This window comes from Arachis stenosperma, chromosome 3 (assembly GCF_014773155.1).
Source record: "Arachis stenosperma cultivar V10309 chromosome 3, arast.V10309.gnm1.PFL2, whole genome shotgun sequence".
Lineage (NCBI taxonomy): Eukaryota > Viridiplantae > Streptophyta > Magnoliopsida > Fabales > Fabaceae > Arachis > Arachis stenosperma.
Window position 1 is genome coordinate 38,219,088 of NC_080379.1, and position 52,670 is coordinate 38,271,757.

Consider the following 52,670-nt stretch of genomic DNA (forward strand, 5'->3'; position numbering starts at 1 on the left):
GGTAAGAGCTGGTAGCGACAGGGGCGGTTCAGCAGGGACGAGTCCTCCAGCTCGTGCAGCGACGCCGTTGGAGGACATAGACGCAGCGGCAGCCTTCCCTAGACGACAGTGGCGGCGCGACAGACCGGAGCAACACGGCGGCAGTGAGCTTCGATCGCGGCAAAGGGGCGGCGCCATTCCTCCTCGCTCGTTCCTGGCAGTAGCTCGTGGATGGACCAAACGACGGCGGCACAGGGACAGTGGCGCGGCGGTGAGGCGTGGGTCGATCTCTCCCGGTTTCGCGATCTCTCTCTCCTCGCTCAGATCTCCCATTCCCTCCGCTAGCAACGGCGGCGACGGTGGTAGTGGCACCCACTGTGCCGCCTCCCTCTTCTTCCCCCTCTCCTTCCTCCCTTGGTCCCCCTTCCTTCTTCCCCTTTTTGTTTCATTGCTTTCATTCAAGAAGAGGAGGAAATTGCACACGCTACTGCTACTGGTGAGGGAAACATTGTGGGTGCTATGGCTGGGTCTTGGGGGGGAAAACGGGTCAGGTTTGGGTTTTCAGGGTTAGGGTTTCATTTTCAAAAATTAAGGTTAAGGGTACTTTGGTAATTTCACTCAAAAATAGGGATAATATAGTAATTGAAACCCAAATTAAATCCAACACTAATCATATATAGGAAAATGTTACTTACTCATCAACTTTACAAATTATTTTCAATAAAATGCCCAAATCTAAAAATTAGAAATAATATAATTAATTTCTCTATTTTCCAAAATAACAACATTAATATTTAAAACATTACTTGTCTAATCCAAATCATGTAAAATCCCTATTATTTCATAACTGTCAACTTTATAATTTAAATATAGAAAATAATCCAATAATTGTAAAATTAGATAATAATTACAATTCATCTCAAATTCAATAAATCAAAACTTGCCTTAATTATCTTTAATAAAATAATTTCTGAAATTAAAGGTACAGAAATATTGAATTTGAAATTAGCTATTAATAGCCCTCTTTCAAAGGTCTTAAGTCTTACATTCTACCCACCTTATAAAAATTTTTGCCCTCGAAAATTGATACAAAACGAAAGAAGTTTCATAACAGTTCATTCTTGAACACATTTAAGGAAGAAGCAAAATATCTCAACATATAAACATATAGAAAAGTATGAGGAAACAATACACTTATTGTACAATGCATACAATGGGGTTTAATTGAAATTAAAAATAATTAATGGGTTATTAATTAATTTCATATTATTTTTAATTTGAAATCTGAAACCATTTAAAATTACTCTTAATTATAGATTTAAATCAATCATTTAGGTTAAAACGAGAATCTTCCTGGCGGCATATCCTCCTCGGTTACACGGCTGCCCCATGCGCTAATTTCCACCTCCCAGAGCAGTCAACGGCCCAGCACTGCGTCCTGGGATCGGCTTCCTCCTTCAGCTATGATTGAACAGTCCACCGCCAATAACAACTAACCAACCAGCGCCGCACTCTCCTCCGCACAGAACGAAGCCGGTTGACTCCTTCAGAATGGCAGAATCGCAAGAAGAACGTGTTTCAAGCGAGGATCCTCCTTTATGCACTTCACCTAGCCGAAATTCATTAATGGAGGTCGATATAGTGGAACCGCTAGATTGTGTAGCCTCTGACGTTTCAGAGAATTTATCATACGAACAAGAAAACTTAGCCGGCGATGTCGCAGGCCATGGTTTTAAGTCGAACAAGGTGAGCAATTAGGATCCTCAATTTCTGCCATGGATGTTTATTCTGCGTTCAGTTTTTATGTTTAGTCACAATGTAAATGAGTACTTTAATTGTATGGTTATTGAAACATGCAATTGTAAGCAATCAGTTGAGATGCAAATAAATTTATGTTTGTTTTATATTTAATGGTATCATTACATGCATTGAGGATTAGCTAAAATTAATTAACAATTTCATGCTTATATGATTACATCCAGGAGCACATTTTTTCGTACGTTTTTTTTATATGCTCTCTTCATTTTAAATGGAATCTTTATTTGCTAATCATCTTATTATGGACTTACGTGATTTTATGGATGACGGGATAGCATAATTTAATTTTTAGGTATGCTTATATGAATGCATTTTTATTTATGGTGTCCGTATACTATCCATACGTGATGATCAAGTGGTGCGCAAAAATTGTGATCATCAATGGCGCCATCAACATGGTACGCTCAATTGCAATCTCAACTCTTTATCACAACTTCGCACAACTAACCAGCAAGTGCACTGGGTCGTCCAAGTAATAAACCTTACGCGAGTAAGGGTCGATCCCACGAAGATTGTTGGTATGAAGCAAGCTATGGTCATCTTGTAAATCTCAGTCAGGCAGACTCAAATGGTTATGGAGGATAATATAAAATATAAGATAAGGATAGAGATACTTATGCAATTCATTGGTGAGAATTTCAGATAAGGGTATGGAGATGCTTTGTCCCTTCCGTCTCTCTGCTTTCCTACTGTCTTCATCCAATCATTCTTACTCCTTTCCATGGCAAGCTGTATGTTGGGCATCACCGTTGTCAGTGGCTACAGTCCCGTTGATGAGCGGATAATTTATACGCTTTTTGGTATTGTTTTTAGTATGTTTTTAGTATGATTTGGTTAGTTTTTAGTATATTTTTATTAGTTTTTAGTTAAAATTCACTTTTCTGGACTTTACTATGAGTTTGTGTGTTTTTCTGTGATTTCAGGTATTTTCTGGCTGAAATTGAGGGACCTGAGCAAAAATCTGATTCAGAGACTGAAAAGGACTGCAGATGCTGTTGGATTCTGACCTCCCTGCACTCGAAGTAGATTTTCTGGAGCTACAGAAGCCCAATTGGCGCGCTCTCAACGGCTTTGGAAAGTAGACATCCTGGGATTTCCAGCAATATATGATAGTCCATACTTTGCCCAAGATTTGATGGCCCAAACCGGCGTTCAAAGTCACCCTCAGAAATCCCAGCGTTAAACGCCGGAACTGGCACCAAAATGGGAGTTAAACGCCCAAACTGGCATAAAAGCTGGCGTTTAACTCCAGAAAGAGTCTCTACACGAAAATGCTTCATTGCTCAGCCCAAGCACACACCAAGTGGGCCCGGAAGTGGATTTTTATGTCATTTACTCATCTCTGTACACCCTAGGCTACTAGTTTCCTATAAATAGGACCTTTTACTATTGTATTTTCATCTTGGTTCTTCTGGTTCCCTCTCTGGGGCCGAAACCAATGATCACTTTTGTTCTTATGTATTTTCAACGGTGGAGTTTCTACACACCATAGATTAAGGTGTGGAGCTCTGCTGTACCTCGAGTATTAATGCAATTACTATTGTTCTTCTATTCAATTCCGCTTGTTCTTTGTCCAAGATATTCATTTGCACCCAAGAACATGATGAATGTGATGATTATGTGACGATCATCATCATTCTCACTTATGAACAAAGTGACTAACAACCACTCTTGTTCTACAAGCAAACGAGGCTCTAATGTTTATCTCTTGGATTCTTTAACTGGAATCTTCGTGGTATAAGCTAGAACTGATGGCGGCATTCAAGAGAATCCGGAAGGTCTAAACCTTGTCTGTGGTATTCTGAGTAGGATTCAATGATTGAATGACTGTGACGTGCTTCAAACTCCTAGCAGGCGGGGCGTTAGTGACAGACGCAAAAGAATCAATGGATTCTATTCCGGCCTGACCGAGAACCGACAGATGATTAGCCATGCTGTGACAGAGCATAGGAACGTTTTCACTGAGAGGATGGGAGGTAGCCACTGACAACGGTGAAACCCTACATACAGCTTGCCATGGAAAGGAGTAAGAAGGAGTGGATGAAGACAGTAGGAAAGCAGAGAGACGGAAGGGAAGGCATCTTCATACGCTTATCTGAAGTTCCTACCAATGAATTACATAAGTACCTCTATCTTTATCTTTTATTCGTATATCACTATACCCATTAGAGTCTGCCTGACTAAGATTTACAAGGTGACCATGGCTTGCTTCATACCAACAATCTCCGTGGGATCGACCCTTACTCACGTAAGGTATTACTTGGACGACCCAGTGCACTTGCTGGTTAGTTGTGCGAAGTTGTAGTGATCACAATTTCGTGCACCAAGTTTTTGGCGCCGTTGCCGGGGATTGTTCGAGTATGGACAACTGACGATTCATCTTGTTGCTTAGATTAGGTATTTTTCTTCAGAGTTCTTAAGAATGAATTCTAGTGTTTCAAGGTGATGTCCTTATCATCACCAAAGCTGATTGATTTTCATCAATTTAGCTCTTGAATGCAATGTCTTGCTGAAGCTTGGCTGGCCATGTCTAATTCCTTTAGACTGAAGCTTTAGACTAACATTGCATGATTCCTGGAATTCTCATTAAGAATTTTGATACCTTTATTTTCTTTTCCATATAATTTTCGAAAAAGCACAAAAAAATTACAAAATCATAAAAACCAAAAATATTTTATGTTTCTTGTTTGAGTCTAGTGTCTCATCTTAAGTTTGGTGTCAATTGCATGCATTCATTCATGTGTCTTAAGGATCTTCAAGTAATTCTTGATTATTTCTTACTCTGATCTTTGAATTCTCTTGACTTGAGTGTTTTGTGTGTCTCATATGCATTCTCATTAGTGTCAGTAGTATACAAACTGCCAAGTTTGGTGTCTTGCATGCATTGTTATTTGATTTTAGTTGCATTTTGATTATTAAAAATCCAAAAATATTTTTAATTTGTGTCTTCTCAAGTCAATAATACAGGGAAATAAAGATTCAGAACATGCAGCAGAGGAATTACACAGAAAAAGCTGGGCGTTCAAAACGCCCAGTGAAGAAGGACAGACTGGCGTTTAAACGCCAGCCAGGGTACCTGGTTGGGCGTTTAACGCCCAAAAAGGTAGTGCATTGGGCGTTAAACGCCAGAATGTGCACCATTCTGGGCGTTTAACGCCAGGATGGCACAAGGGGGAGGATTTTGTTTTCAAATCAATTTTTTTTCAAGTTTTCAAAGTTTTTCAAAATCAAATCTTTTTCAAATCATATCTTTTCAATCAAATGTTTTCAAAATCAATTTCTTTCCTTTTTCAAAGATACTTGCTATCAATTAATGACTTGATTCAAAATTTCAAGTATGTTGCCTTTTCTGTTGAGAAAGGTTTAATGTTTGAATCATATCTTTTCTTGATAGCCAAGTTATTAATTGTTAAAATCAAATCTTTTTAAAATTGTTTTCAAATCATATCTTCTCAATCACATATTTTTTTTAACCAATCATATTTTCTTAACTTCATCTTTTTCAAAATAGTTTTCAATCAAATCTTTTTGACTTCTGATTTCAAAATCTTTTTCAAAAATCACTTGATTTCTTTCCCACTCTTATTTTCGAAAATTAATTAGTGTTTTTCAAAATGTTTTCAAAATCTTTTACTTAATTTTCGAAAATTACTTCCCTTCTTCTCACATCCTTCTATTTATGGACTAATACTATTCCTTAATGCAAAATTCGAACTCCATCTTCTTTGATAAGTTCGAATTTTCTACTTCTGTCTTCTACTTTCCTTTTCCTCTGACACCTAAAGGAATCTCTATACTGTGACATAGAGGATTTCATATTTTCTTGTTCTCTTCTCTTTCATATGAGCAGGAACAAAGACAAAGGCATTCTTGTTGAAGCTGACCCTGAACCTGAAAGGACCTTGAAGCGAAAGCTAAGAGAAGCTAAGGCACAACTCTCTGCAGAGGACCTAACAGAAATCTTCAAAGAAGAAGAACACATGGCAGCCGAAAACAACAACAATGCCAATAATGCAAGGAAGGTGCTGGGTGACTTTACTGCACCTACTCCCGACTTTTATGGGAGAAGCATCTCTATCCCTGCCATTGGAGCAAACAACTTTGAGCTTAAGCCTCAATTAGTTTCTCTAATGCAACAGAATTGCAAGTTCCATGGACTTCCATTGGAAGATCCTCATCAGTTCTTAGCTGAATTCTTGCAAATCTGTGACACTGTCAAGACTAATGGGGTTGACCCTGAGGTCTACAGACTTATGCTATTCCCTTTTGCTGTAAGAGACAGAGCTAGGACATGGTTGGACTCACAACCTAAAGAAAGCCTGGACTCATGGGAAAAGCTAGTCAATGCCTTCTTGGCAAAGTTCTTTCCACCTCAAAAATTGAGTAAGCTTAGAGTGGAAGTCCAAACCTTCAAACAGAAGGATGGAGAATCCCTCTATGAAGCTTGGGAAAGATACAAACAATTAATCAGAAAATGTCCTTCTGACATGCTTTCTGAATGGAGCATCATAGGTATTTTCTATAATGGTCTCTCTGAACTGTCCAAGATGTCTTTGGATAGCTCTGCTGGAGGATCTCTTCATTTGAAGAAGATGCCTACAGAAGCTCAAGAGCTGATTGAAATGGTTGCAAATAACCAATTCATGTACACTTCTGAAAGAAATCCTGTGAACAATGGGACTAATCAGAAGAAAGGAGTTCTTGAGATTGATGCTCTGAATGCCATTCTGGCTAAGAACAAAATATTGACTCAACAAGTCAATTTGATCTCTCAAAGTCTGTCTGGAATGCAAAATGCACCAAGCAGTACTAAGGATGCTTCATCTGAAGAAGAAGCCTATGATCCTGAGAACCCTTCAATGGAAGAGGTGAATTACCTAGGAGAACCCTATGGAAACACCTATAATTCTTCATGGAGAAATCACCCAAATTTCTCATGGAAGGATCAACAGAGACCTCAACAAGGTTTCAACAGCAATAATGGTGGAAGAAACAGGTTTAGCAATGGCAAGCCTTTTCCATCATCTTCTCAGTAACAAACAGAGAATTCTAAGCAGAACCCCTCTGACTTAGCAACCATGGTCTCTGGTCTAATCAAAACCACTCAAAGTTTCATGACTGAAACAAGGTCCTCCATTAGGAATTTGGAGGCACAAGTGGGACAGCTGAGCAAGAAAGTTACTGAACTCCCTCCTAGTACTCTCCCAAGCAACACAGAAGAAAATCCAAAAGGAGAGTGCAAGGCCATCAACATGGCTGAATTTGGAGAGGAAGGAGAGGAAGTGAACGCCACTGAGGAAGACCTCAGTGGGCGTGCACTAGCCTCCACTGAGTTCCCCAATGAGGAACCATGGGAATCTGAGGCTCAAAATGAGACCATAGAGATTCCATTGGACTTACTTCTGCCTTTCATGAGCTCTGATGAGTATTCTTCTTCTGAAGAGGATGAGTATGTCACTGAAGAGCAAGTTGCTAAATACCTTGGAGCAATCATGAAGCTAAATGACAAGTTATTTAGAAATGAGACTTGGGAGAATGAACCTCCTCTGCTCACCAAAGAACTGGATGACTTGTCTAGGCAGAAATTACCTCAAAAGAGACAAGATCCTGGGAAGTTTTCAATACCTTGTACCATAGGCACCATGACCTTCAAGAAGGCTCTGTGTGACTTAGGGTCAAGTGTAAACCTCATGCCTCTCTCTGTAATGGAGAAGCTAGGGATCTTTGAGGTGCAAGCTGCAAGAATCTCATTAGAGATGGCAGACAACTCAAGAAAACAAGCTCATGGACTTGTAGAGGATGTTTTGGTGAAGATTGAAAACCATTACATCCCTGCTGATTTCATAGTCCTAGAGACTGGGAAGTGCATGGATGAAACCATCATCCTTGGCAGACCCTTCCTAGCCACAGCAAAGGCTGTGATTGATGTTGATAGAGGAGAGTTGATCATTCAAGTGAATGAAGAATCCTTGGTGTTTAAAGCTCAAGGATATCCCTCTGCCATCATGGAGAGGAAGCATGAAGAGCTTCTCTCAAAACAGAGCCAAACAGAGCCCCCACAGTCAAACTCTAAGTTTGGTGTTGGGAGGGCACAACCAAACTCTAAGTTTGGTGTTGAACCCCCACATTCAAACTCTAAGTTTGGTGTTGGGAGGTTCCCACATTGCTCTGATCATTTGTGAGGCTCCATGAGAGCCATCTGTCAAGCTACTGACATTAAAGAAGTGCTTGTTGGGAGGCAACCCAATGTTATATTTTATCCATTTTCTTTTGTTATTTTATGTTTTTTGTAGGTTGATGATCATGAGAAGTAACAAAATCAATTGAAAAAGCAAAAACAGAATGAAAAACAGGAAGAAAAACAGCACACCCTGGAGGAAGAACTTACTGGCGTTTAAACGCCAGTAAGGCTAGCAGGTGGGCGTTTAACGCCCAGTCTGGCACCATTCTGGGCGTTTAACGCCAGAAAGGGGCACCAGACTGGCGTTAAACGCCAGAAAAGGGCAAGAACCTGGCGTTAAACGCCAGGAATGGGCACCAGCCCGGCTTTTAACGCCAGAAATGGCTCAAAACGTGATTTTGAATGCCATTTGGTGCAGGGATGACTTTTCCTTGACACCACAGGATCTGTGGACCCCACAGGATCCCCACCAACCCCACCACTCTCTCTCTCTTCTTCACCCATTCACCAATCACCTCAACTCCTCTTCCCCCAAAAAAAAAACCCTTCACCTATCAAATCCCATCTTTCTCTTCACCACTCACATCCATCCTCCATAAAACCCCACCTACCTCACCATTCAAATTCAAACCACTTTCCCCCCAAACCCACCCATCAATGGCCGAACCATGACCCCCCCTCTCCTATATAAACCCTTCTTCACCCCTTTATTTTCACACAACCTAAACACCACTTCTCCCCCTCTTTGGCCGAACACAAAAGCCATTCCCTTCTTCCTCATTTCTTCTTCTTCTACTCTCTTCTTTCTTCTTTTGCTCGAGGACGAGCAAACCTTTTAAGTTTGGTGTGGTAAAAGCATTGCTTTTTATTTTTCCATAACCATTTATGTCATCCAAGGCCGGAGAAACCTCTAGAAAGAGGAAAGGGAAGACAAAAGCCTCCTCCTCCGAGTCATGGGAGATGGAGAGATTCATCTCAAGGGTGCATCAAGACCACTTCTATGAAGTTGTGGCAATGAAGAAGGGTCAACTTTGATCAAAGGTTGGACCAAGTCCTCATAGATATTTATGAAGAGGGCGCTCAATGAAAGAGAGATTCAAGAGGGAAGCCAGTTCAACTGAGAAGGCATGACCTCAAGCCCATCACTAAGAAAAGGATGGAGCAAACAAGAGACCCCTCTCATCATGAGATCCCTGAGATGTCTCAAGGGATGCACTTTCCTCCACAAAACTATTGGGAGCAACTAAACACCTCCCTAGGAGAACTGAGTTCCAACATGGGACAACTAAGGATAGAGCATCAAGAACACTCCATCATCCTCCATGAAATCAGAGAAGATCAAAGAATCATGAGAGATGAGCAACAAAGACAAGGAAGAGACATTGAGGAGCTCAAGCACTCCATAGGATCTTCAAGAGGAAGAAAGAGCCGCCATCACTAAGGTGGACCCGTTCTTTAATCTCCTTGTTCTTTATTTTTCTATTTTTCAAAAATTAATGCTTATGTTTATCCATGTTTGTGTCTTATGATCATTAGTGTCTTAGTGTCTATGCCTTAAAGCTATGAATGTCCTATGAAACCATCACCTTTCGTAAATGAAAACTGTTTTTATTACAAAAGAACAAGAAGTACAGGATTTCGAATTCATCTTTAAAACTAGCTTAATTAGTTTGATGTGGTGACAATACTTTTTGTTTTCTGAATGTATGCTTAAACAGTGCATATGTCTTTTGAATTTGTTGTTCATGAATGTTAAAAATGTTGGCTCTTGAAAGAATGATGAAAAAGGAGACATGTTACTAAGGATCTGAAAAATCATAAAAATGATTCTTGAAGCAAGAAAAAGCAGTGAATACAAAAAAAAAAAGAGAAAAAGAAAGAAAAAGAAAGAAAAAAAGAGAAATAAAGTTGTGATCCAAGGCAAAAAGAGTGTGCTTAAGAACCCTGGACACCTCTAATTGGGGACTCTAGCAAAGCTGAGTCACAATCTGAAAAGGTTCACCCAATTATGTGTCTGTGGCATGTATGTATCCGGTGGTAATACTGGAAGACAGAGTGCTTTGGGCCACGGCCAAGACTCAATAAGTAGCTGTGTTCAAGAATCATCATACTTAACTAGGAGAATCAATAACACTATCTGGATTTTGAGTTCCTAAAGAAGCCAATCATTCTGAATTTCAAAGGATAAAGTGAGATGCCAAAACTGTTCGGAGGCAAAAAGCTACTAGTCCTGCTCATCTAATTTGGAGCTAAGTTTCATTTATAATTTGGAGTCTATAGTATATTCTCTTCTTTTTATCTTATTTGATTTTCAGTTGCTTGAGGACAAGCAACAATTTAAGTTTGGTGTTGTGATGAGCGGATAATTTATACGCTTTTTGGTATTGTTTTTAGTATGTTTTTAGTATGATTTGGTTAGTTTTTAGTATATTTTTATTAGTTTTTAGTTAAAATTCACTTTTCTGGACTTTACTATAAGTTTGTGTGTTTTTCTGTGATTTCAGGTATTTTCTGGCTGAAATTGAGGGACCTGAGCAAAAATCTGATTCAGAGACTGAAAAGGACTGCAGATGCTGTTAGATTCTGACCTCCCTGCACTCGAAGTAGATTTTCTGGAGCTACAGAAGCCTAATTGGCGCGCTCTCAACGGCGTTGGAAAGTAGACATCCTGGGCTTTCCAGCAATATATGATAGTCCATACTTTACCCAAGATTTGATGGTCCAAACCGGCGTTCAAAGTCACCCTCAGAAATCCCAGCGTTAAACGCCGGAACTGGCACCAAAATGGGAGTTAAACGCCCAAACTGGCATAAAAGCTGGCATTTAACTCCAGAAAGAGTCTCTACACGAAAATGCTTCATTTCTCAGCCCAAGCACACACCAAGTGGGCCCGGAAGTGGATTTTTATGTCATTTACTCATCTCTGTACACCCTAGGCTACTAGTTTCCTATAAATAGGACCTTTTACTATTGTATTTTCATCTTGGTTCTTCTGGTTCCCTCTCTGGGGCCGAAACCAATGATCACTTTTGTTCTTATGTATTTTCAACGGTGGAGTTTCTACACACCATAGATTAAGGTGTGGAGCTATGCTGTACCTCGAGTATTAATGCAATTACTATTGTTCTTCTATTCAATTCCGCTTGTTCTTTGTCCAAGATATTCATTTGCACCCAAGAACATGATGAATGTGATGATTATGTGACGCTCATCATCATTCTCACTTATGAACAAAGTGACTGACAACCACTCTTGTTCTACAAGCAAACGAGGCTCTAATGTTTATCTCTTGGATTCTTTAACCGGAATCTTCGTGGTATAAGCTAGAACTGATGGCGGCATTCAAGAGAATCCGGAAGGTCTAAACCTTGTCTGTGGTATTCTGAGTAGGATTCAATGATTGAATGACTGTGCTTCAAACTCCTAGCAGGCGGGGCGTTAGTGACAGACGCAAAAGAATCAATGGATTCTATTCCGGCCTGACCGAGAACCGACAGATGATTAGCCATGCTGTGACAGAGCATAGGAACGTTTTCACTGAGAGGATGGGAGGTAGCCACTGACAACGGTGAAACCCTACATACAGCTTGCCATGGAAAGGAGTAAGAAGGAGTGGATGAAGACAGTAGGAAAGCAGAGAGACGGAAGGGAAGGCATCTTCATACGCTTATCTGAAGTTCCTACCAATGAATTACATAAGTACCTCTATCTTTATCTTTTATTCGTATATCACTATACCCATTAGAGTCTGCCTGACTAAGATTTACAAGGTGACCATGGCTTGCTTCATACCAACAATCTCCGTGGGATCGACCCTTACTCACGTAAGGTATTACTTGGACGACCCCATGCACTTGCTGGTTAGTTGTGCGAAGTTGTAGTGATCACAATTTCGTGCACCACCCGTCCTCTCAGTGAAAATGTTCAACGCACCCTGTCACGGCACGGCTATTCAGCTGTCGGTTCTCGATCATGTCGGAATAGAATCCAGTGATTCTTTTGCGTCTGTCACTAACGCCCCACAATCGCGAGTTTGAAGCTCGTCACAGTCATTCAATCATTGAATCCTACTCAGAATACCACAGACAAGGTTTAGACCTTCCGGATTCTCTTGAATGCCGCCATCAATTCTAGCTTATACCACGAAGATTCCGGTTAAAGAATCCAAGAGATATCCACCCAATCTAAGGTAGAACGGAGGTGGTTGTCAGGCACACGTTCATAGGTGAGAATGATGATGAGTGTCACGGATCATCACATTCATCAAGTTTAGGAGCAAGTGATATCTTAGAACAAGAACAAGCTGAATTGAATAGAAGAACAATAGTAATTGCATTAATACTCGAGGTACAGCAGAGCTCCACACCTTAATCTATGGTGTGTAGAAACTCCACCGTTGAAAATACATAAGAACAAGGTCTAGGCATGGCCGTTAGGCCAGCCTCATGATCTAAAGACTCCAGACCTCGATATCTGAATACAATAGCAAAAGGTCCTATATGTAGAAAACTAGTAGCTTAGGGTTTACAAAGATGAGTAAAATGACATAAAGATCCACTTCCGGGCCCACTTGGTGTGTGCTTGGGCTGAGCATTGAAGCTTTCATGTGTAGAGACTCTTCTTGGAGTTAAACGTCAGCTTTTGTGCCAGTTTGGGCGTTTAACTCCCATTCTTGTGCCAGTTCCGGCGTTAAACGCTGGGCAATCTTGAGCTGATTTGGAACGCCGGTTTGGGCCATCAAATCTCGGGAAAAGTATGGACTATTATACATTGCTGGAAAGCCCAGGATATTTACTTTCCAACGCAGTTGAGAGCGCGCCAATTGGGCTTCTGTAGCTCTAGAAAATCCACTTCGAGTGCAGGAAGGTCAGAATCCAACAGCATCTGCAGTCCTTTTAGTCTCTGAATCAGATTTTTGCTCAGATCCCTCAATTTCAGCCAGAAAATACCTGAAATCACAGAAAAACACACAAACTCATAGTAAAGTCCAGAAAAGTAAATTTTAACTAAAAACTAATAAAAATATACTAAAAACTAACTAAAACATACTAAAACAATGCCAAAAAGCGTATAAATTATCCGCTCATCACAACACCAAACTTAAATTGTTGCTTATCCCCAAGCAACTGAAAATCAAATAAGATAAAAAGAAGAGAATATGCAATGAACTCCAAAAACATCTATGAAGATCAGTATTAATTAGATGAACGGGGCTTTAGCTTTTTGCCTCTGAACAGTTTTGGCATCTCACTTTATCCTTTGAAATTCAGAATGATTGGCTTCTATAGGAACTCAGATTCCAGATAGTGTTATTGATTCTCCTAGTTAAGTATGATGATTCTTGAACACAGCTACTTTATGAGTCTTGGCTGTGGCCCAAAGCACTCTGTCTTCCAGTATTACCACCGGATACATACATGCCACAGACACATAACTGGGTGAACCTTTTCAGATTGTGACTCAGCTTTGCTAGAGTCCCCAATTAGAGGTGTCCAGGGTTCTTAAGCACACTCTTCTTGCCTTGGATCATGACTTTAACCGCTCAGTCTCAAGTTTTCACTTGACACCTTCACGCCACAAGCACATGGTTAGGGACAGCTTGGTTTAGCCGCTTAGGCCAGGATTTTATTCCTGTGGGCCCTCCTATCCACTGATGCTCAAAGCCTTGGATCCTTTTTATTTTTACCCTTGCCTTTTGGTTTAAAGGGCTATTGGCTTTTTCTGCTTGCTTTCTCTCTTTTTTTTTCTTCTTTTTTTTTTTTCGAATATGCTCTCTTTTTTTTTTGAATTCACTGCTTTTTCTTGCTTCAAGAATCATTTTTATGATTTTTCAGATCCTCAGTAACATGTCTCCTTTTTCATCATTCTTTCAAGAGCCAACAATTTTAACATTCATGAACAACAAATTCAAAAGACATATGCACTGTTCAAGCATACATTCAGAAAACAAAAGTATTGCCACCACATCAAAATAATTAATCTGTTATAAAATTCAAAGTTCATGCAATTCTTCTCTTTTTCAATTAAGAACATTTTTTTATTTTAAGAAAGGTGATGGATTCATAGGACATTCATAACTTTAAGGCATAGACACTAAGACACTAATGATCATAAGACACAAACATGGACAAACATAAGCATGAAAATTCGAAAAACAGGAAAATAAAGAACAAGGAGATTAAAGAACGGGTCCACCTTAGTGATGGCGGCTTGTTCTTCCTCTTGAAGATCTTATGGAGTGCTTGAGCTCCTCAATGTCTCTTTCTTGCCTTTGTTGCTCCTCTCTCATGATTCTTTGATCTTCTCTAATTTCATGGAGGAGAATGGAATGTTCTTGATGCTCCACCCTTAGTTGTCCCATGTTGGAACTCAATTCTCCTAGGGAGGTGTTGATTTTCTCCCAATAGTTTTGTGGAGAAAAGTGCATCCCTTGAGGTATCTCAAGGATTTCATGATGAGTGGGATCTCTTGTTTGCTCCATCCTTTTCTTAGTGATGGGCTTGTCTTCATTAATGAGGATGTCTCCCTCTATGTCAACTCCAACTGAATAACAGAGGTGACAAATAAGATGAGGAAAAGCTAACCTTGCCAAGATAGAGGACTTGTCCGCCACCTTATAAAGTTCTTGGGCTATAACCTCATGAACTTCTACTTCCTCTCCAATCATGATGATATGAATCATGATGGCTCGGTCTATAGTAACTTCAGACCGGTTGCTTGTGGGAATGATTGAGTGTTGGATAAACTCCAACCATCCCCTAGCCACGGGCTTGAGGTCATGCCTTCTCAGTTGAACCGGCTTCCCTCTTGAATCTCTCTTCCATTGAGCGCCCTCTTCACAAATGTCTATGAGGACTTGGTCCAACCTTTGATCAAAGTTGACCCTTCTAGTGTAAGGATGTTCATCACCTTGCATCATGGGCAAGTTGAATGCCAACCTTACATTTTTCGGACAAAAATCTAAGTATTTCCCCCGAACCATTGTAAGACAATTCTTTGGGTCCGGGTTCACACTTTGATCATGGTTCTTGGTGATCCATGCATTAGCATAGAACTCTTGAACCATTAAGATTCTGACTTGTTGAATGGGGTTGGTGAGAACTTCCCAACCTCTTCTTTTGATCTCATGTCGGATCTCCGGATATTCACTCTTTTTGAGTTTGAAGGGGACCTCGGGGATCACCTTCTTCATGGCCATAACTTCATAGAAGTGGTCTTGATGCACCCTTGAGATGAATCTTTCCATCTCCCATGGCTCGGAGGTGGAAGCTTTTGCCTTCTCTTTCCTCTTTCTAGAGGTTTCTCCGGCCTTAGATGCCATAAATGGTTATGGAAAAACAAAAAGCAATGCTTTTACCACACCAAACTTAGAAGGTTTGCTCGTCCTCGAGCAAAAGAAGAAAGAAGAGAGTAGAAGAAGAAGAAATAGAGGAGATAGAGTTGGCTTTTTGGTTCGGCCAAGGGGGGAGTAGTGTGTAGGTTGTGTGAAAATGAAGGAGTGAGGATGGGTTTATATAGGAGTGGAGAGGGGGTGTATGGTTCGGCCATTATGGGTAAGTTTGGGAGGGAAAGTGGTTTGAATTTGAATGGTGAGGTAGGTGGGTGGTGCACGAAATTGTGATCAATACTTTTCAAAACATAAACAATCCCTAGTAATGGCTCCAAAGACTTGGTGCTCAATACCATGGCATAAACACAACTTCGCACAACTAACCAGCAAGTGCACTGGGTCGTCCAAGTAATAAACCTTACGCGAGTAAGGGTCGATCCCACGGAGATTGGTGGTATGAAGCAAGCTATGGTCATCTTGTAGATCTCAGTCAGGCAGACTCAAATGGGTATAGTGATGAACGAATAAAGCATAAAGATAAAGATAGAGATACTTATGTATATCATTGGTGTAAGAGCTTCAGACAAGCGTATGAAGATGCCTTCCCTTCCGTCTCTCTGCTTTCCTACTGCCTTCATCCAATCCTTCTTACTCCTTTCCATGGCAAGCTCGTGTAGGGTTTCACTGTTGTCAGCAGCTACCTCCCATCCTCTCAGTGAAAATACGTCCCTGATGCTCTGTCACAGCATAGGCTAATCATCTGTCGGTTCTCGTCAGGCCGGAATAGAATCCATTGATTCTTTTGCGTCTGTCACTAACGCCCTAGCCTGCTAGGAGTTTGAAGCACGTCACAGTCATTCAATCATTGAATCCTACTCAGAATACCACAGACAAGGTTAGACCTTCCGGATTCTCTTGAATGCCGCCATCAGTTCTCGCCTATACCACGAAGATTCCGGTTAAAGAATCCAAGAGATATTCACTAGAGCCTCGTATGCTTGTAGAACAAGAATGGTTGTCAGTCACCTTGTTCATGAGTGAGAATGATGATGAGCGTCAATCATCATCTTCATCAAGTTGAAGAACAAGTGATATCTTGGACAAAGAACAAGCGGAATTGAATAGAAGAACAATAGTAATTGCATTAATACTCGAGGTACAGCAGAGCTCCACACCTTAATCTATGGTGTGTAGAAACTCCACCGTTGAAAATACATAAGAACAAGGTCTAGGCATGGCCGAATGGCCAGCCCCCAAATGATCTAAGAACTAGATGTCCAGAGATGAAAATACAATAGTAAAAGGTCCTATATATAGAGAACTAGTAGCCTAGGGTGTACAGAGATGAGTAAATGACATAAAAATCCACTTCCGGGCCCACTTGGTGTGTGCTTGGGCTGAGCAATGAAGCATTTTCATGTAGAGACTCTTCTTGGAGTTAAACGCCAGCTTTTATGCCAGTTTGGGCGTTTAACTCCCATTTAGGTGCCAGTTCCGGCGTTTAACGCTGGGATTTCTGAGGGTGATTTTGAACGCCGGTTTGGGCCATCAAATCTTGGGCAAAGTATGGACTATCATATATTGCTGGAAAGCCCAGGATGTCTACTTTCCAACGCCGTTGAGAGCGCGCCAATTGGGCTTCTGTAGCTCCAGAAAATCCACTTTGAATGCAGGGAGGTCAGAATCCAACAGCATCTGCAGTCCTTTTGAGTCTCTGAATCAGATTTTTACTCAGATCCCTCAATTTCAGCCAGAAAATACCTGAAATCACAGAAAAACACACAAACTCATAGTAAAGTCCAGAAAAGTGAATTTTAACTAAAAACTAATAAAAATATACTAAAAACTCAACTAAAACTACTAAAAACATACTAAAAACAATGCCAAAAAGCGTATAAATTATCCGCTCATCACAACACCAAACTTAAATTGTTGCTTGTCCCCAAGCAACTGAAAATCAAATAAGATAAAAAGAAGAGAATATACTATAGACTCCAAATTATCAATGAAACTAAGCTCCAAATTAGATGAGCGGGACTAGTAGCTTTTTGCCTCCGAACAGTTTTGGCATCTCACTTTATCCTTTGAAATTCAGAATGATTGGCTTCTTTAGGAACTTAGAATCCAGATAGTGTTATTGATTCTCCTAGTTAAGTATGATGATTCTTGAACACAGCTACCTTATGAGTCTTGGCCGTGGCCCAAAGCACTCTGTCTTCCAGTATTACCACCGGATACATACATGCCACAGACACTTAATTGGGTGAACCTTTTCAGATTGTGACTCAGCTTTGCTAGAGTCCCCAATTAGAGGTGTCCAGGGTTCTTAAGCACACTCTTTTTGCCTTGGATCACAACTTTATTTCTTTCTTTTTCTTTTTCTCCCTTTTCTTTCGTTTTTCTCCTTCTCTTTTTTTTTTTTTCGTATTCACTGCTTTTTCTTGCTTCAAGAATCATTTTTATGATTTTTCAGATCCTCAGTAACATGTCTCCTTTTTCATCATTCTTTCAAGAGCCAACAATTTTAACATTCATGAACCACAAATTCAAAAGACATATGCACTGTTCAAGCATACATTCAGAAAACAAAAAGTATTGTCACCACATCAAACTAATTAAGCTAGTTTTAAAGATGAATTTGAAATCCTGTACTTCTTGTTCTTTTGTAATAAAAACAGTTTTCTTTTAAGAAGGGTGATGGATTCATAGGACATTCATAAATTTAAGGCATAGACACTTAGACACTAATGATCATGAGACACAAACATAGATAAACATAAGCACTAAAATTCAAAAAACAGAAAAATAAAGAACAAGGAGATTAAAGAACGGGTCCACCTTAGTGATGGCGGCTCTTTCTTTCTCTTGAAGATCCTATGGAGTGCTTGAGCTCCTTAATGTCTCTTCCTTGTCTTTGTTGCTCCTCTCTCATGATCCTTTGATCTTCTCCAATTTCATGGAGGAGGATGGCATGTTCTTGGTGCTCCACCCTTAGTTGTCCCATGTTGGAACTAAATTCTCCTAGGGAGGTGTTCAGTTGCTCCCAATAGTCTTGTGGAGGAAAGTGCATCCTTGAGGTATCTAGGGATTTCTTGATGAGGGGTCTCTTGTTTGCTCCATCTTCTTCTTAGTGATGGGGCTTGAGGTCATGCCTTCTCAGTTGAACCGGCTTTGGATGCCATAAATGGTTTAGAAAAACAAAAAGCAATGCTTTTACCACACCAAACTTAAAAGGTTTGCTCGTCCTCGAGCAAAAGAAGAAAGAAGAGAGTAGAAGAAGAAGAAATGGAGGAGGGAGATGGCTTGTGGTTAGGCCAAAGGGAAAGAAGTAGTGGTTTGAATTTGGATGGTGAGGTAAGTGGAGTTTATGGAGGTGAGTGGTGAAGAGAGAGATGGATTGATAGGTGAGGGGTTTGTGGGGATCCTGTGGGGTCCACAGATCCTTAGTGTCAAGGAAAAGTCATCCCTGCACCAAATGGCATCAAAAATCACGTTTTGAGCTAATTCTGGCGTTAAATGCCGGGCTGGTGCCCATTTCTGGCGTTTAACGCCAGGTTCTTGCCCTTTTCTGGCGTTTAACGCCAGTCTGGTGCCCTTCTGGCGTTAAACGCCCAGAAATGGTGCCAGACTGGGCGTTAAACGCCCAACTGCTAGCCTCACTGGCGTTTTAAACGCCAGTGAGTTCTTCCTCCAGGGTGTGCTATTTTTCTTCCTGTTTTCATTTTGTTTTGCTTTTTTCATTGATTTTGTGACTTCTTATGATCATCAACCTACAAAAAGATAAAATAACAAAAGGAAATGGTTAATTATAAACATTGGGTTGCCTCCCAACAAGCGCTTCTTAATGTCAGTAGCTTGACAATGGCTCTCATGGAGCCTTACAAATGATCAGAGCAATGGGGGAACCTCCCAACACCAAACTTAGAGTTGAATGTGGGGGTTCAACACCAAACTTAGAGTTTGGTTGTGGCCTCCCAACACCAAACTTAGAGTTGACTGTGGGGGCTCTGTTTGTCTCTGATTTGAGAGAAGCTCTTCATGTTTCTTTTCCATGGTGACAGAGGATATCCTTGAGCCTTAAACACCAAGGATTTTTCATTCACTGAATGATCAGTTCACCTCTATCAACATCAATCACAGCCTTTGCTGTGGCTAGGAAGGGTCTGCCAAGGATGATGGATTTATCCATGCACTTCCCAGTCTCTAGGACTGAAATCAGTAGGGATGTAATGGTCTTCAACTTTTACCAAAACATTCTCTACAAGTCCATGAGCTTGTTTTCTGAGTGTCTGTCATCTCCAATGATTCTTGCAGCTTGTACCTCAAAGATCCCTAGCTTCTCCATTACAGAGGAGGCATGAGGTTCACACTTGACCCTAAGTCACACACAGGGCCTTCTTGAAGGTCATGGTGCCTATGGTACAAGGTATTGAAAACTTCCCAGGATCTTGTCTCTTTTGAGGTAATTTCTGCCTAGACAAGCCATCCAGTTCTTTGGTGAGCAAGGGAGGTTCTCTTCCCAAGTCTCATTTCCAAATAACTTGTCATTTAGCTTCATGATTGCTCCAAGGTATTAGCAACTTGCTCTTTAGTGACATATTCATCCTCTTCAGAGGAAGAATACTCATCAGAGCTCTGAAAGGCAGAAGTAATCCAATGGAATCTTTATGTCTCATTTTGAGCCTCAGATTTCCATGGTTCCTCTTTGGGGAACTCAGAGGAGATTGGTGCACGCCCCATTGAGGTCTTCCTCAGTAGCGTCCACCTCCTCTCTTTCCTCTCCATATTCGGCCATGTTTATGGCTTTGCACTCTTCTTTTGGATTTTCTTCTGTATTACTTGGGAGAGTACTAGGAGGGAGTTCAGTAATTTTCTTGCTCAGCTGACCCACTTGTCCTTCCAAATTTCTGATGGAGGACCTTGTTTCATTCATGAAACTTTGAGTGGTTTTGATTAGATCAGAGACCATTGTTGCTAAGTCAGAGGTATTCTGCTTAGAACTCTCTGTCTGTTGCTGAGAAGATGATGGAAAAGGCTTGCCATTGTTAAACCTGTTTCTTCCACCATTATTGTTATTGAAACCTTGTTGAGGTCTCTCTTGATTCTTCCATGAGAAATTTGGGTGATTTCTCCATGAAGAATTATAGGTGTTTCCATAGGGTTCTCCTAGGTAATTCACCTCTTCCATTGAAGGGTTCTCAGGATCATAAGCTTCTTCCTCAGATGAAGCTTCCTTAGTACTGCCAGGTGCATTTTGCATTTCGGACAGTCTTTGAGAAATCAAATTGACTTGTTGAGTCAATATCTTGTTCTGAGCCAAAATGGCATTCAGAGCATCAATCTTAAGAACTCCTTTCTTCTGATTAGTCCCATTGTTCACAGGATTCCTTTCAGAAGTGTACATGAATTGGTTATTTGCAATCATTTCAATTAGCTCTTGAGCCTCTGTAGGCGTCTTCTTCAGATGAAGAGATCCTCCAGCAGAGCTATCCAAAGACATCTTGGATAGTTCAGAGAGACCATCATAGAAAATACCTATGATGCTCCATTCAGAAAGCATGTCAGATGGACATTTTCTGATCAATTGTTTGTATCTTTCCCAAGCTTCATAGAGGGGATTCTCCATCCTTCTGTCTGAAGGTTTGGACTTCCACTCTAAGCTTACTCAATTTTTGAGGTGGAAAGAACTTTGCCAAGAAGGCATTGACTAGCTTTTCCCAAGAGTCCAAGCTTTCTTTAGGTTGTGAGTTCAACCATATTCTAGCTCTGTCTCTTACAGCAAAAGGGAATAGCATCAGTCTGTAGACCTCAGGGTCAAACCCCATTAGTCTTGACTGTGTCACAGATTTGCAAGAATTCAGCTAAAAACTGATGAGGATCTTCCAATAGAAGTCCATGGAACTTGCAATTCTGTTACATTAGAGAAACTAATTGAGGCTTAAGCTCAAAGTTGTCTGCTCCAATGGCAGGGATAGAGATGCTTCTCCCATAGAAATCGGGAGTAGGTGCAGTAAAGTCACCCAGCACCTTCCTTGCATTGTTGTTGTTTTCGGCTGCCATGTGTTCTTCTTTCCTTGAAGAATTCGGTCAAGTCCTTTTAAAGAGAGTTGTGCTTTAGCTTCTCTTAGCTTTCTCTTCAAGGTCCTTTCAGGTTCAGGATCAGGCTCAACAAGAATGCTTTTGTCTTTGCTCCTGCTCATAAGAAAGAGAAGGGAACAAGAAAATGTGGAATCCTCTATGTCACAGTATAGAGATTCCTTGAAGTGTCAGAGGAAAAGAAAAATGGAAGACAGAGGTAGAAAATTCGAACTTATCAAAGAAGATGGAGTTCGAATTTTGCATTAAGGGATAGTGTTAGTCCATAAATGGAAGGATGTGAGAAGAGAGGAAGAAGTTTTCGAAAATTAAGTTAAAGATTTTGAAAACATTTTGAAAAACACTAATTGATTCTCAAAAACTAAAAATAGAAAAAGAATCAAGTGATTTTTGAAAAAGATTTGAAATTAGAGATTAAAAAGATATGATTGAAAACTTATTTTGAAAAGATGTGATTAGAAGATATGATGGTTTAAAAAAATTTGAGAAATATGGTTTGAAAACAATTTTAAAAGATATGATTGAAAACAATTTGAAAAGATATGATTTTAAAAATTAGTGACTTGCCTAACAAAAGATTGATTCAAACATAAACCTTCCTCAACAGAAAAGGCAAAAAATGTTCAATCAAATCATTAATTGTTAGTAAGTATCTTTGAAAAGGAAAGAAATAATTTTGAAACATTTGATTGAAAAGATATGATTTGAAAAATTTGATTTTGAAAACTTTGAAAACTTGAAAAAAATTGATTTGAAACAAAATCTTCCCCCTTTGCCATCCTGGCGTTAAACGCCCAGAATGGTGCACATTCTGGCGTTTAACGCCCAAACTATACCCTTTTGGGTTAAACGCCCAGCCAGGCACCCTGGCTGGCGTTTAAACGCCCAGCCAGGCACCCTGGCTGGCGTTTAAACGCCAGTCTTCTCTTCACTGGGCATTTTTGAATGCCCAGCTTTTTCTGTGTGATTCCTCTGCAGTATGTTCTGAATCTTCAATTCTCTGTATTATTGACTTGAAAAGACACAAATTAAAAATATTTTTGGATTTTTATAATGAGGAATAATCAATACAATAAAATCAAATAACAATGCATGCAAGACACCAAACTAGCAGTTTGTATACTGACACTAACAAAAGAATGCATATGAGAAACAACAAAACTCACTCAAGAATTCAAAGATCAAACAAGAAAATCCTCAAGAACAACTTGAAGATTAATTAAGACACATGCATAAATTCGAAAAATGCAAGAAGAACAGAAACATGCAATTGACACCAAACTTAAAATGAGACACTAGACTTAAACAAAAAAAAATTATTTTTGGATTTTATGATTTTATAAATTTTTTTTTTGTGCTTTTTCGAAAATTAAGTGAAAAGGAAAATAAAGGTATCAAAATTCTTAATGAGAATTCCAGGAATCATGCAATGTTAGTCTAAAGCTTTAGTCTAAAGAAATTAGACATGGCCGGCCAAGCTTCAGCAGGACACTGCATTCAAGAGCTAAATTGATGAGAACCAATCAGCCTTGGTGATGATAAGAACATCACCTTGAAACACTAGAATTCATTCTTAAGAACTCTGAAGAAAAATACCTAATCTAAGCAACAAGATGAACCGTCAGTTGTCCATACACAAACAATCCCCGGCAACGGCGCCAAAAACTTGGTGCATGAAATTGTGATCAATACTTTTCAAAACATAAACAATCCCTAGTAATGGCTCCAAAGACTTGGTGCTCAATACCATGGCATAAACACAACTTCGCACAACTAACCAGCAAGTGCACTGGGTCGTCCAAGTAATAAACCTTACGCGAGTAAGGGTCGATCCCACGGAGATTGGTGGTATGAAGCAAGCTATGGTCATCTTGTAGATCTCAGTCAGGCAGACTCAAATGGGTATAGTGATGAACGAATAAAGCATAAAGATAAAGATAGAGATACTTATGTATATCATTGGTGTAAGAGCTTCAGACAAGCGTATGAAGATGCCTTCCCTTCCGTCTCTCTGCTTTCCTACTGCCTTCATCCAATCCTTCTTATTCCTTTCCATGGCAAGCTCGTGTAGGGTTTCACTGTTGTCAGCAGCTACCTCCCATCCTCTCAGTGAAAATACGTCCCTGATGCTCTGTCACAGCATAGGCTAATCATCTGTCGGTTCTCGTTCAGGCCGGAATAGAATCCATTGATTCTTTTGCGTCTGTCACTAACGCCCTAGCCTGCTAGGAGTTTGAAGCACGTCACAGTCATTCAATCATTGAATCCTACTCAGAATACCACAGACAAGGTTAGACCTTCCGGATTCTCTTGAATGCCGCCATCAGTTCTCGCCTATACCACGAAGATTCGGGTTAAAGAATCCAAGAGATATTCACTAGAGCCTCGTATGCTTGTAGAACAAGAATGGTTGTCAGTCACCTTGTTCATGAGTGAGAATGATGATGAGCGTCAATCATCATCTTCATCAAGTTGAAGAACAAGTGATATCTTGGACAAAGAACAAGCGGAATTGAATAGAAGAACAATAGTAATTGCATTAATACTCGAGGTACATCAGAGCTCCACACCTTAATCTATGGTGTGTAGAAACTCCACCGTTTAAAATACATAAGAACAAGGTCTAGGCATGGCCGAATGGCCAGCCCCCAAATGATCTAAGAACTAGATGTCCAGAGATGAAAATACAATAGTAAAAGGTCCTATATATAGAGAACTAGTAGCCTAGGGTGTACAGAGATGAGTAAATGACATAAAAATCCACTTCCGGGCCCACTTGGTGTGTGCTTGGGCTGAGCAATGAAGCATTTTCGTGTAGAGACTCTTCTTGGAGTTAAACGCCAGCTTTTATGCCAGTTTGGGCGTTTAACTCCCATTTAGGTGCCAGTTCCGGCGTTTAACGCTGGGATTTCTGAGGGTGATTTTGAACGCCGGTTTGGGTCATCAAATCTTGGGCAAAGTATGGACTATCATATATTGCTGGAAAGCCCAGGATGTCTACTTTCCAACGCCGTTGAGAGCGCGCCAATTGGGCTTCTGTAGCTCCAGAAAATCCACTTCGAGTGCAGGGAGGTCAGAATCCAACAGCATCTGCAGTCCTTTTGAGTCTCTGAATCAGATTTTTGCTCAGATCCCTCAATTTCAGCCAGAAAATACCTGAAATCACAGAAAAACACACAAACTCATAGTAAAGTCCAGAAAAGTGAATTTTAACTAAAAACTAATAAAAATATACTAAAAACTCAACTAAAACTACTAAAAACATACTAAAAACAATGCCAAAAAGCGTATAAATTATCCGCTCATCAGTGGGGTTTTATGAAGGATGGATGTGAGTGGTGAAGAGAATAGTGGGATTTGATAGGTGATGGGTTTTGGGGGAAGAGGTGTTGAGGTGATTGGTGAATGGGTGAAGAAGATTTCGGTTAAAGAATCCAAAAGATATCCACCCAATCTAAGGTAGAACGGAGGTGGTTGTCAGGCACACGTTCATAGGTGAAAATGATTATGAGTGTCACGGATCATCACATTCATCAAGTTTAGGAGCAAGTGATATCTTAGAACAAGAACAAGCTGAATTGAATAGAAGAACAATAGTAATTGCATTAATACTCGAGGTACAGCAGAGCTCCACACCTTAATCTATGGTGTGTAGAAACTCCACCGTTGAAAATACATAAGAACAAGGTCTAGGCATGGCCGTGAGGCCAGCCTCATGATCTAAAGACTCCAAACCTCGATATCTGAATACAATAGCAAAAGGTCCTATATGTAGAAAACTAGTAGCTTAGGGTTTACAAAGATGAGTAAAATGACATAAAGATCCACTTCCGGGCCCACTTGGTGTGTGCTTGGGCTGAGCATTGAAGCTTTCATGTGTAGAGACTCTTCTTGGAGTTAAACGCCAGCTTTTGTGCCAGTTTGGGCGTTTAACTCCCATTCTTGTGCCAGTTCCGGCGTTAAACACCGGGCAATCTTGAGCTGATTTGGAACGCCGGTTTGGGCCATCAAATCTCGAGTAAAGTATGAACTATTACACATTGATGGAAAGCCCAGGATGTCTACTTTCCAACGCAGTTGAGAGCGCGCCAATTGGGCTTCTGTAGCTCCAGAAAATCCACTTCGAGTGCAGGAAGGTCAGAATCCAACAGCATCTGCAGTCCTTTTAGTCTCTGAATCAGATTTTTGCTCAGATCCCTTAATTTCAGCCAGAAAATACCTGAAATCACAGAAAAACACACAAACTCATAGTAAAGTCCAGAAAAGTGAATTTTAAATAAAAACTAATAAAAATATACTAAAAACTAACTAAAACATACTAAAAACATACTAAAAATAATGCCAAAAAGCGTATAAATTATCCGCTCATCATCAAGCAAGTATTTAGAATAGATAACCATAGGGTGATACAATGGCTGAATTTGTTTACTGAATTGTAGTGAATGGTACTTGTATTTGCAACATGCTAACCATGGAATGCTTATATTAGTGTTTTAATCATGTATTTATATGCTCACTGTATATTTTTTTAGTTATATGCTGATATGCTTTCTGCCTTGTATTTGGTTATTTTTCATGCTTATATTAGTGTTTTAATCATGTAATGGTATGTATATATGCTCACTGCATATTTTTTAGTTATATGCTCGTATGCTTCCTGCCTTTTATTTTAATGTTTTTCATGCTTATGGGAATATGTAGTTAATGAATGATGTACTTATGTTCTTCTTGCATCCGAAGAAACAAGTGTGTGTATGTAAATATACACGAAAAAAATTTTGTGGCTTGAGTGAAAAAAGAAGCCACTAAAGGGTGAGTAAGGCCCTTAACTATTAGCCAAAATGGAACAAATAATTCCCAATGATTTTCATTGAATGAGAAAAAAAAACAAATAAATGGTGAAAATTAATTAAATAATACATGAAATGAAAAAAAAAATCTCTTTGCTTGTTTTGTAGCTGTTGATGTGTTTTTGGTGATTGTTTTAGAGATTTTATTGAAATGAGTTTTGATCAGGATCTTCCTCCTTTTGGTTACTCTGTTTGTTTGGGAATTTTAGGCCACGCAGTTGTCGGATGTTACAGATGTTGGAAGTGAAGAGATGGAGCTTGTTGATGAGGTATTGGACTCTAGATTACTTTTGTGTACTCATAATGTTCATGTTTGATTTGATAACTAATGGTAATTAATTTTTCATTCGAATTAATATAAAATACAGTTACTAGATCATAGTTGCCTTCAAGAAGACGAGATACCAAGAGTTGGGATGCGGTTTGCTCAGTTACAGATGGCTCATGACTTTTATGTGACCTATGCAAAGCTGGATTTGCAACTAAGATAAGGACGACAACATTTGATAAGATCACAAAGGCTCCCATTAACCAAGCTATACACTGTAATCGCGACGGGATTTGCGAGTCTCGTGTTAGAGCACCAACGTGGAAGAATACGATTTCAGCTGCTGGGTGCAAGGTAAGGATATATGTGAAGTTTGATAAAGACGTGCAAGACTGGGTTTTGCTCAAGGTTGACTTGACGCACTCTCAGCCATGTTCACCGAAAAAGGCAGTGCACTACCATGAGTATAGGCAGCTGACCATGCATGCGAAGTGCGTGATCGAGGATAATGATGAGGCTGGAATTCGACCAAACAAGACATTCCTTGCTTTGTCAAATGAGGCTGGTGGCCCCTCTAACTTGGGATTCTCAGAGAAGGATTTAAGAAATTATATAACAGCAAGGCTCCGAAATAGCAACGTGAATGCGGATGTCAAGGAGATGATGAGCTACTTCAGGAGAATGAAGGACATCAATCCGAACTTCTTTTATGCGGTGGAGTTGGATGATGAGTGTAAATTCAAGAGTGTAGTATGGGTCGATGCAAGGTGTAGGGCATCGTATGAATACTACGGAAACGTTGTGTCAGTTGATAGCACTTACAGAAGGAATAGGTACGTAGTAGTTAAGTTGGTATTTTTTCTTTTTCTTGATAAAACGTTATTCGATCGTGATTGGCATTTCTTACATCTGGCTGGTTTTTCTGGTAGGCATGAATTACCGTTTGTGTCGTTCGTTGGGGTCAACCACCATGGTAGGTCGACCCTCCTCGGTTGTGCTTTGTTGGGGAATAAGGAAATCACAAGTTATGAGTGGGTTTTTAGCCAATGGGTCAAGTGCATGGGAACTGCTCCACAGTGTATCATAACCGATCAATGTCGATCCATGTATCGTGCGATCAAAAATACTTTACCCGACACACGCCACAGGTGGTGCATCTGGCATATTATGAATAAGTTACCTTCCAAGCTTGGGGGTTACCGTCAGTACGGAGCTTTTTATGCTGACCTAAACGACATTGTGTGGAACTCTCAGACCGAGGAGTCATTTGAAGATAACTGGGCTGATTTTATAGATGAGTACAACTTACATAACAACACGTGGCTGTCAGGTTTGTTACTGTACAATTACTTCACACGCTTTTATTGCAATTGTTTGGCATCTGAATGTTTAGTATATGCGTAATTTTTTATGACAATTATATGGATGTTCATTATAGTATACATTTGGATGTTTAATATATCAGTGATTGTGGATGGTCATATCTCAGTTGTAGTAATATGTTTGGTGTAAGCTTTCTATCCTTAATTTGGGATTATTTATTCCCTGTAGATCTGTATGATGACCGACGTATGTGGATCCCAATATACTTCAAGGGTGAATTTTGGGCAGCAATGTGGAATACTCAAAGGAGTGAGAGCATGCACGCATTCTACGGTGGATACTTACACAGTAAAACTAGCTTGGTTCAATTTGTTCATGAATATGACAATGTTCTTGGATTTAAGGAGCAGAGGGAACTGGAGGATGATGCTGCAGACTCGAGGGGGGTTATCCCTTGTGCAACCACCTCGCCTATGGAGAAACAATTTCAGCAAGAGTATACCACGAGCATTTTTATGGATGTTCAAATTGAGTTTGTAAAGAAAGCTAACTGCAGCATTTAATTTCTGTAGTTGATGAACAGGATCCATTGGTCTGCGTGATGGTGGAAGAGGAGAAACTAGTCAACGATACTATTCTATGCGTTCCGTACGATGTTCACTTTGACCATTCCACACAGGAGCTTCGTTATGAGTGTAATCTTTTTGAGAGTTCAAGTGTGTTGTGCTATCACTGCCTTGAAGTTTTCCATTCATATAAAGTGTACAAAGTACCTTCATGTTATGTTCTCCCTCGATGGAGCAAGAACATAAAGCGCAAACATACGTATGTTAAAAGTAGCCATGATATCAGTCGGTCGGATGAGAGTCATGTTGCATTCAGGGGACTGTGTGCGCACTTCTATAATGTTGCTCAAGAGTTCGTCGGTGACGATGAAGAAATAGCATTGCTGCATGTTGCTTTGGAAGAAACAATGGCCAAGTTGGCTGCGCACCATGCCAAAAAGAGGTCTGAGAGCATGTCAAAGACCCAGACAAACATTGGCTCACAGAGTTCGAACGATGTCAGTGTTGATGACATCCAAGGTCCATTGAAGGTTACCACAAAGGGGAGGCCAAAGAGTAAGAGGCTCGGCGTTGCCCTTGAGAAGTGCTTCAAGAATTCAAGGCGGAGAAAACAAAAGAAGTCATCCCCGGTAGATGTTTGGCTTAATCTCAACTTTGTATGTTTATTTGGTATATTACTATTCTAGAACATACCTTTTGGACTTTTTTCTGCTTTTTTTTTGGACAGGTGGTTCGTCCACACGCATTTCAAGATATACACCATGGTTCTGTTGCTGGCCTAAATGTCCCCGAACAAGCCGGTGATTTCATGTCTTTGTTAAGCTCCTTCAACAAAAAGTAGGATTAGTTGGACAAGTTTGTGATTGTGTATATTTTCTCATCTCTGTGTTTAAGGATTATTGTTAGTTTCAAGGTTCGAAGGCAGCTGTTGCAAAAGGTCCACATGTTATTAATTGCAAGAACCATTTTTTCGAGTGTTAAACCGAACCATTTTACTATTTTTTTTCCTGTAGACTTAATGCATAATGTGTATATTTGATGGTTATTCTGTAATTTACGTTGTAGTTTAATTAAGTTGTTCAAGATTTCTACATGCTTTACTGTATAGTTTTTCGGTATGTAGCTGTTCGTCATAGACATTGTTGTCAGGAATTTTTTAATGAACTAAAGTGGATGTTCATTTCTATAGGTGTTCAGATGTTTATTTCTACTATAAACAAGGATGGTTAGCCATTTAGCATTTGTGTGTTTTGATTTTGACCTTGTTAGACTGGATGCTCATTATTGTAAGGTATAAGATGTTCAGTTTAGCTATATTGGTGGATGGTTAATGGTCACCTGTTTCAATATGCACAAATATGACAGTTTTACATAAAAACTTGATAAATCCGGGATTCTAACATCTAAAAAGACATGGATAAATTTTTCGTAACATAACTAATAAATCATTGTACTGTAGGAAAAAAATATGTCATTGAATCAAGTCTTTCTAATGTGACAATAACAAATCCTTAAGCATGTCAGCAGTAAGTCAACTCAGTATAATTTGGTAGTTCAATTCATTGTAACTAATACTAAGTGAGCAACTTCTTCCTCCCTCTGCGCATTGCCCCCTTCGGTAATCCCTCCACACGTTCAATCAATGTCCGTGTGCTAGGTGCAGTGTATGGTGAACTAACGTCCTTCTTCTTGTTTCGTGGTGCATTATGACGAACAGGTTTAACCTTGTTTTCCAATAACGAGATAAGCTGGCCTACCGATGCATTCTGTGGGCCATAGATAATGTCTAGCATCAAGTCTATCCTGTCTAAGCTGAGTGAATCCTGTGGGTAAATTTATCAGTTGGTTTAGTATTAAGAACCGTTACAGTTATATTTTTACAAGATCAATAATGACATTTGCTCAAATGTTTAATTAACAAACCTCATCCCATTCACAAAGTTGATGTTCTTCGGTCCAACTTTCCATCAACTTAATGACACACATGCCACAGTCAAAGCTGCAGGACAATAAAATGCTATTGCAATTAGGTTGAGAAAAACCAAGTTACATGGTACGACACATTTTGAATTGAAATTTAAAAAAGCCTCAAATTTGGGTTATAATTTTATCTCATTTGTTCGGTTGTTTTGGAACCCTCGCGTACGAACGAGCTGGGCCGTGCATAGTCCGAACGAATGCAGGAATAAAAATGCTTGCCATATCCTCACATAGTCTCCCCTGAAAATCATGGAACGAACATACGCGAGCAAAATTATATCGACTTGAACTGTGCGGCTGTATTTTGTTTAAAAGAATGATGGTATCTTACAACATATGCATCGAGCTTTATTCGTTTATCATCTTCTGGTCCATAATGTAAACTGTCGAGATTAAGTAAGCGCTTCGCAACCACATCAAATGCATATACCCACCAATGGCCCCTCCAACAATAAGGAATTAACCACTGCACCAAGTAGCAAATATGAAGAGATTTTTCATGTGAGAAAAAAAAAACAAAAACTATTGATCTCATTCGACCATTCAAGAACCTTAACATTCTCAAATCATGCGACAACATATTTCCAACAGGTAATTAAATACAAAACAGCAACTCACCCATTTTCTCTTTGCTGCTGCTACTTTGTCAAAGAACCTAGTATCATCACCAAAGCTTGGACTAAGACCATCATAAATTGGTGCCACACCGTCCATAAATCTTTCCAGACTATCATTTTTTATGACTGATTCCTGCAGACCCACACATAGTAAAAATCCCAATAAAAAGCTTTTTCAACATAGTAATAAGAATGTAATTACCAATATGCCTGGACACACGCAATAGAACTCTTGCTTGAACCTAGATGATTCAGTGTCGTTGAAAGTATAGCACATCCATTAAATTACCTACACAGAGTATTAAGCAAGTGTAATTCAAACACCGATATAAGTATAGGGAATTAAAACACATGCTTAAGTTCATATACGTACACAGCTGTTTACCCAACTGCGTGGTTTCAAGGTCCAGAAGTCCTTCCTTTGTAATACCATGTAGTCCCGCCCTTCATAGGAAGCTAAATCTTGATTTTCATCCAACGACGGGTTAATTATCCATGTTCTGATTTGTTCCTCCTTAGTCTCCCCCAACTTTATTTCACTTAGTCTTGGATGAATTGAATGTATTGGGGACGGGGTTAGAGTCTTTTCAAGCTGAGTTAAACCGAGTGAAAAGCTCGGTCTACCTGGACTCGGTGTATGATAGGGTGATTTTATTGGAAACACTGTTTGCAGGGGTTGCATGATTATGGCTTTGGTTTGGTGCCCCTGTTCAACATTATTGAGTACTTGCTCAAATTCATGACACTGAACGATAGAGATGTCAAATTCGCTGCAAACGAATGGGACAAGAATTTAGCTAAGAGAACATGTCATGCCTAGCTAGACGGCTAATCACATGTCATGGGTGTGAAAATAAAAAAAGGAAAACATACAGCAAGGTAATCAATAAACCACTAACCGGTCAAAATCATAGTCACTGAGCTGTACAGGTGCTGCTGGCGGTGTGTGTGGAGAATCATTGTTTAGGTCATTTTTTCCTTCTTGATGACTTTCATGATTGCCGTTGAACACTGGATCTTCTTGTCTTGTATCATGTGGCGGAGGGTGCTGTTGGAACAACCGTATCCTTCTAGCAAGCGGCACGTGGTCATCATCATCAGATTCCGAGACTACCAATGGCGAAGCAGTGCTTCCTGAGACACTTTCTCTTGGAATTTCTTTTTTGGTGCCGCGTCTAGATCGGCTCCTACTGAGAATCAACTTTCTCCTCGAACCAGTCTTGGATTGCTGTTATGTAAATTCATGCATATCGTCATTTTAATTAGCATACAAACAAAACCTTACTAAAGTGAACAACCAAATCGTACTAAAGTGTGCACCCAAAATATATAACAAAGTGAACATCCAATTCAAATTATCACATGAGCTATCCTACAGAAAGCAAACCACCTTATCCGTCTCCTTATTTCTTGGCTGAGATGTAGTCTTGCCTTTGGTAGACGGAAGTTGCTCAGTGTCCTTGCAAGGCCTTTTACACCCTCCTTTCTTGTTACCCATTTTACTCGAAGACTGCTTCTTATTTCCTTTCTCTTTCATTGAATTGTTGACTGGACAACCCTGTGTTCAACATGGGACAACAAATATATGGAAAAATCTAATATAAACTTTCAGGCGTTTGGAAAACATAACAAACTCACAATCGTTCAAAAAAATTAACCATCTATGGCCACACTATATTTTACATCCAAAACCCAACTACAGTGAACATCCTCAATTACAACCACACTAATCATCACTAAAATATATTTTCACACAATGAATTAACTAGGCAGCCCCATAAAGCAATTATTTCATACATAAAAAGCCATCCAAATAAATTAATCATAAGTTATCTATCCAGTTCAGATTAGATCCTAATTTGAGCATCCTAAATCCTCCTGTTTAAGTAACAAACTCAACTCAAATAAAACCTTAATAAAAATAAGACACAACTGTATTCAAACAAGCTTTCAACAAAAAAAAAACATGTAAATATCATACACGGTCATTGAATTTAGCTCTCCTAACCGTTCTTCTATGAACTTCATATATCAAAACAAGCCATACAGCCACATAATGAAGTTACTTTACAATTTTGTAATCGTAAATTCTATGATAACGATCAACGATCATATCACATAAATAAGGATCCAATTAATTGAGCTCACAAGCTTTAATAAGGAAAGCAAATCACCTTTTCTGCCTTCCTATAGCTTGGATGAGGTGAAGTCTTCCCTTTGGTAGACGGTGATTCGTCAGTGTCGTTGCAGGGCCTTTTACACCTCCCCCCTTGTTAACACCTTTACTCGAACATTGTTTCTTCTGCTTTCTCTTGTTCCTTCCATTTTTGACTATGCAACCCTGTGTGTTCAACATTTGGTCAAAAAAGGATTCTAAAACTTCAATGTGAACCGTCAATTGCATTTTCTGTTCAACTAGATTTTATAAAATGCATTAGTAGAGATTGAACCTGTGAGATGACGTAGTCGGCCTTCTTATCAAGCTCATTAGTGGTCCACTCAACAATCCATGGTTCGGGTACTCGACAAGCATGCAACAGACCATGTTTCAAGCGCTGAAAGTACAAAACCTATAAAGAAATAACTTAAATTTTAGGAATTACACATACGGTCATACATTGGATTCAAATTAAATTAATTTAATGCATTACCAGCAACACGAACATGCACCCGCCGCATGTTTCCCTGTTCTCATCTTGGAATTTCCTTATCGCATCCCGCAGCCACTTTAATATGTGATAAGGCCAATGAAACCTTCTAGGGTTCGACACATCTAATATCGGAGGGAGGTGCCACGGAGAAATAGTTTGCTGGCTTGTGGGGTTCAGAAACATCTTCAAAATAATCATGATAAAGTATCTTCTAAACCTCATCCTCTGTTGCTTAGTCTCCATTGGACAAGCAAATACAAACTCACGCAGTTGGCTTGTTGTTTTCTTCTGAAACTCCGCCTTAATTGCCAGATGCAATGGATTTTTCTTCTGCAATTCTAGGATTGGTTCGCCTGCGAGAAATGGAACAGTTTCCCACAATTAATAAGTGTCATCAATGGAGAAAGTCAACCACTCAAAGAAATTTTTTCATCCTACATAACTAACACTAACCATGAGAAGGTATGCCGAATACATTGCCAATAAGTTTGGCACTAATGCGAATCTCTCCTGCGTCCACCATGAGCGTGTTTGTGTCAACTTCATAAGCCCTGGCTAGTTGGAGCATGATGCTCTGTTTCACATGCCATTGTGGTACACGGCGGAGGAAACCAAATCCTATGGCCTCAATCTCGTCCAACTTAGCTCGCTCATGATGTCGTTCCAAGTGCGTAAATAAGTTATTGATGTAGCATGGTGAGCACTGGTGGACGAAATTGTGATTCGTACTCTTTGTACTTGTATGAAATTTAATTCGAGATAATAGCTCTTTGGTATGTGTGGTCACAACTCCATTCAACTAACCAGCAAGTGTACTGGGTCATCCAAGTAATAAACCTTACGTGAGTAAGGGTCGATCCCACAGAGATTGTTGGTATGAAGCAAGCTATGGTCATCTTGTAAATCTCAGTCAGACGGATTTAACTAATTTAAGGGATTATTGGTTTAAATATGATTAATAAAATAAATAGAAAATAAAGATAAATAAACTAGGATAGAAATACTTATGTAAATCATTGGTGAGAATTTCAGATAAGTGTATGGAGATGCTGTGCTCCTCCTGAATCTCTGCTTTCCTACTTCTTTCATCCAATTTTATCACTCCCTTCTATGGCAAGCTGTATATAGGGCATCACTGTTGTCAATGGCTACGTCCCATCCTCTCAGTGAAAAAGGTCCAAATGCTCTGTCACGGCACGGCTAATCATCTGTCGGTTCTCGATCATGTTGGAATAGAATCCCTTGATTCTTTTGTGTTTGTCATCACGCCCAGCAATCGCGAGTTTGAAGCTCGTCACAGTCATTCAATCGCAGAATCCTACTCGGAATACCACAGACAAGGTTTAGACTTTCCGGATTCTCATGAATGCCGCCATCAATTCTAGCTTATACCACGAAGATTCTGATTAAGGAATCCAAGAGATATGCGCCCGGCCTAAGGTAGAACGGAAGTGGTTGTCAATCACGCGCGTTCATAGGTGAGAATGATGATGAGTGTCACGGATCATCACATTCATCAAGTTAAAGAGCAACGAATATCTTAGAATAGGAATAAAGAGAATTGAATAGGAAATAGTAGTAATTGCATTAAAACTTGAGGTACAGCAGAGCTCCACACCCTTAATCTATGGTGTGTAGAAACTCCACCGTTGAAAATACATAAGTGAAAGGTTCAGGCATGGCCGAGAGGCCAGCCCCCATGATCTGAGAACTAAACGTCCAAAGATATCTAATACAATAGTAAACTATCCTATTTATAATAAACTAGCTCCTAGGGTTCACATGAGTAAGTAATTGATGCATAAATCCACTTCCGGGGCCCACTTGGTGTATGCTTGGGCTGAGCTTGATCAATCCACGAGCTGAGGCTTCTCTTGGAGTTGAACTCCGAGTTATGACGTGTTTTGGGCGTTCAACTCCGGATCATGACGTTTTTCTGGCGTTTAACTCCAGAAAGCAGCATGTACTTGGCGTTCAACGCCAAGTTACATCGTCAATTTCCGAATAAAGTATGAACTATTATATATTTCTGGAAAGCTCTGGATGTCTACTTTCTAACGCTATTGAGATTGTGCCATTTGGAGTTTTGTAGCTCCAAAAAATCTATTTTGAGTGCAGGGAGGTTAGATTCCAACAGCATCAGTAGTCCTTTGTTAGCCTCCTTCTCAGAGTTTTGCTCAGGTCCCTCAATTTCAGCCAGAAATTACCTGAAATCATAGAAAAACACACAAACTCATAGTAAAGTCCAGAAATGTGAATTTAACATAAAAATTAATGAAAACATCCCTAAAAGTAGCTTGAACTTACTAAAAACTACCTAAAAACAATGCCAAAAAGTGTATAAATTATCCGCTCATCACAACACCAAACTTAAATTGTTGCTTGTCCCCAAGCAACTGAAAATCAATTAGGATAAAAAAGACGAGAATATACTATAAATCTCAGAATATCAATGAATATTAATTCTAATTAGATGAGCGGGACTTGTAGCTTTTTGCTTCTGAACAGTTTTGGCATCTCACTTTTTCCTTTGAAGTTTAGAGTGATTGGCGTCTCTTAGGAACTCAGAGTTTAGATAGTGTTATTGATTTTCCTAGTTAAGTATGTTGATTCTTGAACACAGCTACTTATGAGTCTTGGCCGTGGCCCTAAGCACTTTGTTTTCCAGTATTACCACCGGATACATAAATGCCACAGACACATGACTGGGTGAACCTTTTCAGAATGTGACTCAGCTTTGCTAGAGTCCCCAGTTAGAGGTGTCCAGAGCTCTTAAGCACACTCTTTTTGCTTTGGATCACAACTTTAACCACTTAGTCTCAAGCTTTTCACTTGGACCTTCATGACACAAGCACATGGTTAGGGACAGCTTGATTTAGCCGCTTAGGCCTGGATTTTATTTCCTTGGGCCCTCCTATCCATTGATGCTCAAAGCCTTGGATCCTTTTTACCCTTGCCTTTTGGTTTTAAGGGCTATTGGCTTTTTCTGCTTGCTTTTTCTTTTTCTTTCTAATTTTTTTTCGCCATTTTTTTTTCGCAAGCCTTTGATTTTTCACTGCTTTTTCTTGCTTCAAGAATCAATTTTATGATTTTTCAGATCATCAATAACATTTCTCTTATTCATCATTCTTTCAAGAGCCAACAATTTTAACATTCATAAACAACAAGATCAAAAATATGCACTGTTCAAGCATTCATTCAGAAAACAAAAAGTATTGTCACCGCATCAATATAATTAAATTAAATTCAAGGATAAATTCGAAATTCATGTACTTCTTGTTCTTTTGAATTAAAACATTTTTCATTTAAGAGAGGTGAAGGATTAATGGAATTATTCATAACTTTAAGACATAGTTACTAACTACTAATGATCATGAAGGAGAGACACAAAACATAGATGAACATAACATAAAAACCGAAATGCAGAAAAAAATAAGAACAAGGAATGGATCCACCTTAGTGGCGTCTTCTTCTTGAAGGACCAACAATGTCTTTAAGCTCTTCTATGTCCCTTCCTTGCCTTTGTTGCTCCTCCCTCATTGCTCTTTGATCTTCTCTAATTTCATGGAGAATGATGGAGTGCTCTTGATGTTCCACCCTTAATTGTTCCATATCGTAGCTCAAATCTTCTAGGGAAGTGTTGAGTTATTCCCAATAGTTGTTGGGAGGAAAGTGCATCCCTTGAGGCATCTCAGGGATTTCTTGATAATGAGCTTCCTCATGCATCTCTTGAGATCCGTGGAGGGTCTCTCTTGTTTGCTCCATCCTTTTCTTGGTGATGGGCTTATCCTCTTCAATGAGGATGTCTCCTTCTATGATAACTCCAGCTGAGTAACATAGATGGCAAATAAGATGAGGGAAAGCTAGCCTTGCCGTGATGGAGGACTTGTCGGCTATTTTGTAGAATTCAAGAGAGATAACTTCATGAACTTCTACTTCCTCTCCAATCATGATGCTATGAATCATGATGACCCGATCCACAGTAACTTCGGATCGGTTGCTAGTAGGAATGATGGAGCGTTGGATGAACTCCAACCATCCTCTAGCTACAGGCTTGAGGTCCAGTCTTCTCAGTTGAACTGGCTTGCCTTTGGAGTCTCTTTTCCATTGAGCTCCTTCCACACATATGTCCATGCAGACTTGGTCCAACCTTTGATCAAAGTTGACCCTTCTAGTATAGGGGCGTACATCTCCTTGCATCATGGGCAAGTTGAATGCCAACCTCACATTTTCCGGACTAAAATCTAAGTATTTCCCCCGAACCATTGTGAGATAATTCTTTGGACTCGGGTTCACACTTTGATCATGGTTCCTAGTGATCCATGCATTGGCATAGAACTCTTGAACCATTAAGATTCCGACTTGTTGCATGGGATTGGTTAGGACTTCCCAACCTCTTCTTCGGATCTCATGTCGGATCTCCGGATACTCATTTTTCTTGAGCTTGAAAGGGACCTCGGGGATCACTTTCTTCTTTGCCACAACATCATAGAAGTGGTCTTGATGGCTTTTGGAGATGAATCTTTCCATCTCCCATGACTCGGAGGTGGAAGCTTTTGTCTTCCCTTTTCCTTTTCTAGAGGATTCTCCGGCCTTAGGTGCCATTGATGGTAATGGAAAAAGAAAAAGTTTATGCTTTTACCACACCAAACTTAAAATATTGCTCACCCTCGAGCAAGAGAAGAAAGAAGAGAAGAAGAAGAATAAAATGGAGGAGAAGGGGAGTGTACGTTTCGGCCAAGATATAGAAGAGGGGATTGTGTTGTGTAAAAATGAAGTAGAATGGAGGGGTTTATATAGGGAGGGAAGAGGGAGTAGTTTCGGTCATTAAGGGTGGGTTTGGGTGGGAAAGATTTTTTGAATTTTGAAGGTAGGTGGGGTTTATAGGGAAGAGTGGATGGATGTGAGTGGTGAATGAGGTAATTGGGAAAAGAGATTGAGGTGATTGGTGAAGGGGTAATTGGGAAGAGAGATTGAGGTGATTGGTGAAGGGGTTTTGGGAAAGTGTGTACTAGGATTATTAGGAGGTAAGGTGGGAATATATTATATGGAATCCTGTGGGGTCCACAAATCCTGAGATGATCCTGTGGGGTCCACAGATCCTGAGATAATCCTGTGGGATCCACAGATCCTGAGATGATCCTGTGGGGTCCAAAGATCCTGAGGTGTCAAGGATTTACATCCCTGCACCAATTAGGCATGTAAAATGCCTTAGCATACCATTCTGGCGTTTAAACGCCGGAAGGATGCACGTTCTGGGTGTTCAACACCCAGATGTAGCATATTTCTGGCGTTGAACGCCAGTTCCATGCTTGTTACTGGCGTTCAGCGCCAGCTTTTCTCAGGGCACATTCCTGGCGTCCAAACGACAGGATGTTACTTGTTTCTGGCGTTCAGCGCCAGAAACATGCTCTGTTCTGGCGTTGAACGCCAGCCAGATGCACCTTACTGGCGTTTAAACGCCAGTAAGTCTTTCCTCCAGGGTGTGATTTTTCTTCTGCTATTTTTGATTCTGTTTTTAATTTTAATAATTTTTTTTCGTGACTCCACATGATCATGAACCTAATAAAACATAAAATAATAATAAAATAAAATTAGAATTAGATAAATAAAAATTGGGTTGCCTCCCAATAAGCGTTCTTTTAATGTCACTAGCTTGACAGTGGGCTCTCATGGAGCCACAAAGGTGATGAGGTCAATGTTGTATAGTCCCAACACCAAACTTAGAGTTTGGTTGTGGGGATTTAACACCAAACTTAGAGTTTGGTTGTGGCCTCCTGGTAGACGAAATTGTGATCCATATTCTTTAAGTTGTACTCCTTGTACTTTTATGGAATTTGAAATTGGCACGAGTGGACACAACTCCGTTCAACTAACCAGCAAGTGTACTGGGTCGTCCAAGTAATAAACCTTACGTGAGTAAGGGTCGATCCCACAGAGATTGTTGGTATGAAGCAAGCTATGGTCACCTTGTAAATCTCAGTTAGGCAGATTAAATTTGTTTATGGTTTCGAAAATAGAAATAAGAAAATAGAAATAATAAAAGGGATAGAATACTTATGCAGATTCATTGGTGGGAATTTCAGATAAGCGAATGGAGATACTGTATGGCTCAAGAACGCCTACTTTCCTATTGCTTCAATTCAATCCTTCTTACTCCTTTCCATGGCAAGCTGTGTATAAGGGTTCACCGTTCGACGATGGCTACTTTGTATCCTCTCTGGAAAATGGTCCTCTGCGCTGTCACTCGCATGGCTAATCATCTGGAGGCATCACACTGGCCGAAGGCTACATCCCATCCTCGTAGTGAAAACTACGCTCACGCGCTCTGTCACAGCACGGCTAATCACTGGTTGGTTCCCGCTCCTGCTGGAATAGAATCCCTTGATTCTTTTGCGTCTGTCACTGACAAACCCCATTTTGACGGTTTATCTTGTATTAAATTTAGGGGATTTTATCACCTTTTACCCACATTTATTCAATGAAATAGCATGGTTTTGTATATTCTCCTTTAATTGTGCTTAAGAGTGAAAACATGCTTTTTTAGGTCTTAAAATAGCTAAATCTAATTCTCCTTGATTCCATTAGATGCCTTGATATGTTTGTTAAGTGATTTAAGATTTAGGAGGCAAAGATTGGATCAAGGGAATGAAGAAAGAAGCATGAAAAGTTGGAGAACTCATGAAGAAATGAAAGAACCGGAAAGCTGTCAAGCCGACCTCTTTGCACTTAAACGACCATAACTTGAGCTACAGAGGTCCAAATGATTCGGTTCTAGTTGGGTTGGAAAGCTAACATCCGGGGCTTCGAAAAGATATAAGATTTGCCATAGTTGCTACACGTATAGGGGCGCACACGCGCACAGTACGCGGACGCGCCGATGCTGCATGTGACTTTTTAAGATGCAACTCGTGGCCAGCGATTTTAGAAGCCTTGTGGGCCCAATCCAACTCATTTCTGATGCTATTTAACCCAAGGACTGAAGAGGTAAACACATGTTAGTTACCAATTAGTTTTAGTTTAGTTCTAGAAGTTAGTTTCTAGAGAGAGAAGCTCTCACTTCTCTCTAGAATTAGGATTAGGATTAGGATTAGTTCTTAGATCTAGGTTTTAATCTTTGCTTTCTTCTACTTCTACCTTTCAATTCTTTGTTGTTAGATTCATTCTTCTTCTACTCTTTTGTTGTAATTTCTTTTATGTTGTTCTTACATTTTGTTGTAGATCTAGTATTGTTCCTTCTACATTCTTTCAATTCAATAAGAGGTAATTCATAATAATTGTTCTTCTTTGCTTTTCCATTGTTGATCTCTTGTCTTTGTAGTTAGATCTCTCTTTAATTCTTGCATTTAATAATGATTACTTCTATCGCACTCCATGTGTTTGATGAAATGTCTCTTATAGCTTTTAGTTAGATTTTGTTCCTCTTGGCCTAGGTAGAGTAATTAGTGACACTTGAGTTGTCTAATTCCTTTGTTGATTGATAATTGGAGAGATTGCTAATTGGTTTGGAGTGCACTAAAGCTAGTCTTTCCTTAGGAGTTGGCTAGAACTTGTGGCTCAAGTCAATTCATCCACTTGACTTTCCTTTATTTAGTAAGGGTTAACTAAGTGGTAGCAATGAACAATTCTCATCACAATTGAGAAGGATAACTAGGATAGAACTTCTAATTCTCATACCTTGCCAAGAGCCTTTTATAGTTGTTAGTTTATTTTCATTGCCATTTACTTTCATGTCTCTTATCCAAAACCCCAAAACAACTCAAACCAATAACAAGACACTTTATTGTAATTCCTAGGGAGAACGACCCGAGGTCCAATACTTCGGTTTATAAATTTAGGGGTTTGTTTTAGTGACAAACAACTTTTTGTATGAAAGGATTAGTGATTGGTTTAGAAACTATACTTGCAACGAGAATTCATTTGTGAATTCTAAACCGTCAAAAATCCAATCGTCAAAATGGCGCCGTTGCCGGGGAATTGCAATGGTGTTGTGTTATTGGTTATTGTATATATGTGAATATTGTGAATAGCTTGATTTTTGGATTGTTTGCTAGTTTTTGCTAGTCTTAGTATTTTGTTTCATTATTTCTTATTAGTTTTTGTTCCTTATTTTCTCTTTCCATTATGAATTCTCATTTTGGCTATGAGTGTGATTACAACTATGTTGTAGATAATGAGAACTTCAATGAGAATGTGTATCAAGGATGGGACAATCAAAGGTGGGAGGAGCCATATGCATATGATCAATCTTCTTGGCAACAACCTCCACCAATGCACTATGAAGAAGAGCCATTCCATGATGCATACCAATCAAATGGCTATGGTGAATCTCCTTGTGACTTTCAAGAACCACCACCATATGCCTATGATTCATATCCTCAACATGAGCCTCAACCACACTCACAAGCCCATTTTCACCAACCACCTTCATATGACCCTAATCCACATCCATCCTACCAACAACCATATGAGCCATATGAACCACACATAGAGCCACCACCACCCCAACATCAACATTTTCAAGAGCCACCCCCTCCATATTATTACCAAGATGAACCACCTCCAATATACAAAAATTTTCAACCACAAGATGAATACTACTTTCCACCACAACCTCCCATGGAAGAATACTCATATCCATTGATCCAAGAGCCACATGATCCTAATCATATTATCCAAGAGGAACAAGAGTCAAGGGATCATCTCAAGGAAGCATTGGATCAATTTCAAGCAACCATGGAGTGTGTTGTGCAACAAGTGGAAAGAATGGAAAACATTGAACCACAACAACTCTACCAAGAAGAACCACCTTCCTACTATGAACCCTTCCCCCAAAATGATGAATCCTTCCAACCACCTCAATCTCTAATGGATGAAACCCTTGGTGTTCTTGTTCAAGGGAAAGAAGAGATGAAAAAGGATGTGCAAAATTTCATGGCCGCCTTGGATGCGGTAACAAATCAATTAGCCTCCCAATGCTTGAACACTCAAGGAACTCCCACGGTTACATGTGGAGAATCAAATGAAGAACATAGCATGAAGGAGAGATTGGAAATTCCGGTGGAAAATGAAGGAAGTTGCTTTGTATTGGAACAATTGGAGGAAGCTTTAATTGTTGAAGACAAGGAAGAAGTGGTAGAAGACTTAGGAGATGCGGAGCCTCCATGGGAACATAGAGTTGAAGAAAACCCCTCCAAGATGATTGAAATTGATGCTAGGGAGGAAAGTGCACACCTTTCAAGGCATATTCCATATGAAGAATTGGATGGGATAGAGAAAGAATTGAGTTCCCTTGGAGATGAAGATCAAGCATCATGTCTTAGTGGTAAAGAATCCTTTGAGCATGAAGAACCTTCTCCGGTTGGATTTGAAAGCGTTGAGGAGGTAAATTTTTCTCATCCTCCCTATTATGATTTAAGTAAAGGAAAAGGTTTTGATAAAATTGTTGAACAAAGGATTGAGATTAAGAGATCTTGTGAAGAGGTGGAAGTCCCTAGAAATAGAAGAACGAGGGTTGGCTATGCTTTGTCAAAATCTTTGCCTAGGTTGCCATCTACACCTTCATTTGAGTGGGTGAAATTCATTTCTATTAGCTTTATTATCCCACTTGAATATGGTTTGCTTGAAACGGATGGCCAACTTAGGGAAGTTTGTGGGATGAAGCATAAGCGGAAAAGGTTTTGTGGTGGGCATTGCAAATTAAGGCTCATTATGGTTGAGGCATCAAACATGAGATATAAAGGATGGAGTAGTGATCAAATAGATGGGTCTAGGAGGATTGTTGGCCACTATATAGAGAATTCACCTTACTTACCACCCGGACGGACTAATAATTATGATCAACTTCAAGACGGGTGTGAAAATAAAGTGTGGGATCCCGGATTAGAAAAAGAGGATCAACATTGGGAGCCCCAAGCTTGTGAAGAACTCCATCAAGACTTGGCTCAATCCATAAGAAATCTTGGGGCACAATGGAGAACCAAGCATTGGTGGGAGTTCCGAGACGAGTACAAACACAAGCCACCTTGATGAGGAGCTCCCCATAAGTCCAACTTAAGGACAATAAACAAAAGTGCTAGGTGGGAGACACCCCACCATGGTAAAATCCTTTCATTTTCTCTTTTGTACATATTGGTAGAACTAGTTTAATTTCATGTTTAGATTAGTTGGTTGAGTTTAATTAGTATTTTAACAAGTTAAATAAGGTTTTAGGGTGTTTTGGTAGTAGCTTGGAGGTTTGGAATGCTTGGATTGGTGCAAAAACATAAAAAATATTTTTTTGAAAAACAGAACACCATCCACGCGTGCGCGCACCTAACGCGTACGCGCACCTGAGCATTTTTTCGACCACCCACGCGCACGCGCACTGTACGCGTACGCGTGGATGCAAATAATTCACCTCCAGCCAAAAACCCGAGAGTTAGGCCTGCGCTGTGCGAACATTGGGCCTAAGGCACAAGTCTATGCACGCGTGCGCGCACCTGGCACGTACGCGCACATCATCTTAAATTCGCAATGCATGCGCACGCGCACTGTGCGCGCGCGCGTCGATTGCACGATCCACACTCCTGGTACTTTTACCCGAGAGTTGTGCCAGACTTGGGCCGACACTATGCCTCCGGCCCAACTCGACGCACACGTGCACGCACCTTGCGCGTACGCGTCCTTCGACCAATATACCCATCGACGCATAAACGTGCATGACGCGCACGCGTCGGTAAAAAAAAAAAAGAGTTATTTTCTCATCTTCCATTTTCTTTTGTTCACTGCATTCGCATACTTCTACTCTTTCCATTTTCATTTTGTTTTTATAGCATGTTTTCAATTTTTTTTCTAAGTGTCATTTCAATAATGGTGTTGGATTCTTACACTCAATTGTTGAGACTTTCTTGCATTATTTTGATGCTTATTGACTTGTTTGATATTGTTGGGTGATGAAACTTTTAAATCAATGCTTCATCTTGAATGACTCTTGTGTCTTTGTGCATTGATATGACCTCATATTGTCTTTCATGACCCACTTCTTCTCATTTGAACTTGATGCTCAATACACTCTTCATGCTTTAACTTTACTCTTGCATCGAGCTTAATGATATGGCTTAGCTTACATTGTTTTCTCACTCACATGCTTAGATAACATGTCGTGAGAACCTTACTCTTATTTGGCATTAGCCCCGGCCTACGTTCTACTTGTTTTGATATCTTTGTTGTAGGCCTAATTGTCATTCTTCTTTCCTCCCCTTTTAGGTTGGCCACCAAGGAGGGCGAAATGAATAGCTTTAAATGGGGCAACAAACAAGTCATCCGCACTACCATTTGAGGAACTCATCAATTGTAGCAACCCATCCCCCTTGCTCATCTTTGAGTGCACCGAGGACGGTGCAAACTTTTAAGTGTGGGGAGGTCGTCCGACCGTTCGGCGATCTTGGGAGACAAATTTCTAACCCCAACACTTTTGCATTTCATTCTAGGATTTTATGGTTTTTTTACTTGCATTTTCTTATTTTTGCACACATATACACAATAAGCTTAGTCAAAATAATGAAATTTTTCAAGATTTCTATCTATAGGGCACTAATTGATTTGAGTGAAAACTTTTCATTGAACTTGCTTGAAATATATATATATTGTGGATCATATTTTTGAGCTAAGAACACAAGCAAGTGAGATTTGAGCCTAATGGTGTGGTTACATCCTATAACCACTTATTTTCCTTCTTGTGTGCATTATTCTCTTTCTATGAATGTAATCTTTGATTTGTTTGATTCTTTATGTCCATTATTTTGTGTATACATGCATTTATATGATTGAGGCCATCATTTCATTCAACTCACTTACCTAAATAGCCTTACCTTTTATCTTCCATTGTTAGCCAATTTGAGCCTACGCTTAACCCACTTTGTTCTTAATTTAGCACATTACAAGCCTTAAAGCGAAAAACAATAAATGTCCTTAATTTGGATCTTTGATTGGCTTAGGCTAGTGTGTGCGTGTATCATTCAAGTGTGGGAACCTTGGGACATTGGGTGAATAAAAGGGTAGTTTTGTATTATTATTAGAAATATTGGAAATTGGGTACGTACTCATGTATTGATTAAATGCATAGACCTTATGCATTGATGCTCTTGTATATAAAAAAAATGAGAAAAAGAAAAGAAAAAAAAAGAAAAAAATAATATGGAAAAGAAAAAAAAATAGAAAAAAAAAGAAAGAAAAAGAAGAAAAATAATAAGAAGGGGACAAAATGCCCCAAAGTGAAGCTCAATAAGATCAATGCATAAGTGTTGTGAAATGAAAAAGGAAATGCATGAGTATGTGAAAAAAGTGAGAAATGGGTAGTTAGGTTAGCTTTGAATTTGTATAGGATGTCATAGGTTAGGTGGGAAGTTTAAGCTTATCAAAGATTCAAATTTCAAACTCACTTAACCAAATATGCATCCTACCTTGACCCTAGCCCCATTACGACCTATGAAAAGACCTCATGATATATGTATGCATGCATGAAATATTTGTTGATTGTTAGAAGAAAAACAAATCTTAGAAAGCATGATTAGGAGAGAATTGAGAGAATCGACCCTAAACACTTGAGCGAATAGAGTGCAAACACTACCGGTGAGGGTTTGATGCTCAATTACATGTTTCCACCTATGATCATCTCTTTTCATGCATGTTTGTAAAAAAAATATTTAATAACTCAATTCAATTGTGGATTAGACTTGCTAGTCCTTAGCCCTTGTGTATATATGCTTCTTGGAAATTGATTTATTTTGACTAAGCAATTGCATTCATTTAGATAATTGCATATAGGTAGATTGCATTTAGTTAGTTTCAATTGAATAAATGCCATACCCTTACTTCATTCTTGGTTTAAGCATGAGGACATGCTTGGTTTAAGTGTGGGGAGGTTGACAAACCCCATTTTGACGGTTTATCTTGTATTGAATTTAGGAGATTTTATCACATTTTACCCACATTTATTCAATGAAATAGCATGGTTTTGTATATTCTCCTTTAATTGTGCTTAAGAGTGAAAACATGCTTTTTAGGTCTTAAAATAGCTAAATCTAATTCTCCTTGATTCCATTAGATACCTTGATATGTTTGTTAAGTGATTTAAGGTTTAGGAGGCAAAGATTGGATCAAGGGAATGAAGAAAGAAGCATGAAAAGTTGGAGAACTCATGAAGAAATGAAAGAACCGGAAAGCTGTCAAGCCGACCTCTTTGCACTTAAACGACCATAACTTGAGCTACAGAGGTCCAAATGATGCGGTTCCAGTTGGGTTGGAAAGCTAACATCCGGGGCTTCGAAACGATATAAGATTTGTCATAGTTGCTACACGTATAGGGGCGCGCACGCGCACAGTACGCGGACGCGCCGATGCTGCATGTGACTTTTTAAGATGCAACTCGTGGCCAGCGATTTTAGAAGCCTTGTGGGCCCAATCCAACTCATTTCTGATGCTATTTAACCCAAGGACTGAAGAGGTAAACACATGTTAGTTACCAATTAGTTTTAGTTTAGTTCTAGAAGTTAGTTTCTAGAGAGAGAAGCTCTCACTTCTCTCTAGAATTAGGATTAGGATTAGGATTAGTTCTTAGATCTAGGTTTTAATCTTTGCTTTCTTCTACTTCTACCTTTCAATTCTTTGTTGTTAGATTCATTCTTCTTCTACTCTTTTGTTGTAATTTCCTTTATGTTGTTCTTACATTTTGTTGTAGATCTAGTATTGTTCCTTCTACATTCTTTCAATTCAATAAGAGGTAATTCATAATAATTGTTCTTCTTTGCTTTTCCATTATTGATCTCTTGTCTTTGTAGTTAGATCTCTCTTTAATTCTTGCATTTAATAATGATTACTTCTATCGCACTCCATGTGTTTGATGAAATGTCTCTTATAGCTATTAGTTAGATTTTGTTCCTCTTGGCCTAGGTAGAGTAATTAGTGACACTTGAGTTGTCTAATTCCTTTGTTGATTGATAATTGGAGAGATTGCTAATTGGTTTGGAGTGCACTAAAGCTAGTCTTTCCTTGGGAGTTGGCTAGAACTTGTGGCTCAAGTCAATTCATCCACTTGACTTTCCTTTATTTAGTAAGGGTTAACTAAGTGGTAGCAATGAACAATTCTCATCACAATTGAGAAGGATAACTAGGATAGAACTTCTAATTCTCATACCTTGCCAAGAGCCTTTTATAGTTGTTAGTTTATTTTCATTGCCATTTACTTTCATGTCTCTTATCCAAAACCCCAAAACAACTCAAACCAATAACAAGACACTTTATTGTAATTCCTAGGGAGAACGACCCGAGGTCCAATACTTCGGTTTATAAATTTAGGGGTTTGTTTTAGTGACAAACAACTTTTTGTATGAAAGGATTAGTGATTGGTTTAGAAACTATACTTGTAACGAGAATTCATTTGTGAATTCTAAACCGTCAAAAATCCAATCGTCAGTCACTAACGCCCAGCACTTGCGAGTCTGAAGCACGTCACAGTCATTCATTTCCGGAATCCTACTCGGAATACCACAGACAAGGTTAGACTTTCCGGATTCCCAGGATCCTACTCGGAATACCACAGACAAGGTGAGACTTTCCGGATCCTCATGAATGCCGCCATCTATCTAGCTTATACCACGAAGATTCTGTTGGGAAATTTAAGAGATACACATTCAAGCTCGGTTGCATGTAGAACGGAGGTGGTTGTCAATCACGCGCGTTCATAGGTGAGAATGATGATGAGCGTCACATAATCATCACATTCATCATGTTCTTGGGTGCGAATGAATATCTTGGAATAAGAATAAGAGAGAATTGAATAAAAAGTAATAGTAATTGTATTGAACTTGAGGTACAACAGAGCTCCACACCCTTAATCTATGGTGTGCAGAAACTCCACCGTTGAAAATACATAAGTGAGAGAGGTTCAGGCATGGCCGAATGGCCAGCCCCCTAAAACGTGATCAATAGCCTCTTAGGATGAAGAATAAAACAAAACTGAGACCAAAGATGTCTAATACATTAGTAAATCATCCTATTTATAATAAACTAGCTCCTAGGGTTCACATGAGTAAGTAATTGATGCATAAATCCACTTCCGGGGCCCACTTGGTGTATGCTTGGGCTGAGCTTGATCAATCCACGAGCTGAGGCTTCTCTTGGAGTTGAACTCCGAGTTATGACGTGTTTTGGGCGTTCAACTCCGGATCATGACGTTTTTCTGGCGTTTAACTCCAGACAGCAGCATGTACTTGGCGTTCAACGCCAAGTTACGTCGTCAATTTCCGAATAAAGTATGGACTATTATATATTGCTGGAAAGCTCTGGATGTCTACTTTCCAACGCCGTTGAGAGCGCGCCAATTGGAGTTCTGTAGCTCCAGAAAATCCATTTCGAGTGCAGGGAGGTCAGATTCCAACAGCATCAGCAGTCCTTTTGTCAGCCTTTTTCAGAGTTTTGCTCAAGTCCCTCAATTTCAGCCAGAATTTACCTGAAATCATAGAAAAACACACAAACTCATAGTAAAGTCCAGAAATGTGAATTTAACATAAAAACTAAGGAAAACATCCCTAAAAGTAGCTTGAACTTACTAAAAACTACCTAAAAACAATGCCAAAAGCGTATAATTATCCGCTCATCACAACACCAAACTTAAATTGTTGCTTGTCCCCAAGCAACTGAAAATCAAATAGGATAAAAAGAAGAATATACTATAAATTCCAGAATATCAATGAATATTAATTATAATTAGATGAGCGGGACTTGTAGCTTTTTGCTTCTGAACAGTTTTGGCATCTCACTTTTTCCTTTGAAGTTTAGAATGATTGGCTTCTCTAGGAACTTAGAATTTCGGATAGTGTTATTGACTTTCCTAGTTAAGCATGTTGTTTCTTGAACACAGCTACTTATGAGTCTTGGCCGTGGCCCTAAGCGCTTTGTTTTCCAGTATTACCACCAGATACATAAATGCCACAGACACATAACTGGGTGAACCTTTTCAGATTGTGACTTAGCTTTGCTAAAGTCCCCAGTTAGTGGTGTCCAGAGCTCTTAAGCACACTCTTTTGCTTTGGATCACGACTTTAACCACTCAGTCTCAAGCTTTTCACTTGGACCTTCATGACACAAGCACATGGTTAGGGACAGCTTGATTTAGCCGCTTAGTCCTGGATTTTATTTCCTTGGGCCCTCCTATCCATTGATGCTCAAAGCCTTGGATCCTTTTTACCCTTGCCTTTTGGTTTTAAGGGCTATTGGCTTTTTCTACTGCTCCTTCTTTTCTTTTTTTTTTCGCCATTCACTGCTTTTTCTTGCTTCAAGAATCAATTTCATGATTTTTCAGATCATCAATAACATTTCTCTTTGTTCATCATTCTTTCAAGAGCCAACAATTTTAACAACAAGATCAAAAGACATATGCACTGTTCAAGCATTCATTCAGAAACAAAGTATTCACCACATCAATATAATTAAATTAAATTCAAGAATAAATTCGAAATTCATGTACTTCTTGTTCTTTTAAATTAAAACATTTTTCATTTAAGAGAGGTGAAGGATTAATGGATTTTATTCATAGCTTTAAGGCATGGTTACATATTAATGATCATGAAGTAAAGACACAAAACATAGATAAACACAATATTAAAAACCGAAACAGAAAGAAATAAAGAACAAGGATGAATCCACCTTTAGTGGCGTCTTCTTCTTGAGGACCAACATGTCCTTAAGCTCTTCTATGTCCCTCCTTGCCTTTGTTGCTCCTCCCTCATTGCTCTTTGATCTTCTCTTATTTCTTGGAGAATGATGGAGTGCTCATGATGTTCCACCCTTAATTGTTCCACATTGTGGCTCAAACCTTCTAAGGAAGTGTTGAGTTGTTCCCAATAGTTGTTTGGAGGAAAGTGCATCCCTTGAGGCATCTCAGGGATTTCTTGATGATGAGCTTCCTCATGCATCTCTTGAGAACCGTGAGGGGTCTCTCTTGCTTGCTCCATCCTCTTCTTGGTGATGGGCTTATCCTCTTCAATGAGGATGTCTCCTTCTATGATGACTCCAGCTGAGTAACATAGATGGCAAATAAGGTGAGGAAAAGCTAGCCGTGTGGTGCACGAAATTGTGATCACTACAACTTCGCACAACTAACCAGCAAGTGCACTGGGTCGTCCAAGTAATAAACCTTACGCGAGTAAGGGTCGATCCCACGGAGATTGTTGGTATGAAGCAAGCTATGGTCACCTTGTAAATCTTAGTCAGGCAGACTCAAATGGGTATAGATGATGAATAAAACATAAAGATAAAGATAGAGATACTTATGTATTCCATAGGTGAGAATTTCAGATAAGCGAATGGAGATGCTTTGTCCCTTCCGTCTCTCTGCTTTCCTACTGTCTTCATCCAATCCTTCTTACTCCTTTCCATGGCAAGCTTATGCAGGGTTTTCACCGTTGTCAGTGGCTACCTCCCATCCTCTCAGTGGAAATGTTCAACGAACCCTGTCACGCACGGCTATCCATCTGTCGGTTCTCGATCAGGCCGGAATAGAATCCAGTGATTCTTTTGCGTCTGTCACTAACGCCCCGCCCTCAGGAGTTTGAAGCACGTCACAGTCATTCAATCATTGAATCCTACTCAGAATACACAGACAAGGTTAGACCTTCCAGATTCTCTTGAATGCCGCCATCAGTTCTTGCCTATACCACGAAGACTCTGATCTCACGGAATGGCTGGCTCGTTTGTCAGGCGAGCACTCGGTTGTCAGGCGATCAACCATGCATTATGTATCAGGAATCCAAGAGATATTCACCCAATCTAAGGTAGAACGGAGGTGGTTGTCAGTCACACGTTCATAGGTGAGAATGATGATGAGTGTCACGGATCATCGCATTCATTAAGTTGAAGAACAAGTGATATCTTGGAACAAGAACAAGCGGAATTGAATAGAAGAACAATAGTAATTGCATTAATACTCGAGGTACAGCAGAGCTCCACACCTTAATCTATGGTGTGTAGAAACTCCACCGTTGAAAATACATAAGAACAAGGTCTAGGCATGGCCGTGAGGCCAGCCCCCAGTGATCAAAAGATTCAAAGATCTCAAGATGTAAAATACAATAGTAAAAGGTCCTACTTATAGGGAACTAGTAGCCTAAGGATTACAAAGATGAGTAAATGACATAAAAATCCACTTTCGGGCCCACTTGGTGTGTGCTTGGGCTGAGCAATGAAGCATTTTTCGTGTAGAGACTCTTCTTGGAGTTAAACGCCAGCTTTTGTGCCAGTTTGGGCGTTTAACTCCCATTTTGGTGCCAGTTCCGGCGTTTAACACTGGGAATTCTGAGGGTGACTTTGAACGCCGGTTTGGGCCATCAAATCTTGAGTAAAGTATGAACTATCATATATTGCTGGAAAGCCCAGGATGTCTACTTTCCAACGCCGTTGAGAGCGCGCCAATTGGGCTTCTGTAGCTCCAGAAAATCCACTTTGAGTGTAGGGAGGTCAGAATCCAACAGCATCTGCAGTCCTTTTCAGTCTCTGAATCAGATTTTTGCTCAGGTCCCTCAATTTCAGCCAGAAAATATCTGAAATCACAGAAAAACACACAAACTCATAGTAAAGTCCAGAAAAGTGAATTTTAGCTAAAAACTAATAAAAATATACTAAAAACTAACTAGACCATACTGAAAACATACTAAAAATAATGCCAAAAAGCGTACAAATTATCCGCTCATCACAACACCAAACTTAAATTGTTGCTTGTCCCCAAGCAACTGAAAATAAAATAAGATAAAAAGAAGAGAATATACTATAGACTCCAAATTATCAATGAAACTTAACTCCAAATTAGATGAGCGGGACTAGTAGCTTTTTGCCTCCGAACAGTTTTGGCATCTCACTTTATCCTTTGAAATTCAGAATGATTGGCTTCTTTAGGAACTCAGAATCCAGATAGTGTTATTGATTCTCCTAGTTAAGTATGATGATTCTTGAACACAGCTACTTATTGAGTCTTGG

The 52,670-nt window shown here is 39.6% G+C and overlaps 1 protein-coding gene and 1 non-coding gene across 2 annotated transcripts; one reads left to right on the plus strand and one right to left on the minus strand.

Annotated features, from left to right (window-relative positions):
- The first annotated feature begins 1,530 nt into the window (after window positions 1-1,530).
- On the plus strand, window positions 1,531-29,252 carry LOC130965926 (protein FAR1-RELATED SEQUENCE 5-like). Its single transcript, XM_057890682.1, has 7 exons — window positions 1,531-1,725; window positions 26,464-26,523; window positions 26,742-27,355; window positions 27,452-27,852; window positions 28,074-28,291; window positions 28,429-29,067; window positions 29,139-29,252. Exons 1-7 carry the CDS (start codon window positions 1,531-1,533, stop codon window positions 29,250-29,252), a joined length of 2,241 nt encoding a protein of 746 aa, XP_057746665.1.
- Window positions 6,183-6,290, minus strand: LOC130972152 (small nucleolar RNA R71). Its single transcript, XR_009083347.1, has one exon. It is a non-coding gene; the product is annotated as a small nucleolar RNA R71 (small nucleolar RNA).
- Window positions 29,253-52,670: the final 23,418 nt, after the last annotated feature.

Coding starts and splice junctions, on each gene's coding strand:
- LOC130965926 (XM_057890682.1), top strand. CDS start 1,531: ATGGCAGAATCGCAAGAAGAACGTGTTTCAAGCGAGGATCCTCCTTTA. Junction 1,726..26,463: donor ATGGTTTTAAGTCGAACAAG/GTGAGCAATTAG, acceptor TGGGAATTTTAG/GCCACGCAGTTGTCGGATGT. Junction 28,292..28,428: donor ATGCTGCAGACTCGAGGGGG/GTTATCCCTTGT, acceptor GTTGATGAACAG/GATCCATTGGTCTGCGTGAT.